Source organism: Trachypithecus francoisi, unplaced genomic scaffold (genome assembly GCF_009764315.1).
Source record: "Trachypithecus francoisi isolate TF-2019V2 unplaced genomic scaffold, Tfra_2.0 Lachesis_group17, whole genome shotgun sequence".
In the NCBI taxonomy this organism is placed as follows: Eukaryota; Metazoa; Chordata; class Mammalia; order Primates; family Cercopithecidae; genus Trachypithecus; species Trachypithecus francoisi.
In genome coordinates this window covers 61,203,458-61,268,490 of record NW_022681462.1, presented here as the reverse complement: position 1 = coordinate 61,268,490, position 65,033 = coordinate 61,203,458, and the positions used below count along the sequence as shown (strand labels likewise).

General features: G+C 45.0%; 2 protein-coding genes across 2 annotated transcripts; one reads left to right on the top strand and one right to left on the bottom strand.

The window, feature by feature from the left end:
• Nucleotides 1-359: 359 nt before the first annotated feature.
• TMEM247 (transmembrane protein 247) lies at nucleotides 360-9,353 on the top strand. The gene is made up of 4 exons (XM_033176737.1): nucleotides 360-518; nucleotides 1,216-1,575; nucleotides 5,375-5,622; nucleotides 9,272-9,353. Exons 1-4 carry the CDS (start codon nucleotides 402-404, stop codon nucleotides 9,351-9,353), a joined length of 807 nt encoding a protein of 268 aa, XP_033032628.1. The 5' UTR covers nucleotides 360-401.
• A 25,659-nt stretch (nucleotides 9,354-35,012) lies between these two features.
• ATP6V1E2 (ATPase H+ transporting V1 subunit E2) lies at nucleotides 35,013-56,239 on the bottom strand. Its single transcript, XM_033175811.1, has 2 exons — nucleotides 55,224-56,239; nucleotides 35,013-35,979 (listed from the first exon to the last, which is right to left on the bottom strand). The coding sequence occupies exon 2, from the start codon at nucleotides 35,876-35,878 to the stop codon at nucleotides 35,198-35,200; it is 681 nt and encodes a 226-aa protein (XP_033031702.1). The 5' UTR covers nucleotides 35,879-35,979; nucleotides 55,224-56,239; the 3' UTR covers nucleotides 35,013-35,197.
• Nucleotides 56,240-65,033: the final 8,794 nt, after the last annotated feature.

Here is a 65,033-nt window from a genome sequence, read left to right as displayed (position 1 = left end):
ATTGGGGGCTGGGATTTAGGACTTCAACATAGGAATTTTGGGAAAAGAAGGGGACCTGGTTTAGCCCATAACAGGGTTTATGGAGCTGAGACGTATCCCAACACAATCTTCATTTAAAAAAGGAACCCAAGGGAACAGATTTCAAATGGTGGAATTCTGAGTTTCACAAGGTGGAACTCTAGTTTTCAAAGCAATCCTTATGAGCAGGAAAGGCCCATCCTGCAGTTCTTAATATTAGCATGTTAGCACCTCAAAGGTGTCACGCCCTCCACCAAAGGGGCCCTAGCAACTTGTAGAATGTAGGTTATTATGAGGACACAGGATTGTGATGGCGGCCAGGCTGTGGAATCTGGTGAGGCCAAATGTCAGCAACCCCACCTGGCAGCGTTCTGGTTTTCTAGATGGCAGCAGAGGACAGGGAGATGATGGAAGCCCGGGGTGCAGGAGAAAGCTGCCCGACCTTCCCCAAGACGGTGCCTGGTGACTCCAAGTCTGAAGAGAAGCCAAGGGCTTGTCTGGTAAGGGGGCTGCTGTGTCTCACTGACCCCGCCTATTCCATCAGGGGGAGCAAGAATACTGTAGGAACACATGATAGGAGCTGAGTACTTTGAGGTTCCAGACAGCTGCCAAGAACATCAGGTGACATGTACCCCACCCCTGTAACTGGCACCCAGCTGTCACCAGGGACCAGGTAGCCCTCCATAAGATTGTGAAGTCACATGAAGATGGCTTTGGTCTCCTCCATCTACCTCCCCACTTGGGGCCCTTCCCTTGCTGGGTGGATAGGACCTGGCTCCCCGCAATAGCCCTCTTCCTCGTCCCCAAATATTTAGGTTCTGTCAACTCAGACCCTAGGTTTCTTTCTCCCTCTGACTGGTCTCAAAGTCAGGTCGAGTTGAGGATGGGCCCGGAAGTTGCCTCTTTGGTGATCTGAAAAATTACTAGGAAAATGGACATCCATCTACTCAACTTGCAGTGCCTCCACTTGCAACTTTAGGGCACCATTACTTGGTGCTAGTTTGCCTTCACCTTCTTGACCCTCAGGTCCTGACAACTCTGGGTAAGAACACTTCTAATAAGAATTCAGCCTAGATCTTTTCAGTTCAAACACCCCAGTCCACTGTGGCCTGGGGCTGTGGGAGTTCCATGGGGTCGGGGACAGCCCCATCCTGACTCCTCACAGTACCTCCCCCCTCCCTGCTTCCCCTGCCCCAGGAGGCAGAGTCCCAGAAGCCAGACTCCTCCTCTGACTACTTGGAAGAGATGGAAGCTTATGAGGACGGAGGCTGCCAAGGGCCGCTTAAATCGCTGTCCCCCAAGTCCTGCCCTGCCACCAAAGGCCAGGCAGGCGACGGACCCAAACCCGCACAGCTGCCCCCGGCCCCTGGGACTGAGCGCAATCCCGAGATGGAGCTGGAGAAGGTGCGCATGGAGTTCGAGCTCACACGGCTCAAGTACCTGCATGAGGAGAACGAGCGGCAGCGGCAGCATGAGGTGGTGATGGGGCAGCTGCAGCGGCAGCGGCAGCACGAGGTGGTGATGGAGCAGCTGCAGCAAGAGGCAGCGCCCCGCCTGGTGGGTGACAAGGAACGGGGCACTGGGAGGAGGGAGGCCTGGAGCTGCGGTCCCGTGGGGCCTGAAGCAGGCGCCCACCTTCCCTGGTCTGCACGGCATCCCACCCTGCAGATCCTGGATCTCGGCTGAAAAGGGCTGAGCGTCCACATGGGCGGTCTCCAGCCCTCTCTGCCTTGGCTCACTTCCAGAGATGTCGGCTCACTGCCTTAAAGCTCGCTACTCTACCTGGCCAGCTCTGTTAAACAGAGCTTCCACGGGGAACTGAGATGTGATTCTCTAAGGAGAGCTGAGGCTGGGAGGGGCCCCAGAACCACATCGCCCACCCAACAGCATTTTTGGTAGCTTCAAGGAAAAGTCTTCAACGTTTCCTCCCTCTTCCACCGCTCACAAGTCCTCTCTGCATCTCTTAAAATTTGGTGCCTGGAGGCTAGACCCAGAATCCCCACTGCAGCCTGGCCAGTGGATTTTGACAGAACCATCACCTCCCGGATCAGGGCTATGTTTATTCTGTTGGATCATACTGCCTTCTAGTCAACTGAAACAGCCATCTTTTCACAAGAAGTACACCACTCTTCCCTAATCTGTATTAAATAGGGATAAGAATGCCCGACTTGAGATTAAATGGGATGTGAAAAGCTTAGCACAGTGGTTAGGCTATTGTAAGCATTCAATAGTGGAAGATGTTTAAAGCAGTGTTTCCTGGGCTTTAAAGTCAGAATGTCCTGGGTTAAAATACCAGGTATAGGCCGGGCACGGTGGCTCAAGCCTGTAATCCCAGCACTTTGGGAGGCCGAGACGCACGGATCACGAGGTCAGGAGATCGAGACCATCCTGGCTAACACGGTGAAATCCCGTCTCTACTAAAAAAAATACAAAAAACTACCCGGGCGTGGTGGCGGCGCCTGTAGTCCCAGCTACTTGGGAGGCTGAGGCAGGAGAATGGCGTAAACCTGGGAGGTGGAGCTTGCAGTGAGCTGAGATCCGGCCACTGCACTGCAGCCTGGGCGACAGAGCGAGTCTCCGTCTCAAAAAAAAAAAAAAAAAAAATACAGGTATAAACTCCCTGACGCTGGGCAAATGACTGATTTCTTTTAGCTTTGGCTTGCTCATCCATGAAGTAGAACCTACTTCATAGGGTTGTTGTGAGGATTCAATAAGAGAACACATGCAAGGCACTTTGCAATTAGCCCAGCACATTAAGTAAGCACTCAATAAATGTTAGCTATTACCATTTTTATATACTCATGCAATTCACTTCTTGACCCAAATGCAACAACATACATTTCTCATTTTTCAGTTTTATTGGGATGTGATGTATTAGCTGTGCTTCCCAGCTCTGAGTCATCCTCAGTTCTGAGCACCGTGCCTTCTGCCTTTATCCAAGTCAGTCATTGCTGTAATTGTTGAGGAGGATATGACCTAAAGTAAATACCACTAAATGTCTCTCTATAGGTTGGCAATGTTCCATTCATCATCACCCTTGAGTTACATTTTATCCTGCTAACATTTCTCCACCTTATCCCAAAAACAGAGACGCACTGTCAAATGGTTTCCCAAAATAAAGATATTGTATTACCTATAGCATTTCCCCAATTGACTAGTCCCATTTTTGTTTTTGTTTTTTTAAGAAAGTAAGGTTGGTTTTTCATCATTTGTTCTCAATGAACACATGCTGGCTTCCTAAACAATTATTTTTTTTTCTGTTCACAAAACACCTGCTTCATTATACATGAAATGATTTCACCGAACTCAGTCAAGCTTACCAAACTGGGATTTCCAGAATTTAAATCCCAGTTTGGTAAGCTTGCTCCCACCCCCTTTTTGAAAAGTCTAGAAAAGATTTGCCTATTGCTTAGACTTTAGTGCACTTCCTAATATTTTTGAATTCTAAGTTCCATTTCCAAACTTGTGACTTTTCTCAGTAGCCTGGGATAAAATCTGTCACAAAGTGGAGCCTGAAACTATTTAAAGCAGATATGATATTGTAACTATGCCTTTGGCCTGTGTCTCCTTCTAACCATATTTATTTTCCCCCCTTTTTAGTTTGACAATCTTTCTCCTCCCTGGATGAGATGAAAATCTTTGGTATATAGTCCTATCTCTATCTCTCTCTCTTTTGCTCAAAAAATAGAACATTGAAAGTATTTTGAAAAGTCTAAAGGGTTTCACAAGCACATTTTTTTAATGGAAGTCATAATGATCACCTATCAGCATTTCAGACTGAAACACGCACAGACTGCAGAGAGGTGGCAAAGTCCAGGGATCCAGAGCCATACTGAGCCTGCAGAGAACCGTCGGGTCAGCCCCGCCCTCCACTCCCATTAGAACACTGGATTGCTTTCTCTGGTCTCCAGCTTTCCTAGCTATTCATTTTAGAGGCAGCATCACCAGAGTCATTTTCTGCCCCCTCAGTTTGGTCTAGTTGCCCTCACATTTTATGTAGCTGTTTCAATAGTGATGTGTCCCCATCCCCCAGCCTTTGGCGATAGTTTACAAAAGTGTTTACTTTTTGTGCATTTACTAAAAATTGGAGAGTTGACTTGATGTTGAAGCTTCCCCTCTTCTCTTTTTCTGGGAGGGTAAATAGATGGACAGACAGAGTTTATTGAATTGAAATACCTCTGAGTGTGTTTCTAGCTAGTTTAGGGCATCTTGGTCCCTGCCACCTGGTGCTTTCCAAAAATATGGCATGATTTTTACAAATATTTTTTAAAATAATGCATGGGTTATGCCCTCTTAACTATGGATCAAAATAGTGTCAGCTTTTGCCTTACTTATACATTGACACTTTCTACAGTTAAAATGAAGACTGTGGGGCCCCAATTATATAGATTCAAGAAAAGAGCAACCCGCAGGCAGAATTAGCCAGACAACTCAAGCTGCTTTCCCCCAGCCCAAATATTCTGAGGGTTTAGGAAGACCCCATCACCAATCTCTCAGCACCTGCCTCCAGGAAAGACCAAACTCTGGATGGAAGGACCATGGACTGATGCACGTGATATGTGTCAGGACCCAGGGAGTCGGAAACAGTCATTTATATGCAAGGGACACCGTGTTATTGGGCCACTGTCCAGGAAACTAGGTTGAATGTCAGGGCACTGTGAGAGAACACTCCCAAGACCCAAGATCCAGATGTGAGGCTCTTGGACTCAGAGAGAGAAGGCCCACATGTGTGGCTCCAATGGGCAGTACAGACCGTAAAGAGAAAGGAAGGTGGTGGCCTGGTGCCCCAGTCAGGAGGGATAAGAGCAGCTCAAAAAGTAAAAAATGATGAGTTCCTTCTATGTGCTAGTTGCCTGACTAGGAATGTTTCATTATCTCAGTTTTCCTCCTTGTGATCTTTTATTTATTTATTATTTTTTTAGAAACAGGATCTTGCTGTCTCACCCAGGCTGAAGTTAGTGGCATGAGCTTAGCTCACCATAACCCTGAACTCTTGGGCTCAAGTGATCCTTCCACCTCAGCCTCCCAGTAGCTGGGACTATAGGCACACATCACCACATTTGGCTAATTTTTAAATTTTTTTATAGAGACAGGGGTCTCACTACATTGCCCAGGCTGGTCTCAAACTCCTGGCTTCAAGCAATCCTCCCACCTTGGCCTCCCCAAGTACTGGGATTATAGGTATGAGCCACCTTGCCCAGCCCTCATGATTTTGGAAATGGGCACTATTACTCCTTCCTTAGGTGAAGATGATGACCTGAGGTCACATACAGGCAGGGACAGAGCAGGACTGAACCTAGATCTGCCTGGCGCCAACAGTGGCATCACCATCTCCACTGTCTTCTCTCCCCCACAGTTTTCAGGAGGCCTCCAGAACCTCCTGCTGCCCCAGAACCAGTTTGCCATGTTCCTGTACTGCTTCATCTTCATTCATATCATCTATGTCACCAAGGAGATGGTCTTCTTTCTCTTCACCAAGCACTACCTGTTCTGCATCGCGGCCATTTTGCTCTGTTTGATTAAAACTTTCTGGTCATACTTCCAAGTGCTTTTGCTCTCTCCACCACTGGGAACCCTCGCCCCTGCCATGCTAGAGTGTTATCAGTGCATGATCCCAGCCTCCCGGGCACCTCATTTGTTCACTTTGTGCCTCTGCTCAGTCAGAATCCACTCTTAGGAAGGGCCCTGCTGTCACTCATTTACACCTGAGAGTGAAGAAACATGTTCATGCCCCCTTATACAGAGCCTGAGTTCTCACTGTGGACACGATGCTTTATCCCAAGAGGAAGATATCAGATGTTAGCAGGTCAGGGAGATATCTGCAGGGAAGGAGTGTTTAGAACACCTTTCCAGAACCCTAGAAGTAGATCATGACCAAGCTGCCTTGGGTTTTAGCACATCTGCTCGTGTTCATAGACCTCTGAGGGGTGGGAAGCCTGTGATCGGCTTGGGAGTGGCCCCCGCCCCCATCTTCTGCAAAGATGTCCATGTCCTTATCCCCATGAATACTTCATATGGCAAAAGAGGCTGAGATGTGATTGCGTTAAGGACCTTGCAGTGGGGAAATGATCCCAGATTATCCAGGTCAGCGCATGGTAGTCACAAGGGCCCTTGTAAAAGGGAGGCAGGAGGGTGTGAGTCAGAAAGGAGATGTGACCATGGAAGCAGGGGCCGGAATGACTCGGGGCTGTGGGTCAGGGAATGTGGGAAGCCTCTAGAAACCAGAAAAGGCAATAGAAGGATTCTCTGCTAGAGCCTCTGGAGGGAGCCCAGCCCTGCCGCCCCATGTTAGGCTCCTGACCTCCAGAACTGTAAGAAAATAAGTCTGTGTTATTTTAAGTCATTAAGTTTGTGGCAGTTTGGTACAGCAGCCACAGGAAACTAATACGGGAGCCAAGACTCCCAATCTCCCTCCAGCTGTGCCAACATGGCAGGATACCATCACCAGGCCACTGGCCAGGCCTCATTTAGCACTGGGCCTGAGCAGACTTGTACACAGCTGGCCTTCAGACAGCATATGGTTAAAAAGGAGAGGCAGCGAAGCTCCAGGGAGCCTGGCACAGGCCTAGCTGAACCTGGTGGACAAGGGGTATCCCTATCACTGAGCTGTGTGTCCCCTGGATGAGGCAGGTGGCAAAATAAGGGCATACCCCTAGGGGACATAAGGAAGGCGGAATTAAATGCCTGATTAGACCCAGAGGACGTCATTAATTCTACTCTATTGGAAAGCTGGACATAGGAAAAAAAAAAAAAGTTGGCACATACCCCCACCCCTGTACCCACCTAGTAATCCAAGCACACAGACTCACAAACATGCAGGAAAGCTAACCAAGGAACAAATACACTGACACAGAGATTCCAAACAAGCATACAGGTGTCCACAGTAGAGAGGTTCACAGCCCCTCAAACACACAACAACCCAAAGGAACAGACTTGGAACACCAGAGGGCTCACGGTCAGGCACAAAGGGAAGCTGCCCCGCAGGTCCGCAACAAAGAAAAGGGGTTCAACTCCCCCAGTCACCAGCCCCTCAGCCCTTCAACACACAAACACTCCTTGCAGACTGTCAGCTGTTCTGAGCCCAGCAGCCCCCCCACGATGGCTGGCTGTGCCACAGGACACTTTAGTGATAATGTGGCAAACGGACGAGGCTAGACACAGCTGTGCAATTAATCAAGTCTTTATTGACCCCTTCTCTCCTCTGGCATAGGGCTCTGCCTTAAGAGGGACATGAGAATAAGTTTCTGTCTCATCGGCTCTTGAGCGACTCTCAGTAAAATCACGTGAAAAAATGCCTTGGGACTTCAATGTCAGTACACATTATCATGCTGTTTAAGTCCATGGTGACTTCTCATTTCCCACCCGGCTCCATATATCCATCCCCACTGACAGCTGCATGTGACAGGCACTTAATTTGGAAGTGATAAAAGTATCATTTCTCATTAAACTTTCAAGGATGGGCCATTGTGGTGTGGGTCACTTCTTCCGATTATATTTGATCTGGGTTTCTGCCCCATGGGGTTGAGGTGAGAGAGATGGAGATAAGGATAGCAAAATGTTTAAGCACCTATTTACCTTCTTAGAGCAGACAGAACTGGGCATTTATAACACACACACACACGTGCACAAACCAAAAAAACACAAGTGCTATGAGGTCATTTAATCCATCCATCTGTTGCCAGGTAAAACTAGACTTAAATACATTCCGTTTTCTTAATCTTCAGAGAAAGTAAACTCCCCTGAGCAGTTAAGTGAGCATCTCATCCCACATCTTTAGCCACAGGCATGAAGTCTACTCTTCCCTATTGTGTTTGAATACTGAAGCCACTAGCCTTAGATCTGCCCTCTAGGAAAATGAGAACTACTCATGGTCACTCCCCAAACTTAAAACAGATCTTCTGGTTCAAATGCAAAGCAGAAAATCAGAAAAGAGAGGGTGGCAAAGGATAGGAAAAAGGCCCAGCTAAGCAGTTACCAGCCGGGTAACAAGCCAATGTACAAGCGCCTCTTCAGCACCAATGCTAATATGGCATGCACCCTAAGTCCCTAAGGAGGCTATCATCACCAAAACCCTGCAGGTAGAAATGTATATCATCTCCGCTTCACAGCCAAGGGTACCGAGGTTCAGAGAGGTTAGACTTAACCGAGACATCCCAGAGCACATGTTCTTTCCATGTTACCCTGCTCCCAAGATCCTGCCTTGGGAGGATCTCACAACCTTGCTGGTGAGATGACTTTAACACACATGAAAATGTAAAGCAGCTATCAGTATACAGACCTCAGCTATAAATGAGATCATAGAAGAGCTCCCTGGAGCCCAGGGTGATAGAGGAAGTCTTCTTGAAAGACGAGCTCATAAGGCTAGGTAAGTCCAAACAGGTAGAAATCAGGTGGGATACCTCACACAAATGAAGATCAGGGTGGGAGTGTGTAACGTGTATCCAGGAGAGAAGGGTCACTCTTGCTCCAGGGAATGGTGTAAAAGGCAACAGACCCAGAAAATTGGTTTGGGGCTAAGTTTTAGAGAGCCTTGAATATTGGTCTGAGGAATATAAACTTAATCCCTTGGGAAACAGGTAATACACTAAAGATTATAGAGTGGAATAGTAATTCAAAACATAAATTTAATAATAATAATTATATATATAAAAAAAACAAAACAGATAAATAAAAGCCTTTCTCCTTCTCCTTTAATTCCTGGGGACCGCTTTCCTGCCTGGACCTTCCCATTTCCAGACCAGAAACTTTCTGAGGTCCCGAGTTTGAGGATTACTTTCAGCTGTAAAAGAAATCCAGCCACAATGGCTTCACCAAATAGAAGTTTATGTTGCTCACATACCAAGAAGTCCCAGGTAGTCCGTCCACGGCTGGTGAAGCTGCTCTCAAAGTCACAGAGTACCCAGGTGGCGCCTTCCTCCACCACCACAGAGCTCTTAGCCTCAGCCCATGGCGTCCAGCCTCGTAGTGGCAAGTCAGCCGAAGCAGCTCCAGATACCAGGTCCACTACTCCAGATCAGAAAAGGAGCTGCCTTTTAAAAGCTTCCGAGGAAGCCCCACCCAGAGACTTCTGCTTATATGCCATTGGTCAAACTAAGGTCATGTGGCTGCACCTATCTGTAGGGTGTCTGAGGTGGTAAGTCTTTTGCGTGGACACTCTTGCAGCCTCAAACAAAATTAGAATTCTGATAGTATGAGTGGAGGGGGGAGACACTGAATTAAGCAAATAACTGGTGTATCATCCCTAATTCCTTAGGCCCAGCTCCCACTCCCTTCCTGAGCTGCTGAGCCAGAAAGCCTTGGTTGGGTTGAAACCATCGGGTAGAGCACAGCCGTAGCCAATCTGGGCCTGGCCACTGCTGCACTCGGCTTTAAGGAAGAGTACTGCATACCACAACAGGGAGGTCATGGTTTTCCCTGGTCACACACCTGGAGCCACTCTGCCTTCATCCTCCTGACTGCTGCCTGAGGCCCCATGACCTGACACAACCAAGGCAGCAGACTGGGAAGGGTACTCCTCTCTGTGCCAGGTGCCCTCAGCAAAGCTGCAAGGGGAGGCAAGTTGGACTCCAGAGCCCTTCCCCTTCCTGATCCCAGATCCCACAGAACAGAGCCCGGAGCCAGTCAGGAGACTATGGTCAGCCCACGGACACCAAGCTGCTGAAGTCTATGTATAAGAGATTGCACTCATTGCAAAGGACCACTAAGCTTCAGCCTAAATAATGAAGCACTAATAGTAAAGTTTCAGGCAGGCTTAGGGAAAAAAGATGGGTGAATCTTTCCTGCTCCCTAAATGGAATATTGTAGGTTGCCACCCTGAGCCCAAGGACAGGACTACAGTTGGAGAGACTCAGGAGCAGGAGGGTTAAGGCTTGATTCCAAAGGCCACTTTCCTGCCATGTCTATTTCTAGTCACAAGTTAGCAGATGACTGTAAGCAAGTCAGTTAAGTTATCTAGACTTCATTTGGGTGACCTCTAAATTATTTAGACTCTAACTCAGAAAAAAGAAGGACCAAAGTCTAGAGATTGTTTGAGAAATTCTGATTTAATTGATCTGAGATGGCATCCAGAGGTGATTTGTCAGCTTTACAAGTGCCCCAGTTGATTCTAATATGCAATCAGGGTTGAAAGACCTAAATCCTTGCTCTTCAATGTGTGATCTGTGGATCGGCAGCATCTGCATGTTAGAAATGCGGCATCCCAGACCCTGCCTCAGACCCACTGAAGCAGATGTGGTTTGATAGTATCCCCCAGCCTCCAGCAATTCATATGCATCTTAAAGTCTGGGAAGCCTGCTATAGGTGCTGAGACTCAATTCAATCTGTCCTCGTCTGTCCTGGGCTAGGGCGGTGGCTCACGTCTGTAATATCGGCAATTTGGGAGGCTGAGGCAGGAGCCCAAGAGCTCGAGACCAGGGAAGGCAACATAGGGAGATCCCATCTCTCAAAAAAAAAAAAAAAAAAACGCCAGGTCCGGTGGCATGCATCTGCTGTGCTGTCCCAGCTACTCAGGAGGCTGAGACTTGAGCCTGAGAGGTTGAGGCTACAGTGAGCTCTGATTGTGCCACTGCACTCCAGCCTGGGGGACAGAGCAAGACCCTATCAGAAAAAAAAAAAATCTGTTCTCTTTTTGAAGACAATGCTCTTGGCCAGAAGGGTCTTCTAGGGGAATGAGAAGGAGAACAACTGAGTGCATGGCCCTTCAGAAGTGCTATGGGGTCTCCATTAACCTCTGCCGCAGGCTAGGGGTAGCAGGAGCTTACTGTGCCATATCAGGAAGCTGAGCCTGTGGGTAGCACATCTGCCCCTCCCTCCTTTCACCAGTTCATGCTCTGAGCTTCTGGAGAACCAAATGACTTCACCCTGCAGGCCAGGACTTAGCAGAAAGTTCCAAAATGCCCCCAGGCCTGTGTCTGCCTCTGTCCCTTTTTTGATCTGACTCCCATGTGTAGCTTTGGGGAAATCTTGCCAATATACAGTCATTCATTATTTAAAGGTTGCTGCTGTTCTTCAGGAAGGTTAAGCATGATTAAAAGATGGGATTTTTCCACAGGGCACAGCAGAAAAGCTAGGGCTCCCACATTTTTAAGCTGTTTTGGCCAAGCCTTGTTGCATAATTCAAAGTCTGTGACTTACTTAGATTTAATTAGCCAAAGGAGCAGCAGCTGCACGTTCATTAGTCCGTATTTATTAAGCACCCTCAGAGGGCTTTGTAGGCGCTTAAGAGTGAAGTGGAGGATGGGTTTCAGACTTGCAAATGTCTTACACTTAAGTAGGAGGGGATTACAGATAGCCAGGAGGTAGGCATTTCTGTTCCTCAAAGACAGCAAAGGGGTGGCATCAAAAGGCCTGGGCTCATGGGGCAAATCCTACAAAGGGCCACGAGTCAGAGAGGTGTCAGCCCCTCACAGCCCCTCACCTGTGACCCCTCACAGGTGTCACAGGGTTATAGTGACAATTAGTGAGATAACGAGGTGGAGGCTGGTGGTGAATGAGAAGCTACACAGATGAGAGGTATCAGTCAGAGCAGGGAAGGGAAGTGACTGCTAACCAGAATGTCAAGAACTGGGAGAGGTGGGGAGGTCGGCTCCTGAATTTGTGGGCCCAGTGCAAGAGGACAGTGCAGTTTCCCGTATTCAAAAACATCAAGAATTCCACGACGATGACAGCAGAGCATTAAGCCATGTGCAGAGCCCCCGCTGAGTGCACAGCCCTGTGCCACTGCCCTGGCGGTGGATGACGGAGACCCCAGGGGTAAGGGGCTTTTGTGGTGCCTCTCAAATCTCACCCAGAGAGTGACTGTCCTTGGCCTGTACTCCCATCAACAGGAGAGAGGGAGGGAGCAGGCTCTTTGCATTTTGCAGGGGCAGGGACCGTTGGAGCAGGCCATTGGAGGAAGCGCGGGGCAAGTGGCCCCTGCATGCCTTCCAGCTCTTGGCACAGAGTCCGGCTGCTGAGGTGCCTCTTCACAAGCAGGTCACGCTCTAGGCTTCCAGCGGCTAATCACAGGGGCTCTCCAGCTTGGGGGCATTTCCTCTCTCTGCTCCTGGCTTCCGCCCCAGCCCCATTCAGCTGATCATTCTCCTTTGGGCTAGAAAATCCAAAAATAGAAGAAAGCTACACTTTTTACCCCCTTGAGCCTCTTGTATCAAATGACACAGTCACTGTGCCTCAAACTTTTCATCAAAGCAGCCTTTGTAAGGTCCTGGGGCAGAAAACAGGCCTTGGAAGACAGCCACCAGGAAGCCGTGCAGAAAAGTGCTGAGCAGAGGGACCCTTGGTGGAGGAGGTGGGGAGAGCAGGGTTTTGGGAGCTTCCCTCTGCCCCAGAAAGAGCCAGTGACAGACTTGCTACCACGGGACAGCTCTTCTCTGAGCACCAGCTCTAGCTTCAGGTCTTGGAAGTGCAAGATCAGCAAATAGTGTGGCTGCACAGACCACCCATTGCCAGGGGCCAACAACCAGACCACAAAGCTCAATCAGCGATTAAGGAGCAATGATTAATCAATCAAATAAACAGAAGGAGTGTAACAGACAATCTGAGAAAGGCTCTGCGAGCTAAAGCATTCTGTGACGGCTTCTTGAAAAGGAAGCTCACCCTTGCTGAACACCTAGGATGTATTGTACCCTGTCCACTGCACTTCATGTCATCTCTTTTATCCCACAGCCCTTCATGAAGGAGCACTGGTACGCACTAGATTAATCTGCCCAGGCTGCTCTAACAAAACACCACAGACTGGGTGGCTTTAACAACAGATGCTCATTTGCCCACAGTTCTGGAAGCTGAAAGTCCAAGATCAAGGTGTTGGCAGGTTTGGTTTCCTCTAGGGCCTCTCTTGGCCTGCAGATGGCTGCTGCCTTCTCACTGCATCCCTGCGTGGTCTTTACTCTCTGTGTGCATCACTGGTGTCTGTCTGAAAGTCCCAATTTCCTCTTCTAAGGACACCAGTCAGATTGGATTAAGCCCTCATTTTAACGCCATGACTTCTTTTTTAAATTTCAATAGTTTTGGGGGTACAGGTGGTTTTTGATTACAGGGATAAGTTCTATAGTGGTGATCTCCGAGATCTGGGTGCACCCATCACCCGAGCAGTGTACACTGTACCCAGTATGTAGTCTAAAGCGCCTTCTCCAGATAAGATCACATTCTGAGGTATTGGGGGTTAGGACTTCAGCACGTGAATTCGGAGAGGAGAGAATTCAGCCTATGACATCCACTTCACAGATGAGAAATCAGGCTCCGAGAGGTTCAGGAATTGCCCAAGCTTGCTCAGCCAGGAGGCGGCAGAGACCAAGTGTGGCAAGGAGCTGAAAGATAATTGGAAGAAAACAAAGAACTGTCCTGTGTCTTGTTCATTTAGGTTTGTGAACAAAGGTGCCGAGCTGGTTTGATAACATGGAAAGAGAACTGCTACTCCATTTCAGATGGCATTGTGTGGCCCCCTGTATATCTCTCTAGACATGTGTGACTGGGGGTAGCGGCTCCAAAGTTTTCCTGCTTATGAATCTACCCTTTTATTCTAACCGTTCCCATGTTTCTTTTTTGTTTGTTTTGTTCTGTTTTTCTGAGACAGGGTCTCACTCTGTTGCCGGTGCTGGAGTGCAGTGGCACAATCTCAGTTCACCGCAGCCTTGCCATCCTGTGTTCCCACACTTCTCTCACCAAGCACTAAGGAGGAAAATGTCTTTGAGAGGGGACACATGGAAGGCCTCACTCATGGACCCACCTGACCCACACACCTGCCATTCCATGAGTAGCAGCAGATCTATACTCAAAGGCCTGGGTAGCTCCCTCTGGACCCCACCCCATGTCCTCTCCTAGGTCCCCCAAGACGGGAGAGTGAGTCTGTTACTGGCAGCCTGGGGTCTTTCCTCTTGAATCTGCTATGCCTGGCTCTTTTTCTGAAGACCAAGTTGGTACGTCCACTCTGAGACAGGAGTAGGTATATGAAAGAAGAGGGAGGTGGCTGGGCTAAGAGAGAAACCCTACACAGTTCACTGTGCCTGACTTCACTTCTGAGCAATTTCCACTGCCTCACATACACAAAGCCCATAAAATTTGAGCTAGCCTGAGTGGGTTCCGAGAAAACAATGATTGGAAGACTCTGGAAGCACAGTAGTTGGTAGAAAGCTCACCTGCTCTCAGGTATCAGGCTAACTTCAAAGGAACTCCAGATGACTGCCCCTAAGCAAACTCCACGCACTGTGGGAGAATCCTGGTTCTCAAAACAGATCAGTTAGGAGGCCAGGCATGGTGGCTCACGCCTGTAATCCCAGCACTTCGGGAGGCCAAGGCGGGCGGATCACCTGAGATCAGGAGATCGAGACCAGCCTGACCAACATGGCAAAACCTTGTCTCTACTAAAAATACAAAAATTGGCCTGGCATGGTGGCATGCGCCTGTAATCCCAGCTACTTGGGAGGCTGAGGCAGGAGAATTGCTTGAACCTGGGAGGTGGAGGTTGCAGTGAGCCGAGATTGCGCCACTGCACTCCAGCCTGGGTGACAGAGAAAGACTCCATCTCAGAAACAAACACAAACAAACAAACAAACAAAAAACATCAATTAGGGCCAGGGTCAGAAGCTCAGGTGCCAGGAGGACCCAGGTGGGCCAGGTAAAAGTGGGAAACTGGCCAGGCGTAGCTGACAGGAAAGGAAGAACCCATAAAGCAGGAAGCCTCTACTCCTTCTTCCCTCCTTCCCATCTTCACCATGTGGAGATACACGCCCCATGTCCAACTCAAGGGCAGCCAGAAATCCAGACTTTTTTGTGATACCTGCTGATTTTCAAATGTTTGTTCAATTTTCTTTAGCCACCCTACAGACCTAACAAAAGTCCATGGGGCCAACAGCTCACAATCTCTGAACTTAAAGTGTTATTTCCTTTATGATAAAGTCTCTGTTTCACTCAGAGACACGCTGGGGGATTTTGTTAAACAGAAGACACTCCTAGTACAAAAATAGAATGTGATTCACTCTCTAACAATGTTTAAGCACAGAAGCCGCAGTAAGAGATGCTTCTTCCCTTCACAAATTGCCTCACCTTGAGGTGTTTCAAGAGACAGATCTCTTAATGCATTTCAAATCAGGTTAGAGTGGCAAAAATCTAATTTTCATCCAACTTCTTGAAGAAAGATGGTAATTTCACTAAACCCTGGATCAAGATTAAGGAAGGCATGAAGCAGAAGCCTGGGAGCAGGAAAATGAGGCGGGAGAGGGTGGTGGGGTGGAGGGTGAAAAGAAGGTGAAGCTGCATGCCCAGGCTGAGTGTTTGCAAAGAAGCTGGCAACCGCGGTGTGAAGCCAGTCAGACAAAGAGCAGTGGGGCCTGGGGACCAGAGTGAGCAGAGAGGGGAAGAGGAGGAGGGAGCATCATTGGTTGCCATGGTGACAAAGGAACAGGGATGGGAAGAAAGAGTGAGGGGGATGTCAGAGAAGAGCTATGTTGTGCTGCTGCCTACAACGAAGTCTTCTTTACCAGGGCACCCTTGTCTATGATTTCTTGGCCCCTCTGATACTCCCCCCATCTGGATTCTCTGCTCATTCCTGGCACGAATAAATTACTGTGAAATTAAGGACATTCAGATCCTAAACATGGATGTGATGGATGAATGGGTACCTACTTATTGAGCCTCTGGGTCTCCAAAAGGCCTCTTGGATTCAAAATATTTTCTCCAATGTGCTTCCATAAAGTCCATGATTCCACCATTAGGGCAACATTGCTTATACTGAGGCTTTGTTCAAGTTCAATGATAAACCCTCATTAAGAGGGGGAATATCTTGGCTATCAATTTCTAGGGTCTTAAAAGGAATTGATTTATTATATGTAACGACATGTATGTAACGATAACGTATCTAATGGGATCTCAGCGTCAGCCTAAGAATGTCCACTACTAGGGCTCAGGCCTATCTGGATACGCATGACAAACTGGTGGGGCAGACCCCAGACAGGACAGTTCGTAGGACGGTTCCAGTAACATCTGCTGCATGTGTCCAGCAGTTATTTCCCCTTGATTTTCTTTTGGGCCACTCCCTCTTCCTCAATCTTAGTCCATGAAGTTCAGGTAAACTGACTTCTAGTCAAGGGGTAGGCCCAGGACCCAGATCTGGCCAACCAGGGCATTCCATCTTCTGGCCAAAATGATTGGTCCATATGCAGACACATGACCCAAGCCTGACCAATGAGTTTCAAACCTGGATGTTTTGCTGAAACTCTTGGAAAGATGAGCTCTTATTCCATTGGCTACTAAGCTGGTAGACTGTGTGTCCAGAGATGCTGTTGGTTATATTGGTCCACTTGGGGAAGGCCTACCTGAGAATAAAACCGATATAGAGAAAAGCAGAGCCAAGATATGGGAATACAGATGGAGAAGGAGGGAGAGAGAAAGTGATTTCTTGATGCCATGATTTGGGTCCCTGGATCCACCTGAGATAAGAGAGATCCCTAGACCTTTCGACTTCCATTTTTGCTGTTAACTGATTTGAATTGGGTTTCTCTCACTTACACCCAAGAGTTCTGAATCCTGCAAGGGCTTTCTCATATGAGTTGGCACCTGGGCTCAGCAACAGCTAACACAGGAGATACCATGGCACCTGTTCCCAGCCTGTTCTATAAAGAAAGATGTGTTCATGAACCTAACCAAGGGAGTCTGAAGGAACTGTAGAGAAGCAAAGCCATTGAAACATATGTGAGCACGTGTGCCCATCTGCAGGGAAGGAGCCATTTCACCACTTCTTGAGAGAAAACAGCCCTGCTCTAGCACCATGAAGGGCTTGATGATGGTGCCAAAGGAAGTGGCAGCAGGGCCTGGCTGAGAGGGGATGCCCAGCGGGAAACTCCACAGACAAGCATATGCTGTGTGCTGCCAACATACAGAGCACTGCGCTTGCAGGATGATAGTCCATGAAAGGTCTGGAAGCAGCCCAGGTGTCAATCAACCAGTGGGTAGATAAATAAAATGTGGGCTATCCATACAATATTTGGCAATAAAAAGGGATGAATTACAGATTCCTGCTACAACATGGATGAGCCTTAAATATGTTATGCTAAGAAGCTAGTCACAAAGAGTCACATGTATGATTTCACTTACATGGAATGTCCAGAATAGGCAAGTCTATAGACAGAGAGTAGATTCTTGGTTGCCCAGGGCTTGAGAAACAGAGGGATTTGGCAGTGACAACTAAAAGGTACAGGGTTTCTTTTGGGGTAAAGAGATGTTCTAAAATCGATTGTGCTAGTGGTTGGTTGTTCAGCTCTATGAACATAGTAAAAACCATTGAATCATATACTTTAGAGGGTGAATTGCATGGTACATGAATTATCTCAATAAAATGGTTACCAAAAAAACAAGGTTTTTGAGATATCTGCCCAGTTGGTGTGTGATGAGGGTGACAGCAGGGGATTGGCCTCCAGAAGGCAAGGGCACATCACATAGCTGCTGTCACTCTGGGCAGTAGTGCCCTCAGACCTGGACAAGAGGGACCTTGCTCTGGGTGGGCACTTTTAAGAGGCCTCTACTCTGGCTCTCCTCTGGCTTGACTCTTCTCTGTGGGGTAAGGAGTCTCCAGGACCCAGTGGCTGTCTCCACCCATGCTCACACTTCCTTCTTCCTAGACCATACTTTGGGTATACAGGACCCTGGAGTTACTTGCCCAAAAGGCCCCAGATCTGTCTCTAGAAACTGCAGGCCATGGCCAGGCTCAGTGGCTCATACCTGTAATCCCACCACTTTGGGAGACAGAGGCAGGCAGATCACCGGAGGTCAGGAGTTCGAGACCAGCCCTGCCAACATGGTGAAACCCCTCCAGGAGTGGTGGCGGGTGCCTGTAGTCCCAGCTACCTGAGAGACTGAGGCAAGAAAATCACTTGAACTCGGGAGGCGGAGGTTGCAGTGAGCCAAGATCGCGCCACTGCACTCCAGCCTGGGCGACAAGAGCGAGACACCGTCTCAAAAAAAAAAAGAAAAGAAAAAAAGGAAACTATAGGCCATAAGAAGTATGATTGGAACTTGGATATGGAGTCTGGAATGCCCATATCAGACTCCCCAAAGATTGAGGCAGAGCGCAGTGTGACAGGAGGAGGGCAGGCCATGGGCTATGAGTTGCAGGGTCCGGGGTCAGGGATGGGGACTGCCTGTAGCCAGCTGTCCCCATAACCACAATGTTCCAGCATGGCTATCTCAGGACAATGAGATTCTAATTCAGACTTGACCTTCCAGGTCATTATGAAGATTTGTCAAGATAGGGGGCTATAGCATTTGACAGTTTGCTATTACTAGATGATAGTTAAACACATGTCAACACAAGGTTTGTGGATCTCCTTTTGTCCTCTTGTCCTAGGTCCCCACAAATGTTAGGCACTGACTTGCTGGGAGGTGCTGTATTTAAGACAGAAATCTATCAGAGCTTTTCTTTATAGTGAATTGCGGTGTGGGGTTTTCTCAGGGTGCATTTATGGATTTGGGAAACGCAATTCATAGACTCCTTGCTCCAGGCTTAAAAAAAAAATAGGTAACACATGGCTGCCTGCAACCTTGAAGTTTAATGATTTCTCTCAACGACATCTTCTCAGCTGAGCCCAAGGATTGAGGCATGTGCTGAGGCTGGAGACTGGGGTAGTTCTATGAGCCATGCTAGGGAATTCTATGTTGGTCTGGCTCTCCTTACTTTGTTTTTTTAAGGTATAATGTAATAGAGTCCATTTGGCAGGGAATTCCAGCAGAAGCATATGAGAAACATCTCAGAGCAGGGCTGGGGGCAGGCCGGAGTATCCGTTCATCCTTCTTCTACATCTGTCCTGAATGTCCCCAAACCCCCCTGGTTAGGCAGCTGTGCAATGCCAAAAGGTGCCCAGCTGTGGGGACATGTGGGAGCTGAAATCCAGCACACCCTCCCCTGGCCAAGTCACGCCCCTTGGCACTGGGCTGCATCAGTTGAGAAGAAGGGGAGCTTTTTTCTTAGTACAAAGGTGTCCTGTCCTCCCCACCCCATGGGCTCATGGTGCTACGTCTGCCCAAAAGAGGGTCTTTTTCTAAGGACACAAAGGCACCATGAATGAGCATGCCCTGGCTGGTGAGCAGAGAGAAGCTAGCAAAGGAGGTCAGTGCTATGTCCGGGTCCGACAGGACTCTAGCTCTCCCTCACCTTGGCTGACCCCACAATGCTCCCCTCTACTCTGATGGGTCTGTGGCAGACACCACCCTGCCCTTGAGAGGTACCCCATGGAGGAATGAGAAGTAGGTTCTTTCAAGAGCTCAAATCCGGTTGAACCAAAAAGAGAAGGAAGGCTCTGAGAGAAGAGTCTCGGTCTGGAGAGACAGCAGCTGGCAGGCCTGGGGTTCAGATCAGTTTTGCTTTTGCCTCCTCCCAAGAAAGGCTCTGCAGAAAGGTCACCGCTCAGGGAGGTCAGCCCTTGGGAAAGTACCTTCTCTCCTGCAAATAAACCTTCAGAACTTGCAGGAAATCCTCACCCCATCGCCTTTCTTTCCTTTGCTCACCCATTCAGGAATGGGCCAGTACAAACTAAGAGGCAGGTACTCTTAAGGATATGAAGACTTTCCAAAGGATACACATTTTGTTGTGGGTCATTTAAAGAGACTCGCAGGACCAAATCCTCAACTTCTGCTTGGCTCTCTTGTACAGGTGACCTGTCTGAGCACAGGCCAGTAGATGTTGCTGCTTCTGGTTCTCCCTCTTGCCTCCCTTTCTCCCATTTCCCCAAGAAAAAAAGGGCATACCTCTTATCCATCCCATATCTTACCAAGATGCATTGACCAGGGAAAATGTCCAGTGCAATGAAGGGAGAATCTAAATCCTGCTATCCATGTTGAGAAAATGAACAGGAGCAATTCTAATGACCGAGCAAATCAACTAGCTTTCAATTCCCTGCCTTCATTCAAAGTGAAGGAGAATCAATTCTAGCTGTCAGCTGATAGATTTTTAATGATCTGCCCATATGATTTTTGGCATATAACTCGAAAGGAGTTTATACAGTTGAGTGACACTGCTACCACCAAAGTCCTTGCATTCCTTTGTCCTTATGTGAAAAAGGTTTCTGAGCCAAGCATCAATTTTTAAAAAAGAAAAACAGGAATAGAATTAATGCTGAACTCTGACCCTTTCTAGCAATAAGGATTATTCACCCACGAATACAGGAACTAACTGGGATGAGGAAGGAAGCTTCATTTCCTTAAAGGATGCATTTCTAATTAATCTTTATGCTTTCTTATTACCTATTACAATTTGTAAAGCATTTGTTTTGACTGTGTACTAGTCATCCTAGTACAAATAAAGGCAAAATGTTCTTTAACGCTGAGTATATGGTCACAGAAAAATTTAAAAATAAATGCGTTTTATACACATAGTTTTGTTGGGAAGAAAGATGATAGAGTGAAGGGTGATACATAAAAGACTTTGAATCATAAAAATATATTCTGCTAAAATTCTGTAGGGGAAGTAGAAGAGAAATATAAGTTCAAGGAGAAAAAAATGAAATTTGTTCAGCTTGTTCATGTATTTTTAAAAGGGATGATGGTAGTATCCAATCACAACAGCATTACATTTAGAAACATTTTTCAGAGTACTGTGACAGTTTCATTTTAAAATGTCAAATATTTGCAATACACCAGAAAGTAGACTCTATGTAATTATTTAAACTTATGAAAAAAATTTAAATGTTTGCACCTAAAAATGTGCAAGGGGTACATAGATTTTCAAAATTCTTTTAGGAGTCTGCAAGGAAAATGTTTAGAGAACCAGGGTCACGGAACTGGCGCTTCCCTGCAAGAGGAGTGTACTTACACGCAAAACCAAGGGCTTTGGGGATGGGAGGGCACCCTCAAAGTTAGGGGGTAAACTCTCACTGGGGCTGGGTTGGGCCCTCCCCCTTCATCCTAGCAATCCTTTCCTCTGGTCTTTTGTTTTCTTGTTTTATTTTCAGCGTTCCTCTAAAATCCCATTCTCTCCACTACAGATGCTCTGCCAAGTTAGGGTGCGTTCTGTTCTGCGTTTTTCCCATCCTGCCTAAACGCTTCCTTTCATCAGGGAAAGCCTCCCAGCCGGCCGCGCCCCCACCCCACACCGGCCCAGTCCTGGCTCCCCGAGTCCAACACGGTGTTGCTAGCTAGGCGTGCGCCGTTTCCTCCCATTGACTGTGACTTTGGGCCAATCCTCCCTCCCCAGCTGGTTCCTAAGTTTTGTCATCGGTGTCTGCAAGTCTGTTTCCTCGGCAGTGAGATGTCGATAATCAGAATGAAGTAAGATGAAACCTGGCACGGAGCTTGGCCTGCAGCCAGAACAGGGCACCTAGTTGCATTTAGCAAACGTTTGCTAATTGTGAGCCTAAATCGTCTCGCTTCCCAGCGATTAGAGAAGCCTGGGCTTCCCAGTGCCCAGGAAACTAAGGAGAGTTCCCAAACCCTTGGGTCTCCTTTGAGTAGCTTGCCAACTTGGGGTGATGAAAACGCACTCCCCTCCTCCCGCCGCCGCTGAGTCGGGCTCTGAACGCACGAGCCTCCGAGCTATGAGGTCATACGCGGGTCATGTGACCGCTGCCGCATCTGTCAACTGTGATACAATTACTAGACTGTCGGGGCGCCTATGACATTCAAACCTGCCCTCTCCTCCTCCTCCTCCCTCTCGGGTGCGCCGGCCCTTTTCACACCAAGGCACCGTCTCAAAAGTCTAGGCTCCAAATGCTACAATTTAAGAAAAGAGGAGGGAGGAAAAAAGTCCAAGATTGCACTTCTCGTTGCTGCCGTTTGCAACCATGCTTAAGCCCGTTCTTTAAAATCTTTCTGCCAAAGCAAGTTGGCATATGTATGAAGAGCCTTTTAGAAATCGTCATACTCTTTAACTCATTAATTCCTGTTCTAGGATGCTTGCATATGGAAATAGTCCAAAGTAGAGCAAAGGTTTAGGTACACAAAATTCACTCCCTTATTATTAAACCAACTATATATGATGATAATGAATAAATCAAGGTATAAAAGAACAATATAAGGAAGTCATTTAAAATGCTGATTTTTAAGAATTTTTCATGACATGGAACACGCACCCCAAAAATGACAATAGCAAGTATTTGTCGTGTGCCAAACGTTCTGCTAAATGCTTTATATGGATTGACTCTTACAACCTTAAGAGACAGATCATCTAATTCTTTCTTTCCTTTTTCTTTTCTTTCTTTCTTTCTTTTTTTTTTTTTTTTTTTGAGACAGGGTCTTACTCTGTCCCACAGGCTAGAGTGGTGCAATCATGGTTCATATGGCCTCAACTTCCCTGGCTCAAGCAATTCTCCAACCCAGCTTCCCAAGTAGCTGGGACTACAGGCACTCGCCAACATGCCCAGCTATTTTTTAAATTTTTTGTAGAGATGGGGTCTCATTATGTTGCCTGGACTGGTCTCTAACTCCTAAACTCAAGCAATCTGCCCACCTTGGCCTCCCGAAGTGTTGGGGTTACAGATGAGAGCCACTGCTTCTTCTTCTTCTTCTTCTTCTTCTTCTTCTAAAAACTGGCCTAGACAAAAAAAAAAAATTGCCCAAGGTTGACTAGCTAATAAAGTGTGAAAAATTGAGGGTTACAGTTGATCCAAAGGGATGAACTCTGATCTAGGTTAATTTGAGTCTGGAGCCCAGCCTCTTAGCCTCCACATTCTGAACTGTCTGCCACAATAGTAACCAGTAAGAAATAAGAATACAACATTGCATATACACCATCAGGCCAGTGATGTGTATATATGTGTATACATTTGCCACTACACACAATGTATGGAGTGGAAAAGGATGGGAAGACAGACTCCCACATTTTCACTATGGTATCTCTCAGTGGTACAATCACCAGTGATTTCGATTTTCTTTTAAATTTTCTATAATGTGTGTGTATTAATGTAACAGACAAAATGTTATGTACAGATCGATTTCACTAAAAAGCCAGGTGCTGATTACAGCAGTATTCATTGTAATAAAAAGTTGAAAGTAGCTCAAATATCAATTATTATTGGATTCATTAAGTGAATTATAAAATATATATCTATTGCAATAGTTTGCAGGCATTGAAAATGAAGATTACACAGACCAAGTGATACCATTATGTGAAAATAAAAAATGCTAGGCATACTCTGCATAATTATTTGAGGATATCATTGTAAAATCTATGAGGAGAGAGGAAATGATAACTGCAACAGGATGGTAAAATTAAATTTGATTAAAAGAATTGTTTTGAACTTCTATAACATTTTTCTATTTCTTGTTTAATAATAAAACTAGTTTCATTGATTTAAGGTTTAGTATCAAAATTAGCATGGAACACATAGATATCTCTTTTGCCTTTTAGAATGCTTTCTGTTTTATGTCATTTTATTGCCAAAATATCCCAATGCAAATAGGCATTTTCTCTCCCACGTTAATGATAGGACAGTTACAGCCAAGAAAAAAGTGAGCAAGTTGCTTGATGTAAACTAGCAGATAAATGGCAACCCTACACTAGAACCCTAGGCTTGCAAGCTCCCACCCCAAGGCTCTGGCCTATAAAAGCACACTGATTCTCTCACAGAGAGGGCTGCAAAGCTCTGCTTAGACAATACAAACTGCCATTATTAAGACCCCAAACCAAAACAGACAGAGAGCCAAATCATGAGTGAACTCCCATTCACAATTGCTTCAAATAGAATAAAATACCTAGGACTCCAACTTACAAGGGATGTGAAGGACCTCTTCAAGGAGAACTACAAACCACTGCTCAATAAATAAGAGAGGACACAAACAAATGAAAGAACATTCCATGCTCATGGATAGGAAGAATCAATATTGTGAAAATGGCCATACCACCCAAAGTAATTTATACATTAAATGCCATCCCCATTAAGCTACCAATGACTTTCTTCATAGAATTGGAAAAAACTGTTTTAAAGTTCATATGGAACCAAAAAACAGCCCACATTGCCAAGACAATCTTAAGCCAAAAGAACAAAGCTGGAGGCATCACGCTACCTGACTTCAAACTATACTACAAGGCTACAGTAACCAAAACAGCATGGTACTGGTACTAAAACAGAGATATAGACCAATGAAACAGAACAGAGCCCTCAGAAATAATACCACACATCTACAACCATCTGATCTTTGATAAACCTGACAAAAACAAGAAATGGGGAAAGGATTCCCTATTTAATAAATGGTGCTGGGAAAACTGGCTAGCCATATGTAGAAAGCTGAAACTGGATCCCTTCTGTACACCTTGTACAAAAATTAATTCAAGATGGATTATGGACTTAAATGTTAGACCTAATACCATAAAAACCCTAGAAGAAAACCTAGGTAATACCACTCAGGACATAGGCATGGGCAAGGACTTCATGTCTAAAACACCAAAAGCAATGGCAACAAAAGCCAAAATGGACAAATGGGATCTAATTAAACTAAAGAGCTTCTGCACAGCAAAAGAAACTACCATCAGAGTGAACAGGCGACCTACAGAATGGGAGAAAATTTTTGCAATCTACTCATCTGACAAAGGGCTAATATCCAGAACCTACAAAGAACTCAAACAAATTTTCAAGAAAAAAAAACTCCATCAAAAAGTGGGCAAAGGATATGAACAGACACTTCTCAAAAGAAGACATTTATGCAGCCAACAGACACATGAAAAAATGCTCATCATCACTCGCCATCAGAGAAATACAAATCAAAACCACAATGAGATACCATCTCACACCAGTTAGAATGGCAATCATTAAAAAGTCAGGAAGCAACAGGTGCTGGAGAGGATATGGAGAAATAGGAACACTTTTACACTGTTGATGGGACTGCAAACTAGTTCAACCATTGTGGAAGACAGTGTGGCGATTCCTCAAGGATCTAGAACTAGAAGTACCATATGACCCAGCCATCCCATTACTGGGTATATACCAAAGGATTATAAATCATGCTGCTATAAAGACACATGCACACGTATGTTTATTGTGGCACTATTCACAATAGCAAAGACTTGGAACCAACCCAAATGTCCATCAATGACAGACTGAATTAAGAAAATGTGGCACATATACACCATGGAATACTATGCAGCCATAAAAAAGGATGAGTTCATGTCCTTTGTAGGGACATGGATGCAGCTGGAAACCATCATTCTGAGGAAACTATCGCAAGGACAGAAAATCAAACACTGCATGTTCTCACTCATAGGTGGGAATTGAACAATGAGAACACTTGGACACAGGAAGGGGAACATCACACACTGGGGCCTGTCATGGGGTGGGGGGAGGAGGGAGGGATAACATTAGGAGATACACCTAATGTAAATGACGAGTTAATGGGTGCAGCACACCAACATGGCACATGTATACATATGTAACAAACCTGCAGGTTGTGCACATGTACCCTAGAACTTAAAGTGTAATAAAAAATAAATAAATAAAAAATAAAGAAAAGCTATAATCATTAAAAAAAAAAGACTCCAAACCCAAGATCCAAGTGTAGGTTCTCTCTAGCGGGTAAGCCTGGAGGCGGGAAACATGCCTATTAATGCTCTTTGTCTTCAGAGTGGGAAGTCAAAGGCATAAAGCATTTTCCTGCACTCTCCATACTCATCCACACACCCACTTCCCCCAACCATACACACACAGCCACCCTTGTCCCCAAAAGCAGTCTCCCTGGGAACATGCTCTGCTCTTGGATGGAGAGAGAGACCAGTAGATTTGTAGTTTATCCTCTTCTTGCAGTTTAAGGCACAACCTTGCCCACAAGAGAAGCAAGGATCCCCGAGGCCAGAATGTGCCAAAGACCAGTTGCAAACCAGACTGGTATCAGTGAAATAAACCTGGAAAGAGAGATGAGAAGAGGTCAAGGATCAGTGACAGCCGGTGAAGCCAGCACTGGGGTGGGGATTGGGGGCCTGGAGAGCCCCAGGAAAGTTGGTTATGGGCCCCTGGTCCCTCACTTAGTAGAGATGTGACTTGCCAGGGTCACACAACAGCTGGAGAAAATGGGGGAGTGAGTCCAATCTAAAGCCCAAAGGAATCCATCAAAGACAGGGCCACAATTCCACAAAGCCAGGCTCTATTCATTCATTCAACATATACCCAGTACCCTTCTTGCTTATCATTTCTTTCTGATTTTTATGGGGCCAGAGCCAGTACCCTAGCCCTCACCCCACTCCCCAGTCCCTTGGTGGGGCTGGTGAACCTCATGGCTCAAAGTGGGAAAAATCTGGGAAGTCACAGGTAAAGGGGTGGTCATCTCTCCAGGGCAACAAACCCGAACTCCGAAGAACATGAAACAAACCAGTGGGCTGAGAGTCCAGGAGATGTCCGAGTCTGAGGATTCCACAGCACAGTGGGAAAGTTTCTGGAAGGTAGAAGGAGGCAGGAAGAGGTGCCTCTCAACTCAAGCAGTCGAGACATTTAAGCATACTTTAAAGAACTAAGAGAAAACTGAAAGGTATGGAGGTGTGGTAATGGCACAAAAATGTAGAAGGGGGAGCTAAGTCTAGGTTTAGCAGTCCTGCTGGCAGATGAGGGTCCCCAGTAAGGAGAAAGGGAGGTGACAGTGTGTGGATCTGGTGATGCTTCCTCAGCTGGCCTGAAGGATTTCTGTAAATAGTACGTGTGTTTGTTCCTGCCTTGGGGTGGGATTATCATAATGTTAGTCATTTCTGCTACTAAAGACATAGGTGAAGCGAATGGTATTCTTTGCGAGGAGAAGGGATATCATTGGCCCCAAAGGCTATTTACAGGGGGCTTTCCAGAAAAAAATGTTTGAAGTGTGCATTGGTCGGAGCTGGCTGACGATGGGGCATTGGCTTTCCTACTTCTGTGGAGTTGTTGAGAGTTATTTTGAGCAAGGAAGGGGAGAGGCAAGTGCAAGAATCGGCATACAGTAAAATGAGGCCGTACCCCTTACATACTTTGGAGCTCCCAGTGGCTTCCCACTCTAGTTAGGATACATCCAAATTCCTTACATGCCACCCACAAGACCCACAAAAGCCCTATCCTTTCTCTTTCTCCTCCACACACTTAGCGAAGCCCCGTTGGTCTCCTTCCTGCTCCTTACACCAGCAGAGCTGTTTTCGCCTTGATGCCCCTATGGTTCAAGTGTTGCTATGGTCTGCATGTCGATGTCCCCCTAAAATTCCTATGTTGACACTTAATCCCCAATGTGATAGTGTTAAGAAGTGGGGCCTCTGGGAGGTGATTTAGATCGGAAGGAGTCTGCTCCTCATGAATGAGATTAGGTGCCTTGATCTTGGACTTCCCAGCCTCTAGACTGTGAGCAATGAATTTGTCTTGTTTATAAATTGCCCAGTCTAAGATATTTTCTTATAGCAGCCCAAACAATCCAAGACAGATGTGATGCGCTTGCCGTTCCCTCTGCTTAGAATGAATGCCCTTCCTATCTCCCCAGTTCCCTCCTCCCCTTCTTCTGTTTTTGTGGCTGGCTCCTTCCCTTCCTTTAGGTGCAAGGTAGATTTAGGAAGAGGCCTTCCTTGAGCCGGGGTCATGGAAGGCCATGCTGCCTATAACCCGTTACTTCTCATTAACACTTAAACCAATCCCAAGTCATCGCCTGGCCACTTGTTTAGGGTTTACCTGACCCCTCCCACTGTACCCACCCCTCCCTGCTTCATTCACGTTAGAATGTTCCTTTGTGAAAGCTGGGCCTTAACTGTCTTGTTCATTGCAAGGGATGCAGTGCCTGGCAGAGTGCCTGACACTTGATAACTACTCAATAAATATTTGTCAAATGAATGAATGAATAAGAGGTCTACTGATTTGAATTTAACTGAATGAAAACCCAGGGTTCAATTTCCAAACAAGCAAAGAAAAAAATCCTCAAACCCTCCCTATTGTTCTCTTTCTACCAGTTGAACCCCAGCCCATTTTGTTTCTGCTCCCTCCCCTCCGCTTCCTTCCCTCTCTCCCTTCCTTTCTTTCTTCCTTCCAGTCTTTCCCTGGGCCCCTCAAGTCACATCCCTTGTGTAGTCACCCACAGGCACCCCTTCTCTGTGGGCCTTCATTTTTACTGAGCCCTGAGGTCACAATACCCTGGGAAGGAGAAAGGAAGGATTTTCCAAGGACCCAGCTGTGGTCACGCACTTTCTGTCCTCTGTCCTGCTGGAAGCCAAAGTTCTTAAGCTTCTGTACAGCAAGTTTTTCATAAAATGAATGATGACAACTTAGTCTTTTCAGGCTTTCTGTTTGCAGTCCCAGGAGGCTTCTTAGCTGGTGATGACCCTGGACTACTTCCTGGCTTCCTCTGGGCTTCAGATTCAGACAAACATTTGGCTCTCAAGGTCCCTTCATGCTCTAAACCTTCTGTAATCTCCAGGACATGAATCCACTCAGGTTTGGTAGGAACTAGAGTGAGTCAAACATCACCCTCTAAAGGCTCATCTCCCAGAGACGAAAGCATGTGCTCGGTGCCCTCACTCCAAGGATGTGCTGGAGGGTGTGGGGAGCCGGGCCCAGGGCCTGTCTGGACTGATCCCCTTTTGCTGCATCCGCAGCGGGAAGCAGAGTAACTCAACTCTCAATGAAAGGAGTTAAGAAAAGAAACTTTATCTGAGGAATACAAGTCCTTTCAATGATCAGGCCCAGAGAGACACTAAAACGAGACAGCAATCATGTCCAACTGCCCCGCTCTGAACAATGTGTTTGTCTCTTGAAGCTGCTTGCTATCACCACAGTAGCTATAGATCAACCTAATAATGCCCTACCAGACACTGTAACCCACACTCTGTAGCTTAACAATGTACAGCCAATCAAATCAATGTTATTTATGTAAACCAATGAGAATTCCTGACAAACAACTTTATATCAACCCATGCCCTATGTTCTGCTTTTGCCTTTAAAAATCTGCTTGTAACTTCAGCTAATCAGAGTGTATATTTAGGGCAACTTGAATCTATGCTCACAGGTTGCAATCCTCAAACTTGACCCAAATAAACTCTCTACTTATATTAATTTTGTCTCTGCTTCTACCTTTTAGGTTGACATATTGCTGTTCTATAAGGCAAGACCACTGGGTGAGCTGTGTGATTGTGCAGGAAAGCATTGGGTGCCAGGAAAGGTGAGGTTTTATTGTGCTTTAGGACTGCCCATAGGAAGGTGGGGGTGGGAGGTGAGACTAGAGTCCTTTCAGTGCTGTCAGTATCAGGTGTGGTTTCAGAGATGAACTCGTTAATTGGAAGGGGTGTCTGGGTGGACTGGGGAGAGCATAGGATGGGGGCAAAGACTTGAGCAATGTCCCTGGGGAGCCCAGGAAGGGGCTGCAGTTGCTCCCTAGAGGTGGTGGGGGGTGTGTGTGCTTGGGCCCAGAGTTGATCTGCTGACCCACTTCCAGGGGCCCTATGAGCCCAGGGTCAGAGACGAAGCCCTGCAGCATTTTCTGTTGGTTCCACTGCCTTCTCTGAGGTCCTGCCACACAGTCAAAGCATCCCCTCCATCTCTGGCTCTCCAGGCAGCTCAGGATCAGAACCAAATCCACACTCTTCCTTCACCAAGTTACTCTGCCTACCATCCTCAGGAGGCAGCTGGCCTCCTAGCATGTGGGGCAGGACCTCCTTGCTGTGTGTTCAGTTCCTCCAGGTCTTGCCCAGTAGGGAGTGAGTCTACAGCAGTCCCATGACCATAAGCAAAGCCTCTGCATCAGTAGCAGACAGCTTCTCTTGCGCCTGGGGAGGAAGTGTTAATGAGGAGAGGTGTGGGGAAGGGTTGTGCCTGCCTGCCGTTTTAACAGTTTGCTCCTTTTGGCTCACGGGACCAAGGAGCTTACACAAGGAACATGCCTTCTAGAGGGGAGGATGTTAATGCCAATAAAGGATGCATGTTAGTTTGTACCATTCACTCAACTAAGAGAATGCACCCAGTGCAAACTTTTCTAAGGTAAAGACCTCTACAGGGCCATAGTTGTCGGAGCTCAACAGGATGGTGACAGGTAGCCCACCCCAAAGGTCAAGTCTTGCCTTGATGGCCACATAGACACGAAGGCTAAGATGTGCCTCTCCCATGGCTGAGGCCCCCATGGAGGACACAGACCAGGCCCAGTCCCTCCAGAGCCTCCTGCCTCTGCACCCAGGTCCAAAGCAAAACCCCTTCCATCTGTTTCCCATGGAGGGATGGGACTCAATAAACCCTCAGGCAAGCCCAGGAGTAACCAACCACTGGACTGAAGTGAGGCAGGGAGCACATCCTGCCTGACTTTCAGGCTGTTCCCATCCACAGTCTTTCCCTGGGACCGATAGGGTATTTTCTTGTCCAGAAGGATCCTTGGAATACAATGCACCACCTTTCCCCTGACCACCATCTCACATCCTTGCCCTTTTTTTATGGCCAAATCTATGGACTAGGAGAGGAGAGAGGCTCTGGAGTCCTCCATCCATAACCCAGAGCTAGGCCTGGGGAGAAGAATATAACAATGATCAACACTTGTTCAGAACCTACTGTGTTAGGCACTAAAGTAACACAGCAGCAGGGGATGCAAAAAAGAGAAAAGACACAGTCTCTGTCCATAAGGAGCTGTGTCTAAAAAAATGAAACACAGTAGATAAAGTTGCTGACAGTAGAGAAAATCAGTGCGTGAAAAGTCCTCACGCACTGGATGAGAGACACAGTCCCTATGTGATGAGATGAGTCCTGGATCAGAGACACAGTCCCTACATCCAGAGACTGCGGGAGGCCAAGGTTTTTGTGTTGCTGAGGGGACATGGTGAGGAAAAGGCTGGAACCCACGGGTTTGAAGGAGAATGCTGGGGGAGAAAGAGCTAATGTGTGGTAGCTCCAGCAGAGAGAAAGGTTGGAAAACATAGAGATGCTTAAATGCGACTTAGGGGAAAGTTTGTCCCATAGGTACGATGCAATACTCTCCTCAACTTCCCACAAAACCTTTCATAAAACCTACGACTGTCCATTTTTGGGGGAGGTGAATTGATGTTGGGGGCAGCTAACAGACTGAGGGTGGCTCAGGGGGCCAGAGCTAGGGTAGGCCGAGGGGGTTCAGACACTCCAGGGTTACAGCAGGAAGTGGGGGCTGACTTCCCGGAAGGGGAGGGGCTGGGGGCTTGATGAGCTGGGAAGTGGCTGCTTTGCTGGGCCTGGAATGATGGTGAGGAGGGGCGGGGGGGAAGCTCGGAGGGTAAGGAGACTCTCATAAGAAAAAACTGTAAGATGATATGAAACTGTAATAAAGCCTCAAGCCTGGACAAGTGAAAAAAATATATTGGGGTGGGGGAAGGGAGGAGGCATTGGACAGAAGTCACTGATTCTAATCTCTTCCACCTTTGTATCATGAAGTTCACCTGCCTCACGAAAGAGCGGGTAAGGTTATTTATCACCTCTCACTCAGGCTGATAAATAGCCCCCGTGCTCTCACGGGGAGCCCCCTGCCTCCAGTCTCTCCCCCGTATTAATGTGTCCTCCACCCACAGCAACACTGGAATAATCTTTCTGAAAGTCCTGCTCTCATTGTTTCATTCACTCTTAAAGTCCCTCAATGACCTCCTTATCACTCACCCAACAGAATTAAGTCAAAACTCCCAAGCAGGCCAGGTGTGGTGGCTCGCGCCTGTAATTCTAACACTTTGGGGGGCCAAGGCAGGAGGATTGCCTGAGCCCAGAACGTCAAGACCAGCCTGGCCAACAGAGTGAGACCCGTCTCTACAAAGAATAAAAAAAATTGGCCAGGTGCGGTGGTGCATGCCTGTAGTCCCAGCTACTCAGGACTGGGGACCAAGCCCCCAGTCTATCCCCTTCTGGAAATTTGGCTCCTACTTCCTGCTGTAACCTGCTGAGGTGGGAGGATCGCTTGAGCCTAGGAGGCTGAGGTTGCAGTAAGCCAAGATCACACCACTGCACTTCAGTCTGGGCAACAGAGCAAGACCTTGTCTCAAAAACAAATAAAATAAAACAAACACACACACAGAAACAAAAACAAACAAACAAAAAACCCCACCAACCTCCAGAGCAACACCCTGTAATGAGGCCCATCTTTCCACCTTCATCCATGGTCTCTTCCTCCTCACCCCTCACATTCCATCACCCCAAACTACACAAAGCTCCTCTAATGCGCCCTGCATTTTCACACCTCAGGGCCTTGGCACATGCTTTCCTTTCTTTGCCTGGAGGGTTTTCCCCAGCTCAACTGCCAGCGCCCAGGAACCCTTCTGTTACCCTCCCTTCCTGCCACCGTCTTCCCACAGGGTTTCCCATCAGCACTAGGCTGGCACTTGCCACATTGTATCATTATCATGATCATCATCTGTTTATGTGTCTATGACTCCACAGTGCCTGGCTCATCACTGGCATTTAGAAAATGTTCATTGAGGCCAGGTGCAGTGGCTTGCATCTGTAATCCCAGCACTTTGGGAGGCCGAGGCGGACAGATCATGAAGTCAGGAGTTCGAGACCAGACTGACCAATATGGTGAAACCCCGTCTCTACTGAAAATGCAAAAATTAGCCAGGTATGGTGGCACGCGCCTGTAGTCCCAGCTACTTGGGAGGCTGAGGCAGAAGAATCACTTGAACCCAGAAGGCAGAGGTTGCAGTGAGCTGAGATTGCGGCACTGCACTCCAGCCTGGGTGACAGAGCTAGACTCCGTCTCAAAAAAAAAGAAAAAAAAAGCTCATTGAATGACTAAATTTGAAACTCAAAAGGGCCCACATAGAAGACACCCTGTGGGGAGTCTGTCCAGCTGACAAAGACCCTTCTTTCTCTGGGAACTGCCCCAGACACCAACTGGACCATAGGTAGACACCTGACCCCAGTTTGGCCAAATAGATTCCCTCCTGGGAAAGTGGAATGGACTTCAAGAGAAGCAAGTTTGTTTCTGGAACTATAACATGTCAACTTTGGAACTGTGGGGCATGCATACTCTACCATTTAAACTGGGCAACAGAGAAAGTCACTCCTTAAAGAAAGAAAAATGGCCACATAAAGGATTTCAGATGGCTTTCTGAGTCCCAGTTCCAGCCCTCTCCTGAGATCACGAAGGATTCCTGTTCTGGGTTCTGTGAGACACCCCCATGCACTAGTAGCCTATCCCCTTACTTTGTGTTTGAGTTTCATGAAGTTTCTGTTCCTTACAGAGTCCTAACCACACAGGCCAACCTTTGCCCTCAGCAGAGCATCTTGGGATTTCTTTTCTTCAAAAAAATTCTATTTTAATAAATAAAGCAACATCAGATATGGACTAGACCTTAAATCACACATACTTATGCAGAACCCGCTATGTAATCTGCAGAGCCCAGTGCAAAATGAAAATGTGAGATCTGGCCAGGCACGGTGGCTTATGCCTGTAATTCCACACTTTGGGAGGCTGAGGCGGGTGGATCACCTGAGGTCAGGAGTTCAAGACCAGCCTGGCCAATATAGTGAAACCCCGTGTCTATTGAAAATACAAAATTAGCCGGGTATAGTGGCATGAGCCTGTAAGGCTGAGGCAGGAGAATCACTTGAACCCAGGAGGCAGAGTTTGCAGTGAGCCACTATTGTGCCATTGCACTCTAGCCTGGGCAACAGGAGAGAAACTCCATCTCAAAAAAGAAGAAGAAGAAGGAGAAAGAGAAGGAGAAGGAGAAGAAGACGGAAGAAGAAGAAAGGAAGAAAGAAGAAAGAAGAAGAAGAAAGAAGGAAGAAGGAAAAAGGAAGAAGGAAGAAGAAAGAAGAAGAAGAAAGAAAAGGTGAGATTCTTTGTTCAAAAAGCAGGAAAGAAGTGCCATGAACGGCACTAAAGTATAAAGCTTTTTTCTTTCTTCTGTAGTCTCTTCTTGACTTTTCACAGTGTTTATTTGCTATTTAATGTCTTTTTAAGTGAAGAAAATTTAAATTATTAGCATGAATTCTACCATTTAAAGTTTAAATTATTAGCATGAATTCTACCATTTACTTTTCTATTGTGCAGTGCCTACATGCCAAATCACAAAAATTATATAATCTGTATTTCTTGGCTCCTCCCAGAAGGTGCCTCACACGGGCCAGAAAAGATGCATCCAAGTTCCCCCAGGCACTGAACTATCCAAGGGAGGACGCTGCCAGGCACAGGGATACTTTGCAGGACAAGTGCAGACATTCACAAGCTCCTGAGGGTCCTGCCCTAAGACTCTGGTGCGGCAAGTTTGGCAGTGGTTGGCTCCCCCTTCCCACTAGCCACCAGTGTGGGCCTGAGCCAGGATCAGGGAAGCTGAGCTGGCATCTCTCCTTCCAGTGAGCGGGCTGCCCTATAGCGGACAGTAACTCCTAGGGTCTTTAAACCTCTACACCAGGACGGGCTCAGTATATGGTGGGTAATAAGAGACTCACCCCTTCCCCCAAGTTGTCTACTGAATATGCCACGGAGCTGCCAGCCTTGGGCAGGGATTTCTGGCCCTGAAACTCCACAGAGCATGAAACCCCATTCTGACCCTCCCTGCATGTACACCAGGCCCCCGCCAGGGGCAGAGGGAAGCAGTGCTCACTGGGTGAGGTGGAGGAAGGCTGGGCCTCAGGACACCAGAGGACTGGGAAATGGTTAGCCAACAACCCATCCAAAGAAGGTAGGTAGATTTTGGGAGTCAGTACCATGCGTGAGCCAAGACTCCAAACCCCTGGCACATGCCCCAATGTTCCATCAAGTGTCACTTACAAAACACACATTCAAAGATGAAAGTAGGAATTTCAGGGCAGCAAATACAGATCACTAAACCCCAGGTGCTGGGCCCTTCGGAGCATGGGTCCCTGTGTGATTGTGCTGGTTGGATGCCCATTAAGTTGATTCTGGACATGTGAGGAAAACCTCTAGACCTCATTAAATAACATAAGTTTGGGTACCGAAGCTGAAACAAAGGAAGAAAAACACACTTCACACGCATATTAAACTAGAGCACCCAGCTCCACAGGCCAAGAACACTATTCACATCTCACACATTCACCACCTGAGGCCAAGCTGAAGAGCAGATGTCATCACTCCCTCATCCCAGACTGCAGAACGGACCAGAAGCTGTGGCGTGTATGGATGAATTGGAATTTGAATTCTGAGCATTCATTTGGGCTTTATTTCAAAGTTAACACTTTAGCCATCCAAGGGGTATTTCATGAAGAAAAACAGAACAATATCAGAGCACCAAAGAGGAGGAAACACTACTAGTTTCCTTTCCCCCCCAAAACTTAAACTTTTGTGGTTTGGTGGTTCAACACTAGCTTCACTTCCCAGAGGCTTATATAAAGAACTTTCTGTTGGCGTTAGCACCAAACAAGGCCATTCGTATTTCTGGCATCTTTTCCTTGGCTGAGAGATCCAGTCGGCTTTCCAAGGTATTTGAAACCTTTATTCTCTGATTGCCACTGTAGACCTCCACACCTCCAGCTGCATTCACAGCCAGGTATGCCTCTTGATCAATCTGGACCTCCACATGTTTTTGGGAAATTGTCATGTATTTGGGGATGGCTTTTTGCACAGCAGCCTCCACCAGGAGGAGGTCCTGTGGCCGGCAGCGCACAATCATCACAGGTTCCAGCAGTCGGAGCAGACCCTGGAGCACCAGTTTATCCAGAAGCCCCTGGTAGACCTCTGGGTTCTCCACAATCCGGCTGAGTCTCAGCTTCGCCTCACTGAGCAAATCCGAGATGAGGTCATCTCGGGCTCTCAGGACTTTCAGCCTTGCCTGATTCCTCATGGTGGACATCTGGATTTTCTTCTGCTGCTCTATCTGCTTCTCCTTTTTCTTATAATACTCCATAATCTTCAGTCGTTGGGTTTGCACAAGGCGTCCTTTCTCAATGTTAAACTCTTCCTCAGCCTTGGCATCGATTTCCTCTACTTTCTCATTGGCTTCCTGCTCAATGAAAGCCATCATGTGCTTAATCTGCTTTTTCACATCGACATCACTCAGGGCCATGGCTACTCTCAGAGGGGATGGCAGAGAGGGAGCTGGCACACTGTTCGGCTCCTTTAACTTAGGACAATTTCAGGAGTGTCTCTGGAATTTCATTTTCTCCGCTATACCAGTGAACAACAGGACGAAAGAGAAAGTCAGAGGCTTTAGAGGAGGATTGCAGAGACTGTATATATACCCCTTACTTCACAGATGAGGAAACTGAGGTTCAGAGAGGGAACACAATTTATCCAAGTTTATACTCTAGAAGAACAGAGACTTGAACCTGGGTCTCCAGAATTCCATCCCTGCTACACTCACTATCATTGTCATCAAATAATAATGAGACAGTTAGGGCAGACCTAGTCCAGAAGCTCTCTATGGAGCAGTGGCCTGAGACTCAGATAGCAAGCCAACAGCATAGAAACACCAAATTAATATATAAATGGAAAGTATATCCACATTTTGGGGTCAGGAGGGTTGGGGAAAGTCTTAAGAAACTCGTGGTCAGCCAGGATTTAATCCAGAAAGGCTGCCTGGAGATAGGAGGGTTGTAAGAACCTTCAAATGATACAGAGAAAAGGAACACTACTAAGCAGAAAATGGCACCTTGGAGAGATGAGATTTGCTTTGTAACCTAGCATGAGATCCATCCTAAAGAATGTTCCATATGCACTTGAGGAGAATGTGTATTGTGCTGCTGTTGGTTGGAATGTTCTGCATATATGTCTGTAAGGTCCATTTGGTCTATAGTGTTGTTCAAGTTCTCTGTTTCTTTACTGATTTTTTGTCTGCATATTCTATCCATTATCTATTCACTTCCCAGAAGTTTATATTTAAAAACTTTATGGCTGGGCACAGTGGCTCACGCCTGTAATCCCAGCACTTTGGGAGGCCAAGGCAGGTGGATCATGAGGTCAGGAGATAGAGACCATCCTGGCCAACATGGTGAAACCCCGTCTCTACTAAAATCCAAAAATTTAGCCAGGCATGGTGGCGCATGCCTGTAGTCCCAGCTACTCAGGAGGCTAAGGGAGGGGAATTGCTTGAACTCAGGGGGCAGAGGTTGTAGTGAGCTGAGATCGCACCACTGCACTCCAGCCTGGTGACAGCAAGACTCTGTTTCAAAAAACAAAACAAAACTTTATATACTTTATATAAGTCTAGACCTCCCCACTTCCCCAGAGCTCATATAAGGGAAGGGGGAGAGATTGAAGGTGGTCTTTTTACTGGAAGTGATTTCCAAACCTGGACGTATATCTGAACCACTTGGAGGATCTTTAAGAAACATAGCTTTTAGCGTGGTGACTCATGCCTGTAATCCCAGCACTTTGGGAGGCCACGCTGGGTGGATCACCTGAGGCCAATAGTTCAAGACCAGCACTTTGGGAGGCCGAGACGGGCGAATCACGAGGTCAGGAGTTCGAGACCATCCTGGCTAACACGGTGAAACCCCGTCTCTACTAAAAAATACAAAAAGCTAGCCGGGTGAGGTGGCTGGCGTCTGTAGTCCCAGCTACTTGGGAGGCTGAGGCAGGAGAATGGCCTAAACCCGGGAGGCGGAGCTTGCAGTGAGCTGAGATCCGGCTACTGCACTCCAGGCCGGGCGACAGAGCGAGACTCCGTCTCAAAAAAAAAAAAAAAGACCAACCTGGCCAACATGGTGAAATCCCATCTCTACTAAAAATACAAAAATTAGCTGGGCGTAGTGGTGGCTGCCTGTAATCCCGGCTACTCAGGGAGCTGAGGCAGGAGAATCACTTGAACTTGGGAGGTGAAGGTTCCAGTGAGCTGAGCTTGTGCTATTGCAGTCCAGCCTGGGTGACAAGAGTGAGATTCTGTCTCAAAAAATAAATAAATAAAAAGAAAAAAGAAAAAGAAAATATAGCTTTTAAGGCCCCAACCCTATGCCTACTGAATCAGAATCTCTGCCAGTAAGGTCTGGGAATCCATATCTTTAAAAGGCTCCTGGGATGCTCAACAAGCCCAGGAAAAGGATGTATGAACAAAATGAGAATATCAAAAAAGATATAGAAAATATGAAAAAGAACCAAACAAATGTTGGAGCTGAAGAATACAATAACTGAACTGAAAAAACTCACTAGAGGAGTTCAACAGGAAAAGATCAGTGAGCTTGAAGATACAACATTTGAAATTATCCAGTCAAAGGAGAAAAAAAAAAAGAAGAATGAGAGAGAGTAAAGAAAGCCTAAGAGACTTATGGGACACCATCAAGCAGACCAATATATGCATTATGGGAGTCTCAAAAGAAGGCTGGGAAAAAAGGATAGAAAGTTTTTAAAGAAATAATGGCCAAAAACTTCTCAAATCTGGGGAGGGAAATGTCTATCCACATTCAAGAAGTCTAATGGACTTGAACTAAGATAAACCCAAAAAAGTCCTTATCAAGACACATTATAATCAAATTGTCAAAAGTCAAAGACAGAGATAATTTTGAAAGCAGAAAGAGAAAAGAGTCTCATCACATATAAGGGAGCTTCCATAAGACTACCAGTGGATTTCTCAGTAGATATCTTGTAGTACAGGAAAGAGTAAGATGATATATTCAAAGGGCTGGGAAAAAAAAAAAAAAAAACCCTGCTAATCAAGAATACTATACTTGGAAAAACTGTCCTTCGAAAATGAAAGAAAACTAAAGATTTTGCTAGATAAACAAAAGCTGAGGAAGTTCATCACCACTAGACCTACCTACCTTACAAGATATACTAAAGGGAATCTTTCCATTTGAAACAAAAGGCCACTAGACAGGATATGAAAGTATAAAGCTCACTAGTAAAGATAAAGCTACTGGCAAATACAGAATACTGTAATACGGTAATGGTGGTATGTAAATCACTTTTAATTCTGGTATAGAAGTTAAAAGGTTGGGGGGCGCCCAAGATGGCCGAATAGGAACAGCTCCAACCTCCAGCTCCCAGTGTGAGTGACACAGAAGACGGGTGATTTCTGCATTTTCAACTGAGGTACTGGGTTCATCTCACTGGGGTGTGTCAGACAGTCGGTGCTGGTCAATGGGTGCAGCCCAACCAGCGAGAGCTGAAGCAGGGCAAAGCATTGCCTCACCTGGGAAGCACAACGGGGAAGGGAATTCCTTTTCCTAGCCAAGGGAAACTGAGACACACAACACCTGGAAAATCAGGTAACTCCCACCCTAATACTGTGCTTTACCAAGGATCTTAGCAAACGGCACACCAGGAGATTATATCCTTGGCCTGGAGGGTCCCACGCCCACAGAGCCTCCCTCATTGCTATCACAGCAGTCTGAGATCTAACTGCAAAGTGGCAGTGAGGCTGGGGGAGGGGCACCTGCCATTGCTGAGGCTTAAGTAGGTAAACAAAGCCACTGGGAAGCTTGAATTGGGTGGAGCCCACCACAGCTCAAGGAGGCCTGCCTGCCTCTGTAGACTCCACTTCTGGGGATGGGGCATAGCTAAACAAAAAGCAGCAGAAACCTCTTTAGATGTAAATGTCCCTGTCTGACAGCTTTAAAGAGAGCAGTGTTTCTCCCAGCACAGAGGTTTAGATCTGAGAAAGGAAAGACTGCCTGCTCAAGTGGGTACCTGACCCCTGAGTAGCCTAACTGGGAGACATCCCCCACTAGGTGCAGACTGACACCTCACACCTCACACGGCTGGGTACACCTCTGAGACAAAGCTTCCAGAGCAAGAATCAGACAGCAGCACTTGCTGTTCAGCAATATTCTAGCTTCTGAAGCCTCTGCTGCTGATACCCAGGCAAACAGGGTATGGAGTGGACCTCAAGCAAACTCCAACAGACGGGCACCTGAGGGTCCTGACTGTTAGAAGGAAAACTAACAAACAGAAAGGACACCCACACCAAAACCCCATCAGTAAGTCACCATCATCAAAGACCAAAGGCAGATAAAACCACAAAGATGGGGAAAAAGCCGTACAGAAAAGCTGGAAATTCAAAAAACGAGAGCACATCTCCCCCCTCCAAAGGAACGCAGCTCATTGCCAGCAATGGAACAAAGGTAGACGCAAAATGACTTTGATGAACTGAGCGAAGAAGGCTTCAGTCGATCAAACCTCTCAGAGCTAAAGGAGGAACTACGTACCCAGTGCAAAGAAATTAAAAACCTTGAAAAAAGAATGGAAGAATGGATAACAAGAATAACCAATGCAGAAAAGTCCATAAACAAACTGACAAAGATGAAAACCATGACACAAGAACTACGTGACATATGCACAAGCTGCAGTAACCAACTCGATCAACTGGAAGAAAGAGTATCAATGACTGAAGATCAAATGAATGAAATGAAGCGAGAAGAGAAGTTTAGAGAAAAAAGAGTAAAAAGAAATGAACAAAGCCTCCAAGAAATATGACATTATGTGAAAAGAACAAATCTACGTCTGATTGGGGTGCCTGAAAGTGACGGGGAGAATGGAACCAAGTTGGAAAACACTCTGCAGGATATTATCCAGGAGAACTTCCCCAACCTAGCAAGGCATGCCAACATTCAAATTCAGGAAATACAGGGAACACCACAAATACACTCCTTGAGAAGAGCAACTCCAAGATACATAATTGTCAGATTCACCAAAATTGAAATGAAGGAAAATTATTAAGGGCAGTCAGAGAGAAAGGTTGGGTTACCCACAAAAGGAAGCCCTTCAGATTAACAGCAGATCTCTCGACAGAAACTCTACAACCTAGAAGAGAGTGGAGGCCAATATTCAACATTCTTAAAGAAGAGAATTTTCAACCCAGACTAGCATATCCAGCCAAATTAAGTTTCATAAGTGAAGGAGAAATAAAATTCTTTACAGACAACCAAATGCTGAGATTTTGTCACCACCAGGCCTGCCCTACAAGAGATCCTGAAGGAAGCACTAAACATGGAAAGGAACAACCGGTACCAGCCATTGCAAAAATATGCCAAAATGTAAAGACCATCAATGCTAGGAAGAAACTGCATCAACTAACAAGCAAAACAACCAGCTAATACCATAATGACAGGATCAAATTCACACATAACAATATTAATCTTAAATGTTAATGGACTAAATGCTCCAAATAAAAGACAAAGACTGGCAAATTGGATAAAGAGTCAAGACCCATCAGTCTGCTGTATTCAGGAGACCCATCTCACATGCAGAGACATACATAGGCTCAAAATAAAGGGATGGAGGAAGATCTACCAAGCAAGTGGAAAACAAAAAAAGGCAAGGGTTGCAATCCTAGTCTCTGATAAAACAGACTTTAAACCATCAAAGATCAAAAGAGACAAAGAAGGCCATTACATAATGGTAAAGGAATCAATTCAACAAGAAGAGCTAACTATCCTAAATATATATGCACCCAATACAGGAGCACCCAGATTCATGAAGCAAGTCCTTAGAGACTTACAAAGAGACTTAGACTCCCATACAACAATAACGGGAAACTTTAACACTCCACTGTCAACATTAGACAGATCAATAAGACAGAAAGCTAACAAGGATATCCAGGAATTAAACTCAACTCTGTACCAAGTGGACCTAATAGACATCTACAGAACTCTCCACCTCAAATCAACAGAATATACATTATTCTCACCACCACATCACACTATTCCAAAATTGACCACATAGTTGGAAGTAAAGCACTCCTTAGCAAATACAAAAGAACAGAAATTATAACAAACTGTCTCTCAGACCACAGTGCAATCAAACTAGAACTCAGGACTAAGAAACTCAATCAAAACTGCTCAACTACATGGAAACTGAACAACCTGCTCCTGAATGACTACTGGGTACATAATGAAATGAAGGCAGAAATAAAGATGTTCTTTGAAACCAATGAGAACAAAGATACAACATACCAGAATCTCTGGGACACATTTAAAGCAGTGTGTAGAGGGAAATTAATAGCACTAAATGCCCACAAGAGAAAGCAGGAAAGATCTAAAATTGACACCATAACATCACAACTAAAAGAACTAGAGAAGCAAGAGCAAACACATTCAAAAGCTAGCAGAAGGCAAGAAATAACTAAGATCAGAGCAGATCTGAAGGAGATAGAAACACAAAAAACCCTTCAAAAAATCAATGAATCCAGGAGCTGGTTTTTTGAAAAGATCAACAAAATTGATAGACTGCTAGCAAGACTAATAAAGAAAAGAGAGAGGAATCAAATAGATGCAATAAAAAATGATAAAGGGGATATCACCACCGACCCCACAGAAATACAACCACCATCAGAGAATACTATAAACACCTCTATGCAAATCAACTAGAAAACCTAGAAGAAATGGATAAATTCCTGGCCATATACACTCTCCCAAGACTAAACCAGGAAGAAGTTGAATCCCTGAATAGACCAATAGCAGGCTCTGAAATTGAGGCAATAATCAATGGCCTACCAACCAAAACAAGCCCAGGACCAGACAGATTCACAGCCAAACTCTACCAGAGGTACAAGGAGGAGCTGGTACCATTCCTTCTGAAACTATTCCAATCAATAGAAAAAGAGGGAATCCTCCCTAACTCATTTTATGAGGCCAACATCATCCTGATACCAAAGCCTGGCAGAGACACAACAAAAAAAGAGAATTTTAGACGAACATCCCTGATGAACATTGATGCAAAAATCCTCAATAAAATACTGGCAAACCAAATCCAGCAGAACATCCAAAAGCTTATCCACCATGATCAAGTGGGCTTCATCCCTGGGATGCAAGGCTGGTTCAACATATACAAATCAATAAACGTAATCCAGCATATAATCAGAACCAAAGACAAAAATGACATGATTATATCAATAGATCCAGAAAAGGCCGTTGACAAAATTCAATAGCCCTTCATGCTAAAAACGCTCAATAAATTCGGTATTGATGGAACATATCTCAAAATAGTAAGAGCTATTTATGACAAACCCACAGCCAATATCATACTGAATGGGCAAAAACTAGAAGCATTCCCTTTGAAAACTGGCACAAGACAGGGATGCCCTCTCTCACCACTCCTATTCAACATAGATAGTGTTGGAAGTTCTGGCTAGGGTGCATTCAATTAGGAAAAGAAGAAGTCAAATTATCCCTATTTGCAGATGACATGATTGTATATTTAGAAAACCCCATCATCTCAGCCCAAAATCTCCTTAAGCTGATAAGAAACTTTAGCAAAGTCTCAGGATACAAAATCAGTGTGCAAAAATCATAAGAATTCTTATACACCAATAACAGACAGAGAGCCAAATCATGAGTGAACTCCCATTCACAATTGCTTCAAAGATAATAAAATACCTAGGAATCCAACTTACAAGGGATGAGAAGGACTTCTTCAAGGAGAACTACAAACCACTGCTCAGTGAAATAAAAGAGGACACAAACAAATGGAAGAACATACCATGCTCATGGATAGGAAGAATCAATATTGTGAAAATGGCCATACTCCCCAAGGTAATATATAGATTCAATGCCATTCCCATTAAGCTACCAATTTCTTCACAGAATTGGAAAAAACTGCTTTAAAGTTCATATGGAACCAAAAAGAGCCTGCATTGTCAAGATAATCCTAAGCCAAAAGAACAAAGCTGGAGGCATCACACTACCTGACTTGAAACTATACTACAAGGCTATAGTAACCAAAACAGCATGGTACTGGTACCAAAATAGAGATATAGACCAATGGAATAGAACAGAGCCCTCAGAAATAATATCACACATCTACAACCATCTGATCTTTGACAAACCTGACAAAAACAAGAAATGGGGAAAGGATTCCCTATTTAATAAATAGTGCTGGGAAAATTGGCTAGCCATAAGTAGAAAGCTGAAACTGGATCTTTTCCTTACTCCTCATACGAAAATTAATTCAAGATGGATTATGGACTTAAATGTTAGACCTAAACCATAAAAACCCTAGAAGAAAAGCTTGGTAGTACGATTCAGGACATAGGCATGGGCAAGGACTTCATGTCTAAAACACCAAAAGCAATGGCAACAAAAGCCAAAATGGACAAATGGGATCTAATTAAACTAAAGAGCTTCTGCACAGCAAAAGAAACTACCATCAGAGTGAACAGGCGACCTACAGAATGGGAGAAAATTTTTGCAATCTACTCATCTGACAAAGGGCTAATATCCAGAAACTACAAAGAACTCAAACAAATTCACAAGAAGAAAACAACCCCATCAAAAATTGAGCAAAGGATATGAACAGACACTTCTCAAAAGAAGACATTTATACAGCCAACAGATACATGAAAAAATGCTCATCATCACTCGCCATCAGAGGAATACAAATCAAAACCACAATGAGATACCATCTCACACCAGTTAGAATGGCAATCATTAAAAAGTCAGGAAACAACAGGTGCTGGAGAGGATGTGGAGAAATAGGAACACTTTTACACTGTTGGTGGGACTGTAAACTAGTTCAACCATTGTGGAAGACAGTGTGGCGATTCCTCGAGGATCTAGAACTAGAAATACCATTTGACCCAGCCATCCCATTACTGGGTATATACCAAAGGATTATAAATCATGCTGCTATAAGGACACATGCACACATATGTTTATTTTGGCACTATTCACAATAGCAAAGACTTGGAATCAACCCAAATATCCATCAATGACAGACTGGATTAAGAAAATGTGGCACATATACACCATGGAATACTATGCAGCCATAAAAAGGATGAGTTCAAATGTTTAGGGGCGGAGCCAGATGGCCGAATAGGAACAGCTCCAGTCTCCAACTCCCAGCGCGAGCGACACAGAAGACCGGTGATTTCTGCATTTTCAACTGAGGTACTGGGGTCATCTCACTGGGGAGTGCCGGACAATCGGTGCTGGTCAGCTGCTGCAGCCGGACCAGTGAGAGCTGAAGCATGGCGAGGCATTGCCTCACCTGGGAAGCGCAAGGGGGAAGGGAATCCCTTTTCCTAGCCAGGGGAACTGAGACACACAACACCTGGAAAATCGGGTAACTCCCACCCCAATACTGCGCTTTAAGCAAACTGGCACACCAGGAGAATATATCCCACACCTGGCCGGGAGGGTCCCACGCCCACGGAGCCTCCCTCATTGCTAACACAGCAGTCTGTGGCGATCTAACCGCAAGGCAGCAGTGAGGCCTGCCATTGCTGAGGCTTAAGTAGGTAAACAAAGCCGCTGGGAAGCTCGAACTGGGTGGAGCTCACAGCAGCTCAAGGTAACCTGCCTGTCTCTGTAGACTCCACCTCTGGGGACAGGGCACAGCTAAAAAACAACAGGGGAAGCAGCAGAGGCCTGTGCAGATGCGAACGACTCTGTCTGACAGCTTTGAAGAGAGCAGTGGATCTCCCAACACGGAGGTTGAGATCTGAGAACGGACAGACTGCCTGCTCAAGTGGGTCCCTGACCCCTGAGTAGCCTAACTGGGAGACATCCCCCACTAGGGGCAAACCGACACACCACACTTCACACGGTGGAGTACACCCCTGAGAGGAAGCTTCCAAAGTAAGAATCAGACAGGTACACTCACTGTTCAGCAATATTCTATGTTCTGCAACCTCTGCTGCTGATACCCAGGCAAACAGGGTCTGGAGTGGACCTCGAGCAATCTCCAACAGACCTATAGCTGAGGGTCCTGACTGGTAGAAGGAAAACTATCAAACAGGAAGGACACCTATACCAAAACCCCATCAGTACATCACCATCATCAAAGACCAGAGACAGATAAAACCACAAAGATGGGGAAAAAGCAGGGTAGAAAAGCTGGAAATTCAAAAAATAAGAGCGCGTCTCCCCCTGCAAAGGAGCGCAGCCCATCGCCAGCAACGGATCAAAGCTGGTCAGAGAATGACTTTAATGAGATGAGAGAAGAAGTCTTCAGTCCATCAAACTTCTCAGAGCTAAAGGAGGAATTACATACTCAGCACAAAGAAACTAAAAATCTTGAAAAAAGAGTGGAAGAATTGACAGCTAGACTAATTAATGCAGAGAAGGTCATAAACAAAATGACAGAGATGAAAACCATGACACGAGAAATACATGACAAATGCACAAGCTTCAGTAACCGACTCGATCAACTGGAAGAAAGAGTATTAGCGATTGAGGATCAAATGAATGAAATGAAGCGAGAAGAGAAACCAAAAAAAAAGAAAAAGAAATGAACAAAGCCTGCAAGAATTATGGGATTATGTAAAAGACCAAATCAACGTCTGATTGGGGTGCCTGAAAGTGAGGGGGAAAATGGAACCAAGTTGGAAAACACTCTTCAGGATATCATCCAGGAGAACTTCCCCAACCTAGTAGAGCAGACCAACATTCAAATTCAGGAAATACAGAGAACGCCACAAAGATATTCCTCCAGAAGAGCAACTCCAAGACACATAATTGCCAGATTCACCAAAGTTGAAATGAAGGAAAAAATCTTAAGGGCAGCCAGAGAGAAAGGGCGGGTTACCCACAAAGGGAAGCCCATCAGACTAACAGCAGATCTCTCGGCAGAAACTCTACAAGCCAGAAGAGAGTGGGGGCCAATATTCAACGTTCTTAAAGAAAAGAATTTTAAACCCAGAATTTCATATCCAGCCAAACTAAGTTTCATAACTGAAGGAGAAATAAAATCCTTTACAGATCAGCAAATGCTTAGAGATTTTGTCACCACCAGGCCTGCCTTACAAGAGACCCTGAAGGAAGCCCTAAACATGGAAAGGAACAACCAGTACCAGCCATTGCAAAAACATGCCAAAATGTAAAGACCATCGAGGCTATGAAGAAACTGCATCAACTAACGAGCAAAATAACAGTTAATATCATAATGGCAGGATCAAGTTCACACATAACAATATTACTTAAATGTTAATGGACTAAATGCTCCAATTAAAAGACACAGACTGGCAAACTGGATAAAGAGTCAAGACCCATCAGTCTGCTGTATTCAGGAGACCCATCTCACATGCAGAGACATACATAGGCTCAAAATAAAGGGATGGAGGAAGATCTACCAATCAAATGGAGAACAAAAAAAAGCAGGGGCTGCAATCCTAGTCTCTGATAAAACAGACTTTAAACCATCAAAGATCAAAAGAGACAAAGAAGGCCATTACATAATGGTAAAGGAATCAATTCAACAGGAAGAGCTAACTGTCCTAAATATATATGCACCCAATACAGGAGCACCCAGATTCATAAAGCAAGTCCTTAGAGACTACAAAGAGACTTAGACTCCCATAAAATAATAATGGGAGACTTCAACACTCCACTGTCAACATTAGACAGATCGACGAGACAGAAAGTTAACAAGGATATCCAGGAATTGAACTCATCTCTGCACCAAGCAGACCTAATAGACATCTATAGAACTCTCCACCCCAAATCAACAGAATATACATTCTTCTCAGCACCACAACGCACTTATCCAAAATTGACCACATAATTGGAAGTAAAGCACTCCTCAGCAAATGTACAAGAACAGAAATTATAACAAACTGTCTCTCAGACCACAGTGCAATCAAAGTAGAACTCAGGACTAAGAAACTCAATCAAAACCGCTCAACTACATGGAAACTGAACAACCTGCTCCTGAATGACTACTGGGTACATAACGAAATGAAAGCAGAAATAAAGATGTTCTTTGAAACAATGAGAACAAAGATACAACATACCAGAATCTCTGGGACACTTGAAAGCAGTGTGTAGAGGGAAATTTATAGCACTAAATGCCCACAAGAGAAAGCTGGAAAGATCTAAATTGACACTCTAACATCACAATTAAAAGAACTAGAGAGGCAAGAGCAACACATTCAAAAGCTAGCAGAAGGCAAGAAATGACTAAGATCAGAGCAGAACTGAAGGAGATAGAGACACAAAAAACCCTCCAAAAATCAATGAATCCAGGAGTTGGTTTTTTGAAAGATCAACAAAATTGACAGACCGCAGGCAAGACTAATAAAGAAGAAAAGAGAGGAATCAAATAGACGCAATAAAAAATGATAAAGGGGATATCACCACCGACCCCACAGAAATACAAACTACCATCAGAGAATACTATAAACACCTCTATGCAAATCAACTAGAAAATCTAGAAGAAATGGATAATTTCATGGACACTTACACTCTCCCAAGACTAACCTAGGAAGAAGTTGAATCCCTGAATAGACCAATAGCAGGCTCTGAAATTGAGGCAACAATCAATAGCCTACCCACCAAAAAAAGCCCAGGACCAGATGGATTCATAGCTGAATTCTACCAGAGGTACAAGGAGGAGCTGGTACCATTCCTTCTGAAACTATTCCAATCAATAGAAAAAGAGGGAATCCTCCCTAACTCATTTTATGAGGCCAACATCATCCTGATACCAAAGCCTGGCAGAGACACAACAAAAAAGAGAATTTTAGACCAATATCCCTGATGAATATCGATGCAAAAATCCTCAATAAAATACTGGCAAACTGGATTCAGCAGCACATCAAAAAGCTTATCCACCATGATCAAGTGGGCTTCATCCCTGGGATGCAAGGCTGGTTCAACATTCGCAAATCAATAAACGTAATCCAGCATATAAACAGAACCAAAGACAAACCACACAGATTATCTCAATAAATGCAGAAAAGGCTTTTGACAAAATTCAACAGCCCTTCATGCTAAAAACGCTCAATAAATTCGGTATTGATGGAACATATCTCAAAATAATAAAGCTATTTATGACAAACCCACAGCCAATATCATACTGACTGGGCAAAAACTGGAAAAGTTCCCTTGAAAAACTGGCACAAGACAGGGATGCCCTCTCTCACCACTGCTATTCAACACAGTCTTGGAAGTTCTGGCTAGGGCAATCAGGCAAGAGAAAGAAATAAAGGGTATCCAGTTAGGAAAAGAAGAAGTCAAACTGTCCCTGTTTGCAGATGACATGATTGTATATTTAGAAAACCCCATTGTCTCAGCCCAAAATCTCCTTAAGCTGATAAGAAACTTTAGCAAAGTCTCAGGATACAAAATCAATGTGCAAAAATCACAAGCATTCTTATATCCAGTAGCAGACAAACAGAGAGCCAAATCATGAATGAACTTCCATTCACAATTGCTTCAAAGAGAATAAAATACCTAGGAATCCAACTTACAAGGGATGTCAAGGACCTCTTCAAGGAGAACTACAAACCACTGCTCAGTGAAATAAAAGAAGACACAAACAAATGGAAGAACATACCATGCTCATGGATAGGAAGAATCAATATCGTGAAAATGGCCATACTGCCCAAGGTTATTTATAGATTCAATGCCATCCCCATCAAGCTACCAATGAGTTTCTTCACAGAATTGGAAAAAACTGCTTTAAAGTTCATATGGAACCAAAAAAGAGCCCGCATTGCCAAGACAATCCTAAGTCAAAAGGACAAAGCTGGAGGCATCACGCTACCTGACTTCAAACTATACTACAAGGCTACAGTAACCAAAACAGCATGGTACTGGTACCACAACAGAGATATAGACCAATGGAACAGAACAGAGTCCTCAGAAATAATACCACACATCTACAGCCATCTGATCTTTGACAAACCTGAGAGAAACAAGAAATGGGGAAAGGATTCCCTATTTAATAAATGGTGCTGGGAAAATTGGCTAGCCATAAGTAGAAAGCTGAAACTGGATCCTTTCCTTACTCCTCATACGAAGATTAATTCAAGATGGATTAGAGACTTAAATGTTAGACCTAATACCATAAAAACCCTAGAAGAAATCTAGGTAGTACCATTCAGGACATAGGCATGGGCAAGTACTTCATGTCTAAAACACCAAAAGCAACGGCAGCAAAGCCAAAATGGACAAATGGGATCTAATTAAACTAAAGAGCTTCTGCACAGCAAAAGAAACTAGCATCAGAGTGAACAGGCAACCTACAGAATGGGAGAAAATTTTTGCAATCTACTCATCTGACAAGGGCTAATATCCAGAATCTACAAAGAACTCAAACAAATATACAAGAAAAAAACAAACAACCCCATCAAAAAGTGGGCAAAGGATATGAACAGACATTTCTCAAAAGAAGACATTCATACAGCCAACAGACACATGAAAAAATGCTCATCATCACTCGCCATCAGAGAAATGCAAATCAAAACCACAATGAGATACCATCTCACACCAGTTAGAATGGCAATCATTAAAAAATCAGGTGTTGGAGAGGATGTGGAGAAACAACAGGTGTTGGAGAGGATGTGGAGAAATAGGAACACTTTTACACTGTTGGTGGGATTGTAAACTAGTTCAACCATTATGGAAAACAGTATGGCAATTCCTCAAGGATCTAGAACTAGATGTACCATATGACCCAGCCATCCCACTACTGGGTATATACCCAAAGGATTATATATTATTCTACTACAAAGACACATGCACACGTATGTTTATTGCGACACTATTCACAATAGCAAAGACTTGGAATCAACCCAAATGTCCATCTGTGACAGACTGGATTAAGAAATGTGGCACATATACACCATGGAATACTATGCAGCCATAAAAAGGATGAGTTTGCGTCCTTTGTAGGGACATGGATGCAGCTGGAAACCATCATTCTTAGCAAACTATCACAAGAAGAGAAAACCAAACACCGCATGTTCTCACTCATAGGTGGGAACTGAACAATGAGATCACTTGGACTCGAGAAGGGGAACATCACACACTGGGGCCTATTATGGGGAGGGGTGAGGGGGAGGGATTGCATTAGGGAGTTATACATGATATAAATGATGAATGGATGGGTGCTGACGAGTTGATGGGTGCAGCACACCAACATGGCACAAGTATACATATGTAACAAACCTGCACGTTATGCACATGCACCCTAGAATTTGAAGTATAATAAAAATAAAAAATAAAAGGATGAGTTCGTGTCCTTTGTAGGGACATGGATGTAGCTGGAAACCATCATTCTCAGCAAACTATCATAAGAACAGAAAACCAAACACCACATGTTCTCACTCATAGGTCGGAATTGAACAATGAGATCACTTGGACACAGGAAGGGGAACATCACACACCAAGGCCTATTGTGGGGAGGAGAGAGGGGGGAGGGATAGCATTAGGATATATACCTAATGTAAATGACAAGTTAATGGATGCAGCACACCAACATGGCACCTGTATACATATGTAACAAAACTGCATGTTGTGCACATGTACTCTAGAACTTAAAGTATAATAAAAAAAAAAAAGAATGCTGTTTTCTTAGCTTGAGCTAAAGCTGTATCAAACAGCTATTCATAATTAATTTTTTTGTAAAATAGATATAGGCCTTTCATGTGACTCATATTAAATGTACAATGCTCTTATTAGATAGCTATAGCACTAGCAATAGTTACCGTTCATAAAAATAAAATTTTAGTGCTCGCTTCGGCAGCACATATACTAAAAATAAAATTTTAAAAAGGCAAAATTAATTAATTAATTAATTAATACTTTTTTGTTTAAAAAAGTTAAAAGGCAAAAGTATAAAAAGTAACTATAATTTAAAAAATGTGTTAATGGATACATAATATAAAAAGATGTAATTTGTGATATCAATAACAATGTTGAGGGGGTAAAAAAAAGAGTTTTTGCTTGTGATTGAAGTTAATTCATCAGCTTAACATAGACAGTTAAAATTACAACATGTTTCATGTTAGCCCACAGCTACCATAAAGAAAATACTTATGGAAGTTACACAAAATAAAATGTGAAAAGGATTGAAGTATGTTGCCACCAGGGGCTGGGGGCAGGTGTGGGAGAGTCAAACACAAGGAAGATAGCAAGAGAGGAAAAGAGAGTCAAAAAGCCGTGAGACAAAAAAACAGTTAACAAATGGCAAGTCAGTCTTTCTCTATCAGTAATTACTTTAAATATAAATGGATTAAATGTTCCAATCAAAAGATATAGAGTGGCTGAATGGATTAACAAAAGAAACAAGAGCTTACTATTTGCTGTCTACAAGAGATTAATTTTAGAAATTAAGGACACACAGACTGGGTGTGGTGGCTCATGCCTGTTATCCCAGCACTTTGGGAGGCCAAGGTGGGCAGATCAGGAGGTCAGGAGATCGAGACCATCCTGACTAACACTAAAAATACAAAAAAATTAGCCAGGCATGGTGGTGGGCGTCTATAGTCCCAGCTATTCAGGAGGCTGAGGCAGGAGAATGGTGTGAACCGGGGAGGCAGAGCTTGCAGTGAGCCAAGATCGTGCCACTGCACTCCAGCCTGGGTGACAGAGTGAGACTCCATCTCAAGAAAAAAAAAGAAATTAAGGACACACACAGGCTGAAGGTGAAAGATGGAAAAATATATTCCATGCAAAAGTAACAAGAGAGGGCAGGGGTGGCCATACTTATGTCAGACAAAATAGACTTTAAGTCAAGAACTGTCATAAGAGACAAAGACATTATATAATGATAAAAGGGTCAATTCACCTGGAAGATAGAACATTTATATATGTATCCAATGTCGGAGCACCCAAATATATGAAGCAAGCATTCACAGAACCAAAGGAAGAAATAGACAGCAATACAATAATAGTAGGAGATTTCAATACCCTACTGTCAAAATGGAGAGAATATCCAGACAGAAAATCAGTAAAGAAACAGAGAACTTGAACAACACCATAGACCAAATGGACCTTAAAGACATATATGCAGAGCATCCCACCCAACAGCAGCACAACACACATTCTTCTGAAGTGCACATGGAACAGTCTTTAGGACAGATCACATGTTAGATTATAAAACAAATCTCAATAAATTTAAGAAGATTGAAATCACACCAGGTATCTTTTCCAACTGTATGGGATGAAACTGGAAATCAATAGCCAAAGGAAAATTAGAAAACTCACACATATGTGGAAATCAAACAACACATTTTTGAACAACCAAGGGTTAAAGAATAAGTCAGACCACGTGCAGTGGCTCATGCCTATAATCCCAACACTTTGGGAGGCTGAAGCAGGAATCGCTTGAACCTGGGAGTGTGAGGCTGTAATAAGCTAATGAGGTGCCACTGCACTCCAGTCTGGGCAACAGAATGAGACCCTGTCTCTAAAAAAAAAAAAATTTTAAAGAATAAGTCAAAAAGAAAACTAGAACATATCTTGAGAACAAATGAAAATGAAAATACAACATACCAAAGCTTATGAGGTGCAGCAAAAGCAATTCTAAGAGGAATGTTTATAGTAGTAACATCTACATTAAAAAAAAAAAAAAACTCTCAAATAAGTTACCTAACTTCACACCTCAAGGAACTAGAATACTTGTTTACTGAAAACTATAAAACATTGCTTAAAGAAGTTAAAAACACAAATAAATGGAAAGACATCCCGTGTTCATATGTTGGAAGAACTAATATTGTTAAAATGTCCATACTAATCAAAATGATCTACAGATTCTGTGCAATCCCTATCAAAATCCTGACGGTATTTTTTGCAGAAATAGGGTGGGAGAATTCTAAAATTCATATGGAATCACAAAGGACCCCAAATAGCCAAAAACAATCTCGAGAAAGAGCAACAAAGCTAGAGGTCTCACACTTCCTGACTTCAAAATATACTACAAAGTTAAAGTAATTAAAACAGTATGTTACTGGCATAAAGCTAGATATATAGACCAATGGAAAAGAATGAAGAGCCCAGAAATAAACCCCACATTTACAATCAAATGATCATCAATAAGGGTGCCAAGACTACATAATGGGGGGAAGGATAGTCTCTTCAATAAATGATGTTGGGAAAACTAGATATCCATATGCAAAAGAATGAAAAGGGACCCTAATTTTAAGCATACACAAAAATCAACTAAAAATTGATTGAAGATTTAAACATAAGGCCCGAAACAGTAAAATTCCTAGAAAGAAACATGCGGGAAAAGCTTCATAACATTGGTCTTGATGATGATTTCTTATATATGACACAGCACAGACAACAAAAGCAAAAATAGACAAATGAGATTGCATAACATTTAAAAGCGTCTGTGCAGCAAATCAAACAATCTACAGAGTGAAAAGGTAACCAGTGGGAATGGGAAAAATATTTGCAAACCATACATCTCATAAGAAGTTAATATCCAGAATACATAAGGAACTCTTACAACTCAAAGCAAAAGCAACAACAACAAACTTGATTTTAAAATGGGCAAAACACCTGAGTAGACATTTCTCCAAAGAAGACATACAAAGGCCAACAGGCATAGGAAAACACATGCTCAACATCAATCATCAAGGAAATGCCAAGCAAAAGCACAATGAGATATAACTTTACTCCTGATAGGATGGTCATTATTTTTTTAAAAAGAAGAAAGAAAAAGAAAATAACAAGTGTTGGCAAGGATGTGCAGAAACTGGAACTCCTGTGCACTGGGTTGGTGGGAATGTAAAATGATGCAGCTGCTATGGAACACAGTATAGTGGTTATTCAACAAGTTAAAAATAGAATTACCATATAATCCAGCAATCCCACTTCTGGGTATTTATTCAAAAGAACTGAAAATAGAATCTTGAAGAAATGTTTGCACACCAATGTTCAGGGAAGCATTATTCAAAATAGCCAAGAGTAGAAACAATCTACATGCTTATTGATGGATGGACAAAGAAAATGTGTATACATAAAATGGAATATTATAAAGCCTTAAAAAGGAAGAAAATCCTGTCACATGTCACAACATAGATGGACTTTGAGGACATAATTCTAAGTAAAATAGGCCCATCATAGAAGATTAAATACTGCATGATTCCACTTATGGGATATTTAAAGTAGTCAAACTCATGGAACCAGGAAATATTAATAGAATGACAGTTTCCAGGGGTGGGGGTAGGGGAAATGGGGTTCTGTTCAATGGGTGTAGTTTTTGTGATGCAAGATGAAAAAGTTCTAGAGACCTGCTGTACGGTAATGTGCATACAGTTAACAGTACTGTACCATCCTCTTAAACATTTGTTATACAAACACACACACACACGTGCACACATACACACACACACATGCTATCCCAGAAAGCTGTACCACTTACCGAGCTTGGTGGAAAAACCACCCAGTGTTTGTGACAAAGACCAAGCCCTTGGGTTCAACCTTACAAAATGTTGTTGGAAGTCAGAAAGAAAATTTATTTAGCCCATCCACTCCATTCATTACTTTAGGATGTACTTTTAAAAAAAAAAAAAAAAAAACTCTGCATTTTTGTAACTATAGCAAAAGTATTTTCTGTGCCTAAATAAGACAAGTCAAGTGTGTGTGTGTGTGTGTGTGTGTGTGTGTGTGTGTGTTTTAAGGCTCCCTGGGTAACCCTGATGCTGACCAGCTTTAGGAACCACTGTCAATGAAAGCAGAGAGAGTACAAGGTCCAGGAAGCCTCAGGTTACGTGTATATAGGAAGAAATACACTAGGTGAAGCCTTACCAGTCTCCTGCCAGGGGCCTGCCTTTGCTCTGGCCCTGGGAGTCTGCACACAGAATGTGGAACTTGGAATGCACGCTGGAACCTGGCACTGTTGATTCCGTCTTCACACAGATGACCCCTGCAGTCTGACCAGGCAGCTTGAATCCAAACAGCCAGGCTGTCACTGGGGAAGGCTGGCCAAGTTTGCCAAGAGGAGGCCAAAAGGGATTTCCTTGGCACCTGGGGCCATGACCAGGGTTATCCTTGCACACTCAGAATCTCAGTTAAGTTGGCACATGGTAGCCTTTAGCTCTGGGGTGGGCTCACCTTAACAGGTACGCATGGGGACCCAGGCAGCCAGTTTGCTAATTTACCCACGAAAAGTACAGCTGTCATGTTGGTGGATCATGGCCTCCTTTCCTTCTATGTGAGTTGCACGTGAAGCCAAATCTGAAGGTTGTTGAATAAGAAATCAGCACAAGCAAAATTCACCAGATGGTCTTCAAGAGAGCCACACCCACAACAGGGGATGCTGTGTTCCAGCTCATGAGGGAGGACATCCTCTTCATGCCCAGATAGGGCCTAATGGGCATCGTCAGCTTCCACAGCGTCGGCGTGGGCTCTGCAGTTAGACTGCTAGAATTCAGATCCTGATTCTGCACTTATCATTTGTATGACTTTGGCAAGGCAGTATACCCCTCAAGGCCTCAGTTTCCTCATCTGTATAATAAAAATAATAGCAGCCACATCATTGGATTTTTGTAAGGATTAAATGAAAGAAGTGAGATGTTTAGCACAATGCTAGGTGTGGTTAATCTTCATGTCTGGTAGTTATTATTATCATCATGACCACTACTACTATTATTATTGTCCTTGTCTCCTCTGATTTAGGCCTCACTCTTCATCACAGTTGTTCTGTGTGTATAGGATACCTATGAATGATTAGGTTTCCACTCACTAAAGTGGAAACATATTCTAGTCTTGCCTCTTTGTAACAAACTTAGCAGCCCTGCCTGGAGTTAGTGACCGTCCTCTCCACAACACTTCATGGTACCTTTGCCCACAGTCTCAGGTGGCCAGCCATATCCTTTGTGATGGTGGTGGAAGTTCCTGAATTCCAGGGGATGAGGTGGAAGTCATCTCACAGTCTGTCACACATCTTTGCGCCTGAATCTGCAGTCCTGAGTTCTCGTGTCCCCTCCCTGCATCCCCACTTCTAAATAGCTCATTCGTGCTGGGACATGAAGGCAGCTGCAGGGTGGGGCAGAGTTAAAAAGCAGGGATGGAGCAAGTGCCTCTGCAGGAACACGTGTGCCTATGTAATGTGTCTGGCAGATGTAACTTCCGGTCTGTCTGGGATAGAGATTATGAGCCCACATGGGCTTGTGACTTAAGCAAAACAACAAAACAAACCAAGAAATGTGAAACACACGTCTGTTCTCACACGAGGGCTCAGATACTTCTACACTGCTGAAGCAGGCGGATACTGTGGCACCCACTCCGCCTGTGCTGGGGACAGCAGAAAGGGCCCCCCAAGCCAGACTTGGCTCTCGTGAACCCTTCACTACTGGGGCCTCCCCCTAAACACAGCCTCAGTCCCACTTAACAGCTTTGGCTTATGCTGCTGTCTTGGCTATGTTTCCCTCCACTTAATAAATCCTATCCATATATTCAGGCCCAGTTTAAGCCCCACCACTCCTTGATCTCTGGACTCCTCCTCCAAATGACAGCATGATCTGTTTTCCAGATACAATTCAGAGCTGGATTCAGTGTTTGTTTTTCCAGTTATTTTTGCTTTTGCTTCCTTTAGGAAACTTCTTTGAAAATGAGAATCTCCTTCCCTAGCAGGGACTGAGTGCAGATACATGCTCCTTTAACATGGATTGATTGGATTAAAGTCTTGGGGATGGGAGGATTTTTTTTTTTTTTTTTTTTGCCTTTTTAAAAATTGCGAAATACAAAATGCAGTCAGAGAAGTACATAAAACAGCAATGTCTGGCTTAATGAGCATTACGAGGCAAATATCCTTTAACCACCATCCAGATCAAGAGAACATTGCCGGCATCCCAGAAGCCTCTCCATATGACCTTTGGGAAGCAGACATTTCCAAACTAGTGATTGTATATTTGTGGGCGTGGGAAAAGTCTTTCTTTCATTTTTAGAAATGGGTCTCACCATTATGCTGAGGCTGATATCAAATTCTTGGGCTCAAGCAATCCTCCCACCTTGGCCTCCCAAAGTGCTGGGATTATGGCCATGGGCTACCTTGCCTGGCCTGGGAAGGATCTTTAGAGGAAGTGTGAGCTGGGAAATCTCTTCTCGGGCCCATGCCTGCACGAGCTTGGGAGCATCTTGGGGAAGTGCCAAATCCACAGCACCATGAGATGGAGGAGGCAGCCGCAGGGAGTGCTTGGTGATGAGATGGAGGAGGCAGCCGCAGGGAGTGCTTGGTGATGAGATGGAGGAGGCAGCCGCAGGGAGTGCTTGGTGATGAGATGGAGGAGGCAGCCGCAGGGAGTGCTTGGTGATGAGATGGAGGAGGCAGCCGCAGGGAGTGCTTGGTGATGAGATGGAGGAGGCAGCCGCAGGGAGTGCTTGGTGATGAGATGGAGGAGGCAGCCGCAGGGAGTGCTTGGTGATGAGATGGAGGAGGCAGCCGCAGGGAGTGCTTGGTGATGAGATGGAGGAGGCAGCCGCAGGGAGTGCTTGGTGATGAGATGGAGGAGGCAGCCGCAGGGAGTGCTTGGTGATGAGATGGAGGAGGCAGCCGCAGGGAGTGCTTGGTGATGAGATGGAGGAGGCAGCCGCAGGGAGTGCTTGGTGATGAGATGGAGGAGGCAGCCGCAGGGAGTGCTTGGTGATGAGATGGAGGAGGCAGCCGCAGGGAGTGCTTGGTGATGAGATGGAGGAGGCAGCCGCAGGGAGTGCTTGGTGATGAGATGGAGGAGGCAGCCGCAGGGAGTGCTTGGTGATGAGATGGAGGAGGCAGCCGCAGGGAGTGCTTGGTGATGAGATGGAGGAGGCAGCCGCAGGGAGTGCTTGGTGATGAGATGGAGGAGGCAGCCGCAGGGAGTGCTTGGTGATGAGATGGAGGAGGCAGCCGCAGGGAGTGCTTGGTGATGAGATGGAGGAGGCAGCCGCAGGGTGCTTGGTGATGAGATGGAGGAGGCAGCCGCAGGAGTGCTTGGTGATGAGATGGAGGAGACAGCCGCAGGGAGTGCTTGGTGATGAGATGGAGGAGGCAGCCGCAGGGGGTGCTTGGTGATGAGATGGAGGAGGCAGCCGCAGGGGGTGCTTGGTGATGAGATGGAGGAGGCAACCGCAGGGGGTGCTTGGTGATGAGATGGAGGAGGCAACCGCAGGGGGTGCTTGGTGATGAGATGGAGGAGGCAATCGCAGGGAGTGCTTGGTGGGCAAAATGTGTCTGTCAACCTGGAGCCCTGCTCAGACCCTGAAGCAACTGCTCTTCATTCCAGCTGGGATTTGTAAGCAAATCTGAGGTCAGATGTGTCTGGGTTGTGCTTCCTACCCCTAGACAAAAGGGAAGCAGGACCAAACGTGGGCCTCCAGACACTTAGAGATTGCAGACTGAGGAAGGAGGAGAAGGGGCTTTCCAGAGCTTGGAGCACAGGGCAACTTACAGGGCCCAGGAAGTGGGTGAGAAAATGTAGAGAAGTAATGACTCCTTTGGGGGATTTTAAATATTGAGTATGTGGGAAGTGGGGCATCCCCTCTTCTGTTTTTCTTTCTTTTATTATTTATTTATTTATTTATTTTTGAGACAGAGTCTCACTCTGTCACCCAGACTGGAGTGCAGTGGTGCGATCTTGGCTCACTGCAACCTCTGCCTCCTGGGTTCAAGCGATTCTCCTGCCTCAGCCTCCCGAGTATCTGGGACTACAGGCACGTACCACCACGCCTGGCTAATTTTTTGTACTTTTAGTAGAGGCGGAGTTTCACCGTGCTAGCCAGGATGATTCAATCACCTGACCTCGTGATACACTCACCTCAGCCTCCCCGAGTGCTGGGATTACAGGTGTGAGCCACTGTGCCCAGCCCTGTCTTTCAAAAAGTATTTTTTGGCTGGGTGAGGTAGCTCATGCCTGTAATTCCAACATTTTGGGAGGCAGAGGTAGAGGATTGCTTGAGCTCAGGAGTTCAGGACCAGCCTGGGCATCATAGTGGGACCCCCATCTCTACAACTGTTTTTTTTTTTTTTTTTAAACTAGCCAGGAATGATGGTGTGTGCCTAGCTACTTGGGAGGCTGTCCTAGCTACTTGGGAGGCTTAAGTGGGAGGATTGCTTGAGAGGTCGAGGCTGCAGTGAGTTGGGATTGTGCCCACTGCACTCCAACCTGGGCAAGAGAGTGAGATCCTATCTCAAAAAAAAAGTACTTACTGAACACCTACTATGTGTCAAGCACTGGGCAGACACCAGAGATAGAGCAGAGAACACGACAGACACCAGCTCTGCCTCCCAAGCCCATGAGGAATGGGGGAGAGGAACCGTGGGCAGGTAACACACTAAAGTAGGGTGTTTAGGAACTGACATTTCCAAGAAAGCCGAGAATGAAGGAATCCCATCCCTAAGCCTTCCTTCCAAGCTCATCATAGGCTCTTTTATAATGTATTGGGTTTTTTTTTTCTTCACTTCTGCTAAAAACAAAAACAAAAACAGGGCCAGGCATAGAAGCTCACGCCTATAATCCTAACACTTTGGGAGGCCGAGGCAGGCAGATCAGGAGTGACCTCAGATTTGAGGTCAGGAGTTCAAGACCAGCCTGGCCATATGGCAAAACCCCATCTCTACTAAAAATACAAAAATTAGCTGGGCGTGGTGGTGGGCCGCTGTAGTCCCAGCTACTTAGGAGGCTGAGGTAGGAGAATCGCTTGAACTCAGGAAGCGGAGGTTGCAGTGAACCAAGATTGCACCATTGCACTCCAGCCTGGGTGACAGACCGAGACTCTGTCTCAAAATAAATAAATAAATAAATAAATAAGAGGATACTGGCAGAACGTGCAGGTTTGTTACATAGGATATATGTGCCATGGTGGTCTGCTGCACTTATTGACCCATCCTCTAAGTTTCCTCCCCTCACCCCCAACCCCCAAAAGGCCCTGGTGTGTGATGTTCCCCTCCCTGTGTCCATGTGTTCTCAATGTTCAACTCCCACTTATGAGTGAGAACATGCAGTGTTTGGTTTTCTATTCCTGCGTTACTTTGCTGAGGATGCTGGCTTCCAGCTTCATCCATGTCCCTGCAAAGGACATTATCTCATTCCTTTTTATGGCTGCAGAGTATTCCATGGTGTGTATGTACTACATTTTCTTTTTTTTTTTTTTTTTTTGTTGAGACGGAGTCTCGCTCTGTCGCCCAGGCTGGAGTGCAGTGGCCAGATCTCAGCTCACTGCAAGTTCCGCCTCCCGGGTTTACGCCATTCTCTCGCCTCAGCCTCCCGAGTAGCTGGGACTACAGGCGCCCGCCATCTCGCCCGGCTAATTTTTTGTATTTTTTTAGTAGAGACGGGGTTTCACCGTGTTAGCCAGGATGGTCTCGATCTCCTGACCTCGTGATCCGCCCATCTCGGCCTCCCAAAGTGCTGGGATTACAGGCTTGAGCCACCGCGCCCGGCCTACATTTTCTTTATCCAATCTATCATTGATGGGCATTTGGGTTGGTTCCAAGTCTTTGCTTTATAAATAGTGCTGCAATAAACGTATGTGTGCATGTGTCTTTATAGTAGAATGATTTATAATCTTTTGGGTATATACCCAGTAATTGGATTGCTGGGTCAAATGCTATTTCTGATTCTAGATCCTTGAGGAATTGCCACACTGTCTTCTTACAATGGTTGAACTAATTGACATTCCCACCAACAGCGTAAAAGTGTTCCTATTTCTCTACGGCCTCACCAGCATCTATTGTTCCCTGACTTTTTAATAATTGCCATTCTGACTGGCATGAGATGGTATCTCATTGTGGTTTTGATTTGCACTTCTTTGAAGATCAGTGATATTCAGCTTTTTTTCATATGTTCGTTGGCCAAGTAAATGTCTTCTTTTGAGAAATGTCTGTTCATATCCTTTCCCCACTTTTTGATGGTTTTTTTTTATTGTAAATATGTTTAAGTTCCTTGTAAATTGTGGATATTAGACATTTGTCAGATGAGTAGATTGCAAAAATTTTCTCCCATTCTGTAGGTTGCCTGTTCACTCTGATGATAGTTTCTTTTGCTGTGCAGAAGCTCTTTAGTTTAATTAGATCCCATTTGTGAATTTTGGCTTTTGTTGCAATTGCTTTTGGCATTTTTGTCATGAAGACTTTGCCCATTCTTATGTCCTAAATTGTATTGCCTAGGTTTCTTCTAGGGTTTTTATGGTTTGGGGTTTTACATTTAAGTCTTTAATCCATCTCAAGTTAATTTTTACATAAGGTGTAAGGAAGGAGTTCAGTTTCAGTTTTCTGCATATGGCTACTCAGTTTTCCCAGCATCACTTACTGAATAGGAGATCCTTTCCCCATTGCTTGTTTTCGTCAGGTTTTTCAAAGATCAGATGGTTGTAGATGTGCGATGTTATTTCTGAGGTCTCTGCTCCATTGCCCTATATGTCTGTTTTGGTACCAGTACCATGCTGTTTTGGTTACTGTAGCCTTGTAGTATAGTTTGAAGTCAGGTAGCGTGATACCTCCAGCTTGGTTCTTTTTGTTGAGGATTGTCTTGGCTATATGGGGTCTTCTTTGATTCCATATGAAATTTAAAATAATTTTTTTTTTAATTCTGTGAAGAATGTCAATGGTAGTTTAATGGGAATGCATTGAATCTATAAATTACTTTGGGCAGTATGGCTATTTTCATGATATTAGTTCTTCCTATCCATGAGGATGGAATGTTTTTCCATTTGTTTGTGTCCTCTCTTATTTCCTTGAGCAGTGGTTTGTAGTTGAAGAGGTCCTTCACATCCCTTGTTAGCTGTGTTCCTAGGTATTTTATTCTCTTTGTAGTGATTGTGAATGGGAGTTCATTCATGATTTGGCTCTCTGCTTGCCTGTTGTTGGTGTAAAGGAATACTTGTGATTTTTGCACATTGATTTTGTATCCTGAGACTCTGCTGAAGTTGCTTATCAGTTCAAGAAGATTTTGGGCTGAGATGATGGAGTTTTGTAAATATAAAATCATGTCATCTGCAAACAGAGGCAACTTGACTTCCTCTCTTCCTATTTGAATACCCTTTTGTTGACCTGAAGATGTTTAAACAAGGTAGGGGATGGTTTGAGACCTTCCATGGGTAACAACAGAACACCAATAGGGAGGGAAGGAGATGAAGATAAATGAAAGAACATAAGGCAATTCAGGAAAACTCAGACAAGAAAATGAGGTTTCAGGGCACATCAATGTAGTACCTTAACTTGGAGGCAAGTCACCTGGAAAATGTAGAAAATTGTATTATTTATTAAGGAGAATTTATCCAAATAAATAAAAATCAATCACATCTTTATGGAGATCCAACTTCAAGCAATGCCTTGTGGTTTCAGAGAGGGCCCTGGTTTAAAATAGCAGAAACGTATCTGGCACTCAAAATGGGATGGGATAAGGGGCAGGAAAGGACACAGCCGGAGTGACTGCAGACTTCAGCTGAGGGAGCAGCCCTGTGGGCAAGGTGCCAGTCAGGGAGGGAGTAGTGATGATGGGTACTGAGAGATGGACTGTCATCATAAGCAGAAAGAAAGTAAGACATTCTGGATGGGGAGAACACTGCGGGCAAAGGCCTGCTGGTGGAAAGGGGTCTGAGGTCTGGGTGTGGAGAGCAGGTGGGTTTGGCAGTAGCCAAGAGACTTGCAGAGGACAATGTCTAGAAAGACACTGGGGTGCGGCTGGGGAAGGGTGGAAATGTCTGCCTGAGAGTTGGGGCATTACGCAAAAGAGCCCGTCAAAGGCTTCTTAGCATGGCTGTACCTTCGCCAAACCTGGACTCAGGAAGATCAGCCTGGGGGTGGTGGGGGCAGGAGTCTTGGACTCTATGCCAAAAGCCAGAGGGAGCCTGTACACAGTGAGGGCCAGGACACAAGACAAGGCATCGTGAGTAGAAGGAAGAGATGTGGCCCATGGGCTGTTGGGTGTCAGGTCTGAGGATTCGGCCTCCGGCCACACAGAACAGAGCAGCTCAGCTTGGGGTGAGGGTGTGAGAAAGCAGGGACAAGCACTCTGCCCCCTTGCGAGCAAGCTTGGGAGAGAGGGCAAGGGCGAGAGAGTTCATTTGCTCTGGAAGTAACAGGAGACACCTGGAGAGGAAATCAGAAGGGCCTGAAAAGCTTCATCTCTGCTTCAGTTGCTGACAAGGGGCCACATAGAGTTTTGTTCCAAGAACTCCACTCACACTGGCAAAGCAGGCTTTGGTCGGGACTGGAGAAAGCTAATGCCTACAGGCAGGGGAAGAAACCTTTCTCCCAGAATAATTTACATGAAGAATTCACAACCAAATTTCTCCTTCTAAAATATCTGCAGACAGGTTACTTCAGAGCAGTCAGATTCTCCCCAAGAGTCATTTGCTTCAAAGCTGCATATCTAGAAGTTTCCAGTGGCAGTTTCTTCAAAAAGAAAAGCCCTTCATTTCCATCCCCGTCTAAAGGGGCAAGTACTTCCCTGATCTGCTGCCTTAGAAAATGTGGACTAGGATGTCATAAGATCTGATTTTTTAGAGAAGTTGGAAATCCTATTTTAAAAGTGAAACCTATCTTTTTTGTTCTATTGTGGTAAAATGTACATAACAAATTTTGCCATTTAACCATTTTTAAGTGTACATTATTTATTATTATTATTATTTTGAGACAGCGTTTCACTCTTGTTGCCCAGGCTGGAGTGCGGTGGTGCGATCTCCACTCACTACAACCTCCGCCTCCTGGGTTCAAGTAATTCTTGTGCCTCAACCTCCCGAGTAGCTGGGACTACAGGCATGCATCACCACGCCTGCCTAATTATGTATTTTTAGTAGAGATGGGTTTTCACCATGTTGGCCAGACTGGTCTCGAACTCCTGACCACCAGTGATCCACCTGCCTCAGCCTCCCAAAGTGCTGGGATTACAGGTGTGAGCCACCACACCCTGCCTTTTTAAGTGTACATTTATGTAGCATTAAGAATATTCACATGGTTTTGCAACTATCACCACCATCCATCTCCAGAACTTTTTCATCTTCCCAAATTTAAACTGTGTATCCATTAAACACTAATCCCACATACTCTTCCCCAAGTAACTGTTGGCAACTACCATTCTACTTCCTGTCTCTATGAATTTGACTACTCCAGGTACCTCATATAAATAGAATCATAATATTTGTCCTTCCTTGGCTGACATTTCACATAGTATGATGTCTTCAGGATTCCCCATATTGTAACACTGGTCAGAATTTCCTTCCTTTTTGTGCTGAATATTTTCATTGTGTGTATATACCACATTTTGTCTACTCATCCATTCATAGAGACTTGGGTTGCTCTCCCTTCTTGGCCATTGTGAATAATGCTGCTATAAACATGGGTATATAAATATCTGTTCAAAGACCTGCTTTCACTTCTTTGGGGTATATGCCTAGAAGTGGAATTGCTGGATCACATAGTAGTTCTAAGCTCAGTGTTTTGAGGAATGTCCACACCCTTTTCCCCAGCAGCCGCACTATTTTACAGTTCACAGCAATGCACATGGGTTCCAATGTTTCCACAACTTTGCCAATACTTGCTGTTTTCTGGTTTTGTTTTTGTTTTTTTCTTTCTTTTGTGTCTTGGCTCTGTTGCCCAGGTTGGAGTGTAGTGGCATGATCATAGCTCACTGCAGCCTC

What these genes read in the sequence shown, in the direction of transcription:
- TMEM247 (XM_033176737.1), top strand. Translation starts at nt 402, where the DNA reads ATGGCAGCAGAGGACAGGGAGATGATGGAAGCCCGGGGTGCAGGAGAA. An exon ending in AAGAGGCAGCGCCCCGCCTG is followed by an intron (nt 1,576 to 5,374) that starts GTGGGTGACAAG and finishes TCTCCCCCACAG; the next exon opens with TTTTCAGGAGGCCTCCAGAA. An exon ending in GCCATGCTAGAGTGTTATCA is followed by an intron (nt 5,623 to 9,271) that starts GTGCATGATCCC and finishes CTAATTCCTTAG; the next exon opens with GCCCAGCTCCCACTCCCTTC.
- ATP6V1E2 (XM_033175811.1), bottom strand. Translation starts at nt 35,878, where the DNA reads ATGGCCCTGAGTGATGTCGATGTGAAAAAGCAGATTAAGCACATGATG.